Genomic DNA, 70,651 nt, shown 5'->3' with positions numbered 1-70,651 from the left:
GTGGCATGTTAAATAGCAGGTAAAGCTACATTATCACATGCATTATATTATAAATAAAAAAATTGAACTATGTTTCTAAGAATCTTTCCTTGCTCATTTTAGTGTTGTTAAAAACATTAAAGCTGTGAACGTTGAATCTATCTCTGCAGAATAAAACTTGACCAAACAACACAGCCTAGCCAGTTACCTCACAAAATTAACCATCACACATGGTGGCTTAAAGGGACCAGGAATATTTAAGCTATAAGAAGAGACTCAGGTGGGGCATAATAAAATCTAGAAATATTTGCAGTAAGCTGGTGCAGAGGTGGGATTGAATAGCGTAGTGTGGAGTTGAGCCAAAACTGAAGGCAGTGAGTAGAGACAGGATTCTGCTAGAGTTCCCACGGCTGTGGAGTGGGAGCTGGGATTTGGAACCAGCCCTTCTGTGCGCTGTGAAGATGAGGAAGGCAGTTCTTTTTGGGGAATGACTTGATGGCTGCAGTTCCTTCCTTTCAGGGGAACTGAAATCTCTCCTACTTATTCAGGGGCAGAGGTTCTAAGCTGCTTGGAGGATTTGTACAGGAACATGGGAAATATGTGCTTTACAATCTGAAATAATGAATGAAGGTATGCCAGAAAAACAGGATGCGGTTGAGAAGTCTGCTTAGAAGCAACCCACCTAAGGCATAGAGGAAAAGACTGGAGAAAAATGCATCAGACTAAGCAACAGCAATCTGTTATCATGGAGTCTTTTCCATGGACCTTGGAATCCGCAAATCAAGCTAAGCCCTCTGAAAACGGGACTCGGTACATCCTCAGAAGGAAGATAGATGGTGAGACTGCAACATCTCAAACCTCCATTTCCATCACACATCACACATGGCATTCTTTCATGATCCACTCAGGACAAAAGTTCAGACTTACAGACTGCCTACACAGAAAGCACAGCTTAGAAAACTCACGCTCTGAAGCTCGGTTTCTTTTGACAAAATTTCATCAGCATAAATTAAGATTAGAAAAATGTATGTAGATACATGACTTGGACATTGTGCTATACACCAGAAATTAACACAAGTGTAACTGACTATACTTGAATTAAAAAAAATTATCAACTAATACAAGTCCACAATCTACTAGACAAATAAATAGTAAGTGGTCAAATCTTAAAGATTAGAAAAGATTATGCATTAAAAAACTAAAACATATTTTCTGGGGAGAAGGAAAAAGTATTACTAGTAAGCAAAGTTAATGTAGGTTACGACTTCTTGTCTGCTCATCGGCATGGTAAATCCATCATAGTGATCTACACTTCTTACTTCCCTACTAGCTATTTGGTAGCTAATGATAGTCTTCTACACTCTGCACTGCTGGTGGAAAATACTGCAGTGATACCCACGACTGGCAGCTATGGCCATGAGACGCCGGAGATCTGTTTCTTTAGTGAGGACAAGTTGTCTTGAGTCTGTGAAATGTTATACCAGGCATGTGCTGAACTTGAAGGGAGTAGCGAGTGGTGACAGAATAACAAATGCTATCAGTGACCTGCATCAGTTGTGCAGACGCCAGGAAAATAACTTCAAGGTGATTTCTCAGGTATTTGTAATAGATCATAAATCAAAAATGGCTGCAGGCTAGTAACAGGCATTCCACCTTGAGTTTCCAGAGTACTCCTTGAACTTTAAATACTAAATTATCTCAAAAATATAAATATGTCTACTTTAATCCAGCCAAGAATGGATACATATAATTTGAATTCCCACGATTACTTCTTACTCTTTCAGTGTCCTCCAAGGGAAATCCTAAATTAAGTAAGAAATCGATTCTAAAATGTAGAAATGGGGAGTGAATTCTCTATTTTTCTATTGGACATTTGCAGTGGTAGGATAACCCACTACACTGTAGGATTCAACAGACAGCAGAAATATCTGTGAAAAAGGAATATTCTCTAAAAGTCTCATCCATAGATTTTTTTGGTCCCTAAATAATTCTGGCACCATAACCCATTGGAATCTACGCTGCACACCCACTCAATCAGCTGTGGAATCACAAACACTACATGCCAGGTAGTACAGAAACTCCCAGAAATGGGTCGGTATCGGAGTTTTCCAGAGAAACAGAACCAATGGGACACACACACACACACACACTCATAACATGCACACATAACATTTATGTATATGTGCATATGTATATGTGCATATAGAAACATACACATATATGTTATATAGACACACATACACAAAGGAATTTATTTTAAGGAATTTCCTCACATGATTGTGGGGCTGGCAAGTGTGAACTCTGTAGAGTAGAGTGGCAAGTGGAAACTCAGCAGGATTTGATACCACAGTCTTAAGGCAGAATTCTTTCTGTAACAGAGAAGAACAAACCTGACTCCATATTGGATCTATTCTTTTAGCTCTAATCCTTGTGCTCTGTTGCCTGTGCTCAGCCATGCTGGCTCTGCACCTTTGTAAACAACTGTTGCCTATAGCCTGAAATATCTCAAGGCTCTACCTCCCAGACTGGACCTTTGGAGCTATAACACTTCCCCATTCATAGAGAAAAAGTTGCAGAAGAAAAAATAATCTCTGCCTTGTTAGAGTTTATAGGAACATCATGACCGACTGGACCTACATGCAGAGCTGCAAGAACAAAGGATTCTTACACCAAGAAATTGGCAACAACCAGCCACACCCCCTCTTCTTTTAGTATAAAACAAGCCTGAATTCTAACTCTGGTAAAATGGTTCTTTGGGACATTAGTCCACCATCTTCTCAGTCTGTCGGCTTTCTGAATAAAGTCATATTACTTGCCTCAACAACTTGTCTCTTGATTTCTTGGCCTGTCATGTGGCGAGCAGTACCATCCTTGGACTCAGTAACACTTCTTCCCTGGGGAAAAACCACTTTTTGCTCTAAAGGCCCTCAGTTGATTGGGTGAGGCCCATCCACATTGTGGAGGGTAATCTATTTAAAGTCAATTGTTAATCACATCTACAGACTACTTTCACAGCTCATCCAGGTTAGTGTTTAACCAAACAGCTGAGCAGAGTGCCCATAGGGATTTAAAATATATATATATATCTGTCTCAGTAAATTTATAATCCAAGAATTCTATATTACCAGAGGTTGTGGTTATACAACATTATGAGTGTATTAAATGGTTTAAAAATGGTTAATTGATATAATATAAATCTCTCCTCAGGGGAGGGTATAGCTCAGTGGTAGAGTGCTTGCTTAGCATACACGAGGTCCTGGGTTCAATCCCTAGTAACCTCCACTAAGATAAATAAATAACCCTAATGACCACCCCCCCCCCAAATTTTTTAAAAGAATCTCATTTCAATTAAAAAAAAATCTGTATTACTAATTCACAGGAAATATTATAACAGCATAGAAATAACGACACCTAAAAATTCTACTCCTATTGGTTTATAAAAACAATGCTCAACTTTATTCTTTGTGATTCAGCTGATCTATGATTCGCACTGGTCTCGACTTTGGGGTGTGACAGAGTAATGCCCTGGAAATATCTCTGAATCCAGAATCAGAAATCTTGTGTATGATTATTATCTTTGCAGTTGACTCTGTGCCTTAGGTTAAGTCATGTAACCATCCTGAACATACTTTCCTCATCAGAACCAGGGAGATAGCACTGCTGTAAGGATCAGCTCTAGCAATATGTATGAAAATACTCTGTATTGGTCATTCAGCAAGTAAGTTTGGAGCTCCTACTGTGTGCTAGACAACCAGGGCAGAGAACACCCAATCCCCGTACTCACTGAGTTTACATTCTAGTTATGCAGATGAACAACGCACAAGATCTCAACAGAGATATGCACTAAGGAAGAAAATAAAACAGGCTAGAGGAATTGGAAGGTACATGTTGGGAGGAAGAGTTCAAATTTAGATAGAGTCCAGGGAATGCCTCACTAAAAATGTCACCTTTGGTTAAAAATCTGAAGAAAATGCAAAAGCTGGCCATGTGGGTGTAAGGGCTAAGAGTATTGTAGGCAGAAGGAACAGCCAGTGTTCAGGGTGGTTAGAAGTGTCAGTTTTCTGCAGCTGGGTAAGTTAGAGGGACAATAGCAGACATCACGTGGGGCTCTGTAGGTCTTAATGAGAGCTGTGCCTTTCACTTGGAGTGACACAGGAAAACACTGGAGGCTTCTGAGCAGAGGGGTTGGCCCCGATGTGCGTGTTTTAGCAGAGTCACTCTGGCTGATGTGTTGGGAACAGACTGGGAAGGGGTAAGTATAGATACAGGGAGGCTACTTAGGTGGTTATTATAATAATACAGGTGAGGGATGATGGCAGCTCGGACCAAGGTTGTGAGCAACAGGGGTGGTGAGACATGGTGGGCTCAGAACATACTATGAAGGTAAAGTCTATGGGTTTGTTAACTTGGAGAATGGGAGGGAGAAGGTTCAGGGATGACACATCAAACATTTGATCTGAGCAGCTGAAATCATGGCGTTGCCATCAACTGAGGTGGGGACGGATGAAGAGGGTGCACTTTGGGGAAGTGGGGCAGGGAAAGAGTAGCAGGAGCTCAGTCTGAACATGTTAAGTTCAAACTATTGGATTTCTAAGTGAGGTATTGAGTAGGCTTGTAGGATTCACAAGTCTAGAGTTCAGGGTGGAATCATCAGCATATAATACAATGTGGCATTCGTAGGTTGTAAAATGCTATTCAAGCATGAAGTACCATTACTCATGAATATAACACAGCAGCAATCATGGGCCCACTAACCCCTCTGTTTGGAACACCAAAAGATACTTTTTGAAAGATATTTTGAATAGAACACCATACATGCAAGTGTTAGGTTTTCCTTGTTCTATTTCTCAACTATTTTACTGCTGATCTTACATACTAAAAAGTTTAGAGGTTCTCAACTGATTTTAGGCTTATGAAATATTGTCAACTGGAAGTTCTTTGGAGGCCATGTCATGACATCTTCAATAATGCTTATCTTCCTAGGAAACGAAATGCTCAAATGTGAAATGTGGTCTTAAAGAGCCATGAAGCTGCTAGGTCAGCCATCGTCTTGATAGTAATCATATGCTGAAGGATATGCTGCCAATTTTGATAAGGGATATGCTGGTAGTTTAAAAATAGACACACTTTTCAACACTTCAGCCTGTAAGGAGAATTGGAAGAAACGTCAATTAAGGTTTAACCGCTGAAAAATTGATTATCTGAGGATGAAACAGTGTATGCAAAGCACAAGGCTGAGGGTGTGTGAAGAGGGAATCCCCCAAATGATGATTCTACTAGACCACTGCAAATCTCGACGTTCTGCTGAGGCTCAGAACACATGTTTTGCCATTTTGCCGTTACATATCGGCATGTCAATCCATCAAACTAGAAATAGAAATACTGAGGGTCATAAAATATTGCTCTGGCAATATTTGAAGTATCAATCCTCAAAAGTAAATTGTTGAATTTCTAGTTCTCGAAATGGGGGCATAGCTGATATTGAACCAAACTTCCTTCAGGTGACAGTTATAAACACTAGACAAATATAAAGTTTAACTATTGGAGGGCCCTGGAAAAAATTCCCAAAGTCAGGTAGAAATCAGAGGGGATTGGACCCTTGCAGGAAGGGAATCGTGATGGCTGAGGTCCATATTTATACAGCTTCTCCTGTAGAAAGGGCACGTCCCAATCCACGTGAGGCAGAGCAGCTAGGACTGGGGCAGAACCCTGCAGTGTTTCTGGCTTGTCAGAGCATGGAGTCTGGGGCCGCCAGAGCAGCTGGAAATTGAGGGGGTAATCTTGGAAAAGAGGGAGCAACAGAGAAGCCCCCAGATCTGGGCACAAACTCACTTCAAGTTCTTGGCTGGCCCTGTAACAGAGAAGAACAAAGCTGACTCCATATTAGATCTGTTCCATTAGCTCTATCCCTGTGCTCAGTTTCCTGGGCTCAGTCGTGCTAGATCTGCACCTTTTGTAAAAGAATGTTGCCTAGAGCCTGAAATATACAGGAGAGCCCATTCTCAAGGCTCTGACTTCAAGGGCATAACACTTTTCCACTTATACAGAGATAAAAGATTGCAGAACAGGGAATAGCATGTATCTTGTTGGAGGTTTACAGGTACATGGTGGCCTGACCTATGCCGACAGCTGCAAGAACAAAGGATATCGACACCAAGAAGTTTGCAACAACCAACCACACCCCCTCCCCTTTTAGAATAAAAGGAGCCTGAATTCTGACTTGGGGAAGATGGTTCTCCAGAACATTAGTCTGCCATCTTCTTGGTTTGCTGGCTTTCTGAATAAAATTGTTATTCCTCACCCCAACACCTTGTCTCCCGATTTATTTGCCTGCCGTGCAGTAAGCAGAACAAGTTTGGATTCCGTAACAATCCCTGACCTGTGCTTGCATAGATGAGACTCCAAGAAGACTGGTAAAGCAACAGCTGGAAAACCTGCAGAAGCAGAGCGACCCTCTCATCTCTGCCGGCTGCCAGCTGCAAGGGAGACCAAACGTGGCACTGAGTCTCACCAGGCTGGAAGGGCCTGGCAATCACCGGTAGGCTTCCCATCCAAACCTGCAGGAGGGGCCCTGGGGAGTATGGTTATAGCCTAGGTCCAAAGAATTGCCTAAAACTAATGGCAAAACTAAAACAAACCTATCCTTAAAAGCAATACCAAATATCCACAAATTAGTAACATAATTGACTACTTAAAACAAAAATCGGCACTCTATTAAATTTCCCAAAACAGGTAGGAAAACAGCTACAGATTCGAAAAGCTCAATACATCTCAAACATCGTAAGTATGAAGAAAATCACAGCTAGGCTCATCATGGTCAAACAGCTGAAGGATCAGAAATAAAGAGAAGAATCTTAAAATCGTTAGACAAAATGAGAGTAGATGACAAGTGTTAACTCCTGACTTCTCATCAGAAATAACACAGGACAGAGTCACAACTTCAACTTTTGGAACGAAAAACGAAACAAAACAAAACATGTCAGCCCAAGCTCTCTATCCAGCAGAAATGTTTTTTAAGACACAATAGAGACACATCCTATAGGCATCAAAAGGATAAAGGGAAATATTATGAACAACTGGAAGCCAATACATTAGAAAACTGAGATGAAATGAGAAAATTCCTTGAAAGAAACATATCAAAGTGATGCAAAATGAAATAAAATTATGAATTACCCTATAATTATTTTAAAAGATGTACTTGTGATTAAAAACCTTCCTACAAAGGAAACTCCAGGCCGAGATAACTCCACTGTTGAATGCTCTCAAATGTTTAAAAAAAAATGGTATTGGTCTACCTAAATTCTTGCAGGAAATAAGAGGAGAGGACACTTTCCAACCGTTTTCTCAAGTCTAGCACAGCCCTAATATAAAAACTTGACAAAACACTACAAAAGAAAAGAATTCAGAGTAATATCTTTCATGAACATAATTGAAAAATCCTTACCAAAATATTATTAAATTGAATACATCATTTTCAAGTGGGGTTTGTAAGTTTGAATTAATATTTAAAAAAATTAATGTAATTCACTTCATAACCACGTGGAGGAAAAAAATGAAACTTAACCCCTACATCACATGACACACAAAAATTAACTTATCATGGATAATAGACCTACATGTAAAAGCTAAAACTATAAAGTTTCAAGAAGAAAACATAGGAGAATATCTTTGTGACCTTGTGGAGGGCAAAGATTTCTTAGAACATGAAAAGCATTAACTGTTAAAGCAAAAAACTGATAAATAGGACATCATCCAAAGCTAAAGCTTCTGCACATCAAATGACATCATTAAGAAAATGAGAAAGCAAGCCACAGAGAAAATTTGTGCAAAACATGTATCTGACAAAGAACGTATATGTAGAGGATATAAAGAACTTAAACTCATCATTAACAAGAAGACAAAAAAATAAAACCAAAAAAAAAAAATTGCCAAAAAACTTGAATAGGCACTTCATAAAAGAAAACCTATGAACGATTATGGCTAACGTATACATGAAAAGACGCTCAACATTATTGGTCATCAGGGAAATGTAAATTAAAACTAAATGAGAAATTTTGCAATCAGTAGAATGGCTACTTTTTTTTTTTTTTAAACAGACAATACTCAGTGTTAGCAATAATAAAGAGCAAACTTGAAACTCATACATTTCTGCTAGAATAGTTAAATGGTATAGCTACTCTGGAAAACTATTTGGCAGTTCCTTTTAAAGTTCAACATACACCTCCCTTATGATCCAGCAATTTCATTCCTGGGTATTTACCCAAAAGAAATGAAAACATATTTTCACTAAAAAGATATGTACAGGAATCATCACAGCAGCTTTATTAATATCAACCAAAGTCAACCAATGGGAAGATGAATAAATAAATGATGGTAAAGTTATATGATGGACTATTTCATAATTTCAAAAGTGAACTACAGATAAACATGACAACACAGATGAATTTCAAAATGTTATGCTGAGCAAAAGCAGCAGACCATAAGAGAGTAAATCCTCTATGATTCCGATACATGAAGTTCAAGAAAAGTCAAAAGTAATTTATGATAATAGAAGTCAAATGAAGTTTGTCTGTGGGGAAAGGGAGTAGAGATTGGCTGGTCAGGGACACAAGGGATCTTTGTTGGGTGATAGGAATATTCTATATCTTGATCTGGGTGGTCATAACACAGGTGTACACATTTATAAAAATCCAATTAATTGTACACTTAAGATCTGACACTTCAATGTATGCAAAATTTGCCTCAAATTTTTAGAAAGCAAATTCTTCACATTTCTCAGAATAAAACAGTAGCCACTATGAATATTTCTCTAGAAATGAAATAACTTTGGAGAGAGGCAAATAGTCTAAAGGGAAGTCCTTAAATCCTACTGAAAACTGTTTTGGTGAGAAACTGCTACATTCTTGAAGATGGATATCCATTTTGGGGTTACTCCAAGACATTTAAAGAAAAATAAAACTATTTAGGTTTCTGGAAGAAATATTAACTAAGGTCACACACTGTGGATCACTCAGTGTCTTATCCCATCTTGGCGGTGCAAAGAGCAGAGATACACGTAGAGATCTGAACATTTTGATGCTACGACTTTCTCCTAAAATGGCCCAGCAAGAGAATGATACCCACTGATCAAATCCAATGATAATCCTCTGCCAGCATTTATCATTTGGCTTTTAGCATATCTATACAGTGAATGTGAAAATTGAGGACTGTCAATATAATTCAGGTTGCTGCAAAGTTAAAAATCTGGAATTGCGTTTAATGAGGTGTGAAAATGGGGAGCCACTGAATTCATCATCTCTTCATTTCTAGTCGATTTTTGTTTTCTTGGATATTTCCCCAGTTTCCGGCATCAGCCTCCACTGTGACTACTAACCATAGATGTTTGACCTGTTTTGTCTTTTTGGAAGCCTTTAGAATCTTCTGTTTTCACTAGGGTTTTGTACTTTCACAGTGCTGTGTCTTCCTGTGGGTTCTCCCTGTTCTTTCACTAAGCATTTGGGGGGCTCCTTGAATCTGCAAACCAGTGCCCTTCAGTTCTGTACTACTCTTGTATTAGTTCTTTGATTTTTTAAAAAATTTTTTGGGGGCAGGTAATTTGGTTTTTTTTTTTTTTTTTAATTTATTTTTTCAGTGTTGGTACTGGGGATTGAACCCAGGATCTTGTTCATGCGAAGTATGCACTCTACCACTAAGCTATACCTTACCCCCACCAGCTCTTTGATCTTTGATATCATTTCCTCTTTTCTTTCTCCTGCACACTCACACTGACTATACCTCAATTTTAAAAAATGAGCATGCATTGTTGTTAAAATATCTAGTGAAGTGGACTAATTTTTTATTTATAACTAGTAAACTTAAGAGAACAAACTCCTTTCTATTTAAAATATTTCTGTATGAAACTGATTAAAAATTATACTTATCGAAGACTTGAGTGGTGTTTTAAAATGTGAAGCTTACATTTACCTCCTGTGCTTTAAAAAGCTGAATTGATTTCCTGAGGTTTGTTTTTTTTTTAAAACAAAACCTCCACCAAATGTCCCATTGTGACCCAAATCAAGAAATATGAATTTTAAGAAATGAAAAGAGCTGGGAATGAAAATTAGAATTTCCATGGTCACTTGTCTTTATAATGTCTCTCCAGTATTTTAAAATGTTTATTTCAGAGCTTTTGAACTTCATTTTGGGCAGGAACTTGATGAGATATCATATTACAGTAGAATCTTCTAAGTCAGTGAATAAAACATATAAACAAAGTTGCTGGACCTAGAAACATATTGATAAAAATCAGTTCCACAAATTCACCTGACAGAAGCAAACACACTTGAGGTGATATAATTTATGACTTCCTCCGAAGCAGGGCAGACTCTCTGGACTTATTTGTGAAAGGTACGTAGTGAACTGGAGAGTTTGCGTAAACATAACACAGTGAAGTAGCTGCTTCTTGACAGACAGGCCAGATCTCAGGTTCCAAACCGTGCCCTGTGGCCCTTCAAGGCAGTCAAAGTCATCCACAGGGATGTTTTGTCCCTGAAATTCCTATCGAGTGTTTTGGGTTCAATGTCTTTTGATCTCCCAGATATGAGCCCTCCCTGGCTTATGCCTGCAGCTTCTGGGACGTCTTTGAGGTCAGTGAAGAGGGTCCCAGTCCTGGGATGGCACTTAGCCAAGATGCTGTTGTGTGGCACTGAGTGGCTCAGACATCCTTCATCTGGAGAAAAGCTACAAGCTGTGAACACGTCAAAAAGCAACTCATCCACACATATTCTTGCTTAAGTGGAAAATCTCTTTACATGATAATATGAAGTGGTTTCCTTGGTTTAGAGTGGAAACTGTCTCTGGAACTGGCTTCTTCAGTGATGTCAGCTTTTATTTTATAGCAAATTAAAACAAAATAAAATGGAAAAAAATTCAGCAAAATATGAAATAGTAAACAGATAATAATATAAAATAATATTTGTTTTCTCTTTTTCAACTTGCCTGTGTCTTCCACTTTTTTCCAACTGACTTTTATTTGAAAAAGTGAAAATAAATATTATAAATTAAAAAAATTAAATGCTTCTAATGCAAAGCAGTTGCTCAGAAAAGCAAATCCAAGAAGAAATTTGTTAGGAATGTCTTTATAAAAATGAAAGTGAATCAAACCTGAAAGTCGTAGACTCTATTGGACTGTATATCGTTCTAGCAAAATGCAAATTCCCGTTCTAAAGGGCAGAATCTGTATCATTCATTCATTCAACGAATGTTTATTGAATGCCCACTATGTGTCAGGTACTCTTCTACTTTTATGAGAACAACAATGAACAAATCACATGAAATCCCTGCCCTGTGAAGATTATAATTTAGTGGGGATGAAGGGGAAAGCAAACAATAAACAAAAAGAATAATTGATTACATAGTACATTACAAGGTGATTTGTGCTATGAAGAAAAATAAAGCAAGAAGTGTCCGTTTTTAAAATTACAACCATGTGAAACTAGTTTTGAGTTTAGGGTTAAAATTTGATCATGATCTCTTATAGTTCTTTACATTCATACATCCCTTTAGAAAACAATTTAATTGAAACCCTAAGGAGGGGGGATAACCCCTAAACACATCATTTGATGCTAGCTAGATCAGAGTTGGGAGTTGAGAAAAAAATGAAAAGAGGATGGCATAGTCAAAAATGTATTGAACCAGGAATGTTCTGATCCCTCAAGTCATTAACCGAATGTCAGGATCATACACTTGGCTTTGAGACTGAGGGAGGAGTTCACTGGGGGCTGGAGTGATTAGATGACTGCTCACCCTGCAATTCTGGGGTCCCTGGGGGAGGCATGGAGGGATGGGACAGCTAACTTCAAATGCCGGAAGGGTTAACATGTAAGAGAAGAAGTCAGTCTTCTCTATGGTCTTGTGTAAGTCAGAGGCGCTTTCAGTTGTGAGTGGAAATGAAAAGCAAATGACTGTAAACAAAAAAGAGGAATTTTCTGGCTCTTGCAGTTGAAAAGGCCAGGAATAAATTCAGGCATGGCTCAGTGTAGGTGCTCAAGATCTGTCATCTGGGAACGATCTCATTCCTGTCAGCTCTGCACTCCTCCGCGTTCAATCCCAGCAAAGATGAGCAGCAAAAATGGTGGCCAGCGGCTCCATGCCCTCATTTTATTGACAAGTATCCCTAACAGAAAAGGAAGACCTTTTCCCTGGGATCTTAGAATCATGTGCCCATCTCTGCAAGTCAGTCACTGAGACTGAGTGGCTTACATGTTGGTCCCTGAAGCTGAATCACAGAGACAAATGGATCAGAGGTGTCCCCCGCCAAAGGAAAACAGGGGGGAATACCTGACAAGGAGGAGTATATACTGAACAGGCAAAACAAGAGGTCCACTGCAGATCAAACAGGGTAGAATTCAGTGTAAGGGTCAGAAACTACACAGTAACATGAGGCCATTCAATAAAAGGACAAGTTAAACAACCAGAAATGTCTCAAGCTGAGATTAGAGGAGAAAGTAAGTTCTCTCCTAGGAGGCCCTGTGTGATAATGGGTCTTGCCTCCCCTTCCAACCCCATCCCATACATTCTCCCCCACCAACAGATGCCCTTCCTGCTCTTTCCTCTGTGGTACCCACTCCCTGGCCTTCATGTGCCTGCCTCCTTCTGTCCCTCAGGTCTTGCCTAAAGGGTCCTCAGACAGGACTTTGAGAACTGGCTTCTGAGAGTCTTGTTCACTGTTGTACTCCCAGTACAAAGAACAGTGCAGGCACATAGTAGGTGCTCAATGAGGGCTGGTTAGAGAACTAGACTGAGGGTGGGTGACTTTCTTTTCCCTTTCACTACTTGAAAAAATAACACCCCCCCCAAAAAAAATAATAATAATAAATAAATAAATAAATAAATAAATAAATAAATAGGGAGGAAATGACAATGACAATGCTTCAGTAGGAAATGCAGCTGCATAAACTGCACCAGTCTGAACTGATCAAACGCAAACACAACCAAGGCCATAATGTCTGCCAGGTCGCCTCCAGACTTACTTTAGAGGAGAGTTATTTCCCCCTTGTCAAGGGCTAATTCCTCCTCCAGCCCCAGTACATCTCCACAGCCCCATCCCCAATCCCAGGATCTTGCTCGATTATCCTTCCTTCTCTTAAACGTCCATTCTCTCTCACTACCATTCATGTCCCTCAACCTTATAAATGTCCTCAAATCCTTTCCTTTTTGAAAAAAAGCCTCTTTCTCCTTTCTAACGACCAATTCATCTTCTTTCCCTTTTTTCACAGCAAAACTTTAAGAGTATTCTACACTCACTATTTTCAATTTCTCAAACCTGTTCACTACCCATCCATCTCCAGTCTTGCCTTCTTATAAGCTCCATTTCAATTTTGCTCAAACTTAAAATTTCCAAAAGTGGGTTTATTATTTCTCCCACACACCATCTCCAAATCTGCTTTTTCCAATATTTCTCAGCTTAAGTTTGGACACCACTATTCACCACTCATCTAAGCCACATGGTCCTGTCAATATTAACCTAAATAGCCCTTGAATCTGTCCCTTTCTCTCCTATTTCCATCATCACTGTTATGGTTGGATCCTCATCATTCCTTCCTGATAAATTGACATAGCCTTTTTTTCTTTCTTTTGCCTCTAGACTCACTGCTGAAATCTACCTTCATAGGTAGATTACGAAGGCTTAGTCTTCACAAGGGGCATATAAACTCTCCATGATCTAACTTATGCTTCTCACTTCGCCTGCAATTTCACTTTAAACTGTGAGAGGGCCATGAACATGTCTGTCCTGCTACCTTGGTGTCATTCTTGGTGCCAAGTTCAGAGCTTGACACCTAATAGATAATTACCAATGGATACATCACTGCCCCATCTCTCATGCTTCGGATTTTTGCTAGCCAACTGAGTTTTTTGTTTGTTTTGCAGTGACACAAGGGTACCCTTTTCTCACAACTCTAGGCTAGTTACCATGTCCTCACTTATTCACACATCCAGTTATTTATCTTGGGATTACCACGCTCTAACACTGTGACTGGTACTGAGTAAGTTCCTTGAACGGAGAAGTGAAAACAAATTTAGAAGCGTGACCCAGGAGATAACATATCTGAAGAGTTGACCAGTATAAGGAACTGCAATCCAGAGTGCTCTTCCCTCAGGTAGTACATATATAAGCAAATACAAGTACTTCGAGGCAAACGTTGCCTTCCTCTTGGTCTTCACAAGTCTTAGGGACCAGATTCAATGAATCAAGACTTTGTAAATGAAACGGAACAAACGAAAACAAAATAAAGGGCAAGCAAACCAACTTCCTATAAAAACTGAAAAGGTAATCAGGACTCTCCCTAGCCCCAAATTAAATGGCAGAGGGTACTGGAAGTTGAATATACATCCAGATGTTCCCGGAAGCCCCGCCCCTAGGGAGGCGGGACGTGTGCGCACGGGCGGGGCTTTCCCGGATCGACCACGCCCCTGTGGGCGGGGTGTAAGCGGGAGGCTGCGCAGCAGCTGGCGCACCCCCGCCGTTTCCTAGGAGACGAAACACACAGACGCCCCAGCTTCACAAGGGAGCGAACGAGGTAAGCGGCCGGCGCGGGCAGGTAATCCCGAGAGGGCTGCGGGGCCGCCACCCTCCGTCCTACCCAGCCTGAACCTGTCCTGCGAGGCGGCCCGGCATGTCCCCTCGGCGCCCTGTCCTACCAGGGCCAACCTCCACCGAGAGAAGGGGCCTGGACACTGGTAGGGGAGGGACTGGAGGGAGGAGGACTCGGGGAGGGGAGAAGTGGGGAGGGAAGGAGAGGAAACCGGAGGGACGGCGGGCGGGAAGGGATCAGCCTGCGCCTGCTGCGTGGGTGCTCTCCCAGGCTCCCTTGACCACTTTCCTGCGCTCCTACACCGCCGGGGTCAGTGCCGGGTTGGAGGATGACGGCCAGTCTGAGGGGCCAGCACCCCCGAACCTCTCCGCCAGGGTGCCCCAACTCCCTCCCTCCCCTCCCCGGCTCCCTTTAGTGCTTGGGCTGGAGGGGACACTACTTTCAGGAGTGAGGGGCGGGATCGGGTCTCGGGAAGGCAGCGGAACTGAGTTCAGAACTGTTACAAAGTAAAAGAGAAGAAAGAGAAACTGGGTCCAAATTCAGTGCTCATTCGTGCACCCCAAGTGACTCCCCGGTAAAAGCGGAGTCCCGGCACTGGATGGACCTAGAGGGAGCTCCCAGTCGAGCCAGCCGTGGGGGCTCAGGGGGTCGCCTGCTGGTGGCGACCGGTTCCCGCAAACCAGCAGGACATCGGCCTCAAGAGCCTTTGAAGGGCTCTGGTTTGAGAAAAAAGATCAATGTCTGGTAACAAAAACTGTTTCTTTCTGCAAATAAGACAGAGACTTGGTTAATTTAAAGACAGGGTTGGAGTTGGGGGGCAGGGGGGCAATAAAACTGGTTTTTAGTGGTTAACCTCAATTCTAAAAGGAAATAAATTTATGTAATTGTGTTTAGATAATCTTTTAAAACGAGCAGGCATTTGTTCTAATGATAATGGAATTCTCAGAGCGTCAAAGTTACCAGTTATTTTAATCAGAAAAACAACCCCTTGAGTAGAAATAGCGGTGGAGGCAAAAGTTACTTTACAGTCTTTTGGCCTTTACCCCCCACCCCGAACCCCCAGTTCACCCTGCGTGCTGAGGAAGAGAGAAACTCCCCCTGAAGGCAGCCACCTCATGCTTATGCAAAGCTGGCCTTGGGCAGGATGTTTGATCTCTTCCTTGGCGTATTATTTTGTTTTTAAACAATTTGTGAATATCAGCACAAAGCTTTTATTTTTCAACACTGAATCTTTGTTTTCCCATTGTAAAAGCTCCTTTTAAAATTTCTATATGACTTGGTTAGTTTGAAATCGTTTTGTTTTGCTTTTTAAACAATTTAGTTATTTTTAAGGTGTTACTTTTTTGGGGAAAAAAAAAAAAACAACAAACGTTAATGCCAGCCTTGTGGTAACAGTACAGCTGATTCTACAAAGACAAGTTGAAGACATCCAAACTCACCTGCTCAGTGATTGGCAGACCCAAATTTTACCCTCCATTTGCCCTCTGTGTTAATCTTCTTTAATCCTGTCTAAATCCCTTATTAGCTGGCAGAAGCTGTTGAGAAGAAAGCTCAAGTTTACAGTAATTGTGCACTTAGATAAAAATAAGACAACAAAAATGGAAGAGAAATAATATTTATCTAATGTTGGTCTATAACTGAGCCTCTAAATAAACGTCTTTTTCTTTAAAGCAGAAAATAAGGTTTGTTTAACTTATAAGAAAGTCAGTAAGTATTGTAGCTTGACTGTAGAAAATTCCAAGTTCGTAACAGTTCTTTTAAATTAATTGAAGATCATAGTTATATTACATTGACTTGTTTTGCCTTGTTGCACAATATGGAAATACACATATGGAAATATTCATGTGTGTAAGAAATCATGTTAACACATCCCTCTTTTGCAGAGTTAGCTTTCCATAGGTCAACAGAGAAGAATATATGTAACTTATAGAGAAATAGTCTTGGGTGTGAACTGGGGACCCATAGCAGCCTGTCTTTTAAGTTACAGATACTGCTCTTTGGCTAGTAATCCATTGAGGACCTTGCTGTGCTGCACTGATAGTAAGTGTGTATGTGCTATCAGTGAGCAGGTACATGGGAATGATGATTTAAAAAACACCACCTTTACTCTTATATCTACTCCTCTTTACATTAGGCTGTTATCCTTATATTTTCAGGGGGGTAAGGAGACAGCTGAGATGGTCAGCTCACTCTGCAGGGCCTTCTGTAATGAATATGACTCAAAAGAGGCCTTCCTAAAGTTTTGTTTGGGAACATGGTATGTATGCCTGTTTTACTTAAAGGTTAGGCAGGGCTTAAACTGGCCCGAGTCTCTCAGAGCCACGAATCAGAGCTTTTTAAAGATCTATGTTATATTCATAATCATCACCACTCTGCCCCTCAAACAAAAGAAGCTGGGAAATGGCTGTATCCCTTGTTTGTTTATTCTTCCCTGAATGTAAGTATCCCATGCCATAGCCACCCTCACTCGAAGCAAACACTTTGTGTTTCCAGCGTTTGTTTGGAGGTTGGTTGGTTAGGCTTGGGGTGAAGTTTCTAGAGTATCCTCTCCAAAAATGGTTGTGCTTCCAGGCCAGTGCAGAGGGCATCCCCTACTGACTGACCTGTTGTGCTGACAGTACTGGTGATGGTGGTGGTTGATGGTCTCAACAGGGGAAGAGAAAGAGGCAATGAATTCCACTTTGGCGGGTTGTTAAGCCACTGCAAGGTTAAACTTCGGTACTGTTTCTGGCACCTCTTACCTGTGAACTTCTCTCCCTGCCTGGGCAGCTCCCTCCTCCACTCCTTTCTCAAGCAATATGTCCTTTTCCAGAAGTGCCTACATGACTGTCTACCTCTCAGACCCTCAATGCTTGTTCTCAGTTAGGTGTTAACATGAAAATAATTTGTTGCATATGCAGCCGGTTCGCAAAGAAAAGATACTGTTATCCCATTAAATTTCTTAAATAATTTTGGGATAGAGTAAAAGTAGTAATTTTCTTAAGGAACTCCAGGTCCCTTCTCTCCTACTCACTCACAGTCTTTCCTTCATTCTTTCTGGCTTATTTTTCACAATGTCCTTCCAGGTATCAGGATGAGCCAGCTGTAGCCCCTGGTGTAGTCAAGGTGGGAGGTACCGTCTGCACTTCCCAGCTTGTTTATAGCATCTTGGTGGTTTAGGGCCAGGAGCTGAGTTAGGAATTAGGGATTTTTAGGGGATGATGATGTGTGGGCAGCTTCCATGGTGGAGTAGATTCTACAGTTTTGGGGCAAAGAGAGGTGCATCAATGACATAAAAGCTGGCAAGAATGGGTTATTTAAAAGTTGGGGACCACACTGAAAAAAACAAACAGCTTTAGGCTGATTCAAGTATTAGACTGACTCCATCACTGATTCTCTGACCACAGATCATTTAATCCTTCTGTGTTTTTATTAGTTTTACTGATATGAGGAACATTGCAGCCTTTTGGACAAATATATCCTCTGTATTGTGACTTAACGAGAAAGAATCAGTAAACCTCTAGAGCGCCCATTTCCTTAAAAGAGATGTTTATGTCACCTTAAATAGGGAAGCTAGAAAAGAATGCCAGGCCATCTGACATGCTGATATAAACTGCAAAAGACTGATTTAATAAAACTCTAAATGATCAGAAGAAATACACTTTAGTCCATGTTTTGCTTATCACACATAATACAAAACAAACCCCAAAAGATTTCCTTATCCAGATAATGGAAACAAATTTTAAAGTAAATACATGTTTTGGTCAGAAAAGGTGTTGCCTTTCTCTATATTAATGTCTTAATATTTAGAATCTGTGTCTGTGTATAGTGTAAAGACCATTTATCAAAAATCTTAATTTTCAGGCCAATGGGGAACCATTTGCTGGCATTTGTTAAGATCCTTTGCTCAGATTTATGCTGAGAAATGTGAAGGAACCCCTACGCAGAGATGGAATATGCTGTCATGATTTCTTTTTCAAGATCCTGGCCATGGAGTTAGCATAGCCTAATTACTTCTCATGGGCCTTGAAGGGGTTACTCTCTATACGAAGTAAAGTAAATGATAATACACACTCTTTGTTATTTGAAAGCTCACAGCTTCTTCCAAAGTTTCCTGTGGACAAATATGTTCCTGTACATGGGAAAGAACAAAGCTTCCTGCATTTCTCAGCACCCGTTTCTCCAGAAAGCCTGTTTTTGGAAGCCTTCAGTGACAACTACAGCATATTTCTTGTCAGTCCTAAATTTCTGAATGTAACAGAGAAGCAGTTTCTGTGATTTTATTTTATGGAAATCATACTACAGTGAAAGAAAAAATAATCTTTAAATGAAGCACCAATTATAGAAGGCATTTTAAAACAAACTATTTTAATAGTGTCAGACATGTTACCAACTGCAACTAAGCATAAAGCCTTGTAACAGAACGATAGAGATATTTTTTAAAGCAACGTAAGAATGAGGACCAGGTATGAAAGAGAAATAGTTCCTGGAATGCAGACGTAAGACAGAACCATGGGAGGAAACTATTGAACGCTGCTGTAGGGCTAGTGCTTTGTGTTTTTTTTAATTGTAGTAATAAAATCAGAACTATAGAAACCTAACCCTCCTAGTATATACAGATCCACAATCCCCTTTCTGTGGGAAAGCACTAAAAGATGAATTTTTAAAAATTAATTCGTGCAAACTCATTTGCAACAAAGCATGACCTGAAATGACATGAGGCCATGTAGAGTCTTCATTTATTTTAACTTCGTGTCCTTTTCATACATTTTTCTGCAGGTATATTAAGATGCTGCTTGGGAGGTGTTACGAACCGTGTTACTTTTCTAAAATATTCAAATCCCTGGATTCCAACACATCTGGCCTAGGAATTTTACATGAGAGATTGTGGTCCAAATTAAATACGATACCAAAATTGATTCATGAATGGGTATAGTAGAGAGTCTGATTTTCCAAAGTCTGATTTGGACAAATGTAGATTATGTTCAGTAAAAAAAGGGATCATACCAATCACTGAGCCAGTATTTATTGAACATTCATGGGATGAGTAGCATGGTGGGTGTAAATGGAGCATTCACCAGGGAGTACCATCAGTCTTCTCTATGTGAACATCATTCCACAAGCAGTTGATTTACTGACACAAGCGTAACATCTTGGTATTTATATTGGTTATAATTTTCCCTGTGCTGTAGGTTACCAGGAAATTTTTTGAAGAGATTTTTGAATGAAAATTCCTCTTCTTCTTGTTTCGCTTTTTTACAGGGTGTTCATAAGGATGGAAATATTGTTTCCTTGCCAGATTGCTTATTGCTGTATCTTATGAACCTACATAGTCTTGGGGAAGAGCCTGTGTTCAATGATGATAAACGTGTCACCAGTGTAGCAACAATAGTCCAAGGGCAAAACGGAATACAAATAAAGACGCCTTTGTATTTATATTCAGCAAAAAAGTCCTTTCAGTCATCAACTTCTGCTGCGTCATTTTTCCGAGATGAACCGGTACACGACCATGAGGCAGCTGGGGGATGGCACCTATGGGAGTGTGCTGATGGGCAAGAGTAACGAATCCGGGGAGCTGGTGGCCATCAAAAGGTACCGTGGGCAGCCCTGCAAAGTCGCCCTTTGAAACCCATCTTTCTTTTCCTCGCTTGCTTGAGAACATATATATGCACAGAGAGAAGTCTGGTTTAGACCCCGAGCTTGTTAGGCTAATGATGTGGAAGGCCATTCTGGAGAAACCGTGGCTAAGAAGGAGCTCTGCTGACCCCTGTGGGTATTATTTTAATTTTCTAGTTTGTCCAGCTAGCTTGACAAATAAAAAAATAGAAGGGCTCTGCTTTTTACACAGAATACATTTGAACTGAAACTGAAGGTAATGGATGGAATTTTTTCAGACTTGAAAGTTGAGTAAAGAGTACTTTTTTTTTTTAAACAACAGGCCTTGAAATCAGATGGTATTCATAATACCAAATTGAGTTCTGAATGGCATATGGTATTTTCCTGAGCTTACCAATGAAATAGAATTAATTATTATTAACTTAATTATTTCTTTTATCTACTGTATTTGATATCTATCATATGGAAAAAAATTACTCCAAAGATTAGTGACTTAAAACAAGAATAAACATTTATTAATTCTGTTTCTATGGGTCAGGAAATTTAAGAGTAGCTTAGCTGTGGTTCTGGGTCCAGGTCTCTCCTGAGTGGCAATCAGATGCCAGCCAAGGTTGCAGTCATCAGCAGGCTGGACCGTGGCTGGAGCATCCTCTTCTAAGGTGGTTCACTGTATCTGCTTGCTAGGGCTGCTACACCAGAAGGCCACAGACTGCCCATCCCCCACCCGACCCCTTTCCACCCCCTGTCCCATGCCCACCCCTCGTCCACATCCATCCCTGTCTTCTGGAGGCTAGAAGTCTGCGTCAGGGTTGGTTTCAAGTAAGACCTCTCTCCTTGGCTTGTAGACAGCTGTATTCTCTCAGTGTCTTCACATGATCTTCCCTCTGTGTCTGTCTGTGTCCTGATCTCCTCTTCTTACAAGGACATTAGTCCTATCGGATTAGGACCTGCCCTAAAGACTTCATTTAACCTTAATTACCTCTTTAAAGTCTATCTCCAAATACAGTCACACTCTGAGGTACTAGGAGGTTATGACGTCAACATATTCATTTGGGGGGAACACACTTTGGCAAATACTAGGTTCTGTAACAAAGTTTAAGCCAGAGTGGGCGGCTTAAACCACAGAGATTTACTGACATAATTCTGGAGGCTATAAGTCTAAAATCAAGGTGTCAGGAAGGTTGGTTCTTTCTGAGGGCTGTGAGGAGAGGATCTATTCTAGGCCTTTCTCCTTGGATTATCTGTAGATGGCCATTTTTTCCTCTATACCTCTCCTGTATCAACTTCCCTCAATGCATATTTCTGTGCCTAAATTTCCTCCTTTTATAAGAACAAAAAGAGGCCTCAACTTCTTTTCACATGGGCCTCTACAGATGGTTGCTTGACTGTCATGACACGGCAGTTGGCTTCCAGCAGAACAAGTCCTGGAAACTGGTTACCACACTCAACCAAATGATGACACTCTAAACTTTAAATGCTTTAACAAATGTTTATCAAATGTTAAAAACTTTACATCAGGATAGAGAACATTATGTATATAAGGAAATACTTTTACAAAATATTGTCTAATTGCCATTATTATCAAATAGGTAAATGTTCAATGTACAAGAACTGAAACGAAAAGTAGGAATAAAAAGAAATTACCCTGACCTGATAAAGTGAACTATTATAGTACTTCCCATAAGACTGGTTTTAAGACCAGAATGCCTGCCAAATCCCCTATTGATCAAGACTGCACTGGAAACCCTATCTAATGCAATGAGAGAAAAAAAAAATAATAAATGAGGTACAAGTATTTGCCAAAATGAGATGAAATCATCCTTATTTATAGGTTAAATGATTACATAAATTCACACAAATAAATACTTCACTACACATAAATTTATACGTAAAAATATCTTTAAAAGACTGGAAAGATTTACATAAAATTCATGAATTTTATGTGGCTTCTGGGGAGGGGTAAGAAGATGAGAATAAGAGTTGTGTCTCATGGTCTCATTTAAGGTTATTATCATTGTTTTGTTTTATATAACAAAATGTTCATTATTCCTTCCGGGTGGCAAGATCACGCATTTGTTTTAGTCTTCAATTTCATAAAATGGGGAACTGGGCCTCACCTGCACAGAGCTAGGTAAAACCCTGAGAGAAGAGAGAGGTCAAATACTGTAAGAAGTCAAACAGATTGAGGGCTGAGAAGAGGGCATACGTGTATAACTTAGGAATGCTTTTGGTGTATGAAACTAAAAAGCTAACAAAAAATAAATTAAATGGGGATTTACTGTCTGACATAATAAAAAGTTTTGAGGCAGGCAGGCCGGGGCTCGTGCCTGTCTTACTGCTGTTATCGTGGACTTCGGTTCTTCTGTCTTTAAAAAATACCTGCAGCGGCTCCAGGCCTTGAGGATGAGCTCCAGGCAAGAAGAAAGGAGGGACCGCTGAAGCAGTCAGTTACTGGACTCTCTTTTAATTAGGAAAGCTTTTGCTTTCCTACGCCCCTATCCAGAGGACTGCTGGTTACTTCTCACTGGCCAGGAGTGTGTCACGTGGCACACCTAGCTATAGGGAAGCTGCGAAACTGAGTTCTTAGCTTGGCATTCTGTATCTCTGTGTTCAAACCGAGCTATGTTGGTGAAGAAGAGAAGAGTGGCCCTTGGACAGTCAACTCATAGTGTCTGCCACATTCAGTATTCACTGTGTGCCAGACGGCGTTCCTGCCTTGAGTGTAAGGACAGAGCAGAAATGAATGAGGAGAGGAGGGGCAGTGTGGAAGGCCTGAAGTTTAAAAATTCACTCAACACATAATTGTTAAGCCACTCCACTTGGTTGCTCAGGACAAAATGGGGATGAGATAGATGAGTTATAAGAGACCAACAAATTAGAAAAGTTACAGCACAAAATATGATTAAGTCCTGTGATGGAGGATGCTGGAGAAGTATGGAAGGCTTCTCATAGAAAATGAGACCCTAAGAATGAGAAAAAAATTATCAAGAAAAAGAGGAGGGGGAAGAATGTTCCAGGCTGTAGGTTAAATATGTATGAAGGCCTGGAGGCAGGAGAGAGCATGTGAAGGCTGGACTGGGGCTGAGGAGCTCGAAGAAGAGGAGATGGCTAGAGTGTTGATTATTAACGGGGCAGAGAAGGGACATGAGGCTCTTGGATGAGGAGGCAAAGCCAAGAGCTGAACAAGTGTATGTAAACAGCAAATGCAGTAGTAACGATGGTGGAAGGAAAGGAGAATGTGGTGAGAGTCTAAAGTCTTAGAGAGTAGAACCATTCCCCAAGTATCATGGTAATTATGGGGGACTACAGTAGGATAGAGGGCAACACCTTTTTGGAGTTAAGGAACTGTGAAGCCAAGCTACCAACAAGATTATCAATATGAATGGTCACTACGGCCATTACTCCTTAAGGTTCTAGACAAGACAGAATCTTAGGATAATTTTTGACCTCATGTCGCCTACGAGAATCACGCAGAAGGCTATTTCTCTCAAGCCTGATGCAAAGGAATAAACTTTACCTGAAAATCACAGATGTTAGACCCCTTATTCTCCATTCTCAATTGCAGAAATACTGCCTCATCACAAAGGCCTGAGGCCTGGCCATTCAGTGGTTTAAAAGACGCCCTTATCTCCTGGTCCTTATAGTTAACTTGTACTGTTTTGTGTTAACCTTCTAAGGTCTGTTTCCTGTCAGATGGGAAGTGCCATGGTCACCGTCTCTGATTTCATTGCCCTGGCACAGAGTAGGCGCTGGATGAATGAATAAATGAAAGAGAAGGTGGCAGGGAATCTCCAAAGAATTTTAACAAACTGGTTTAATTTCTTCCAATTAAATTAATTTCTTTAAATTGGTCTAAGACACTGGGATCATGTTTTGTAAGGAAATGTCTGTATTTGTTGCCTGTAGATACGCGCATCACCTTAGGGTAGTATTGGTGAGTAGTAGCGGTTGTGAAAAGAAAGCAGCATATTAGTCTATGTGGATGCAGCTAGTAGAGATTTTCAAGAAGAATAAAAGTTTCCATTTGTACTAAAATTTTGGAAAAGAACTTGATTATCTAGCCTCTAAAAAATTAGATTAAAAATTCTATAGTTACTAAGAATCACAGAGATTAGGTGCACAGTTCTGGATGTTTATTAAAATACTTTTACATTGTATTTGACTTCTATTTTATTGAACGTTCATTTAAAAATTGACCGCTGTGCTAGATTTACCTTTATCATTTTAGCAAAACATTTATAAATCTATAGTACTGAAAAGTATCTTTTGATAAGTCAGTAGGCCCTCAATTTCTTCAGGCTCCTTCATAAATTTCCAGCACTGAGTGAGGATAAGTGAAATTCTGATTCACGAAGGGTGTTTTAGAAGTAACTGCAGTGATGCCCCTTACATCTTACTGCAGCCGACCGCAGACACAGATGAAAATAAGAACATGAAGTATGTATCAGACTGCTGAAATGAGCAGTTGACATTAAACTTTCCTGGTGCAGTAAATAGTAGCTACTCTATAGCTTAGGAATGTGCGGCACAGAGGGGCCGTTAGGTAATTTGTCCAAGGTGTGACAGCCATGAACCTGCACCAACGGCCGTGAAATGTGCAGAAGCGAGGTGACCTCCTTTTCAGGAGGCAGGAAGGGAGGGATCGCTGGCCCAAGGTGAACGAACAACAGAGTAAGAAAGCCCAGTGGTGTAATGTGTGTCTTCAAATCCTTAGTCCTCAAGACACTAAACTTTTCTTGTTTTAAATTTCAGAATGAAGAGAAAGTTCTATTCTTGGGATGAGTGCATGAACTTGAGAGAAGTTAAGGTAAAACCCTAGAGATGAGAACCTGAGAGGGCTTTAGGTCCACCTCACACCTCTCGTCTCTGAGGACCGTGGCCAAGGAGACTGTTCTGTTCTCTGTGGGAAGCAGTCCAAAGATAATTATATTTCTTTTTTTTCCCCTCTATCTTCCTAAAGTAACTTCTCATTTCTCATGTCAGTGGAGAACAGAAAATAACTATATCCTCATATTTGAAAATATACTCTCACTTTTAAAAAAGCATTTAAATTTATACTATCAAAGGAAATAATTACTGTGTACAACTTCATTATATTTTATGCTGTATAACTTGGGTACATTTTTGGTGACTTTGCACGGAATTTCACATGGTTAAGTCAGAAAAAAGTTAAACCTATTTAATGACCAAGAAAAAAAAAAGTGACAGATTGAATGTTTGGTAGCTACTGCTGACCCAGTTTAATTTTGCACGTACATTCATTACTTAAAACAATTACTGCATGCTTTAAATAGATGGTCTAAGATGTTTTTAGACATGTAAGATATTAGAGGTATTAAAACAATTCATTAATACATTTAGAGGAAATGGAAAATTACTTAAGGTATTTGTCACACCTAGCATTCATGAGCTTTTGCCAACTTCTGTAACTTTTAAGAATTTTACTGCTTATTTGGCCCACTGCAGTCTCTGAAGAAGCTTAATCATGCCAATGTGATTAAACTGAAAGAAGTTATCAGAGAAAACGACCACCTTTATTTTATATTTGAATATATGAAAGAAAACCTCTATCAATTAATGAAAGACAGGTATGTCTTTATTTTATGAAAACTGATTTTTTCCTTATTATCTCCTCCATAAATCCCTTGGTCCTGTCTATATGTCACACTTTACATTATACAGATTTATCACTCCAAGAGGTAGCTTTAAATTATCTTTATCAAAGGATAATATCTAACATTGAAGAACCATCATTTTTCTGTTGTAATCTCTTAAAAGTCAAGATAAATATTTCATATAAACACACTATCTATACTTTTTGAAACGAAAGTCTATCTGCAGTTTAATACTCAGTAATAAAGCTGACCCTGGGCAAAATTGAGGAAATTCTCTTCCTTGCTCTCCCAAGCATCTTGTGAAAGGTTAAAGAGAATGGGGGCAAGAGAAGGAGTTTCCAAGAAAGGACCTAATAAACTCGTTCATTAGAATGCTTAAGTGAATGATAAAAATGTGTTAGCCAATCCCAGGGAAATTCTCATTTTAATTTTTAAACATGTGAACAGAATCTCTAACGAAGGAGAGCTTCAGTCATCTGCCATGAGCTTGGAGAGGATAATATTTTGGTGGTAGCTGCTGGTCACATCTGGGGAATTAGTGTCCATTTTACCTGCTTTTAAAGCCAGAGTTGTTCAGCAAAAGATCCAGAATACTTTAGAAATGAATATCCCAATAGAATGATGTTGATTTCTCTCTGTATTTCTTTCATACACACAACACACACACACACACACACACACTCACTCAGTTTCTAAGGATGGTGAGTAAATTTTAATCATATTTTTCCTTCTTTCAAAAAATACTTATTGAATGCCTGTTATGTTCCAGGAGGCTGTTATCATTAAGACAATAATAGCAGTTAAACTAAAAGTGAAGAAAATTTCTACCTCTCAAATCACTGTTTATTTTTCCAAAGTTCCTTCTAGCTCCTGTGTATAACGGCATGCATGCTTTTTATGTCATTGTAATTTTAGTGGTGATATATTTTTTAATTTAATTTGTTCATTACAGGCTTTTTTTAAATGCTGGTACATAATCTTCATAGTTACCAGAGCTAGCATGTTCTATTAAATGACTGTACCAAGCTTCACTTATCTCTTTGAACTATTTAAAAGAAATAACTATCAGAATATGAAAATGAATGTATGTTATGTATACGCATGACTGAACTATTATGCTGTACACCAGAAACTGACACAACATTGTAAACTGACTATACTTCAATTAAAAAAAAAAAGTAGGTTGGGAATCATAGTGTATAATGCTGATGTAATTATTTTGTAGCCATTAAAAGTGCTCATTATGAAGATTATGAAAATCCTTACAAGTGGACAAAAAACAGAAACCAAAATTATATTTATGTAACATTGATACCTACTATAAAAGTTATACACACAAATGGATTAGGACTGGATTAGAATACTGAAAAATCAAAACCTTTACCAGGTGGTGTGATTATGGGTAATCTTTTTGGCTTCTGATAACTTATGGCTCTGTAAAATATACAAAATGATAAAAATAGGCATGATAATGTTGAAATATAGTTGTCGAAGAAAAAGAAATTCATCTGATTTTAAAAATATACATAAACCTGTTGGTGGAAGTGCAGTCGCACTTAATGCAATTGCAAATGAACACTAAAAAGAATCAACTTTGGAATTTCATGATTCAATTCTGGATATCTAAATTAAATGGAAATAAAAGTGACATTGTTTAGAATATTATTCAATGTCAAAAGTATAAATTAAACCATTAACAACTGTACGTGATAAAGGGCATTCTGAGGTTAAGTGGTGTTTTTACACTTTGTTTTTGGCAGCTTAACTTACTGAAATACTTTTTCAGTATTTCGAGTTTTTAAGGATCAAGATTAATTTACAAATATTTTTTATTCAAGTAAACTTCTTTTCCATTTCAACTGAAGACCAATATACAAAACCTTCACTGATACTGTAACTGTACCTTCAGTATATAGCATTCTTTTTACAAATTTAAATTGTTGGCAAGGATAAAAATATTTTTCTCTTTTAAAATTTATTTTATAGTTTATGAAAGTGAGTTTTTAAAATGTTTTGATCATGATCAATACTATTTTCAAATTTGTTTAAAGATCAGTGTTTATCTTTCTCTATTGTTTGTTTCTAGCCTATTTGGTGGGACATTTTAGAACATTATATAAGTATCTAATACAGTTAACAGTATAATGTTGAAAAACAGGCCATTTTCCATATGTTGAGAACACTGTAAGGTAATCCAGTCAATCATGCTGAAATAAAGACGTTAGAAAATGTTGAAATTATGATAAAGTTTAAATGCTTGAAACAATTACTTTCAAAACACAGCATGATTTCAGGGTCAAAGAATTAAGGTGTTGATCACATTAATTTGTGGTATGCTAGTGATTAACATTTTTCAGCCTTTATTTGGCAGTAATTAAGATCTTACTTTAGGCTTTTTATAATTGCCATATAAAACTGCACTGTCCAGTACAGTAGCTACTGGTCACATGTGGCTGTTGAGCTCTTAAAATGTGGCTAGTCTGGGTTGAGCTGTGCTGTAAATGTAAAATAAATTGTATACCAGATTTTGAAAACTTGATACAAAAAAGGAATGTGAATTCATTAATAATTTTTTATATTAATTACATGTTGAAACAGTATTTGGTATATATTATGTTAAAGAAAATTAATTTCACCTGTTTTATTTGCTTTTCTTAATGCAGCTACTGGAAAAAATTTAAATACATAAGTGGCTCTCATTTGTGGCTCTTAAGTTTCTATTGGACAGTACCAATATGCAGTCTAGAACTAAAGCAGTTATGCCTCTAAAACTCTTAAAGCCTACAGAATACAGATTTAAATACACTTGGCTTATGTGATGGCTATCAGTTTTCCAATTTACTTTGCTCCTTTTGGGACACTTTAGAATTTAGCTACTGAATATTTGTGCAGGACATTTAGTATTGGATTTGAGTTTTTACCAAGTATTAAAAATATTCTAATTTTCACATTTTAAATTTATAACCTTTAATATTTTTATAAACTATAAATCATGCCTTTAGCAAGTATTATGAGGCCAATGGGGCTCCAAGGAAGGAGGAACACCTGCCTTCTTGTTTGTGTTGGTTGGTTAGTCAGTTGGTTAACAGAGTGATGTGACTATTTATTTGTTCATTTCTTAACAGAAACAAGTTGTTCCCTGAGTCAGTCATCAGAAATATTATGTACCAAATATTGCAAGGGCTGGCATTTATCCATAAACATGGTAGGTGTCCGTTCCCTGCCTCTTTATTGTCAAGGTCATGCATAGGGATTGTATATAAACTGTTAAATAATATTACAGTGGATAACTACAAGTTTGGAGTATGTGCCTACTCACTGACATTTTTATTTTAAAAATTTACAATTTCTACAATTCTATATAAAATAGAATTTCAATAATCTATAACTATATTCCTCTGTAGCAGAATTTTTTTTAAGACTGATCATCAGCCTTGAGTCTCAGTCATCATAAACCCACCCTGCAATCTCATTCCCCCTAATTTTACACGGAAATGAAAAATAAATAAATAAGACCCCTCATTTGGAAAAGACTGAAATGCTCCAGTCTGTCGTGCTTGGATCTACCAGTTACTAACATCTAAATCGTTGAAAGCACACATGCTGTGGTATTTCCTAGTTTTCCTTAGTATTTACATTTAGTCGTTTCTGTACTTTGAAAATTAAATCAAGTGCTTATTTTTATGAATTTCTTATTTATATAATCTTAATTTATAATTTTTTGCACATCAAACCAAAATAACTTGTCTGAAAAGTTAGTATGATTATTATGAAAAATTTTAAAGACTGTTTAGAATCACTAGATGTTTAGATATTAAATCAGAGAAGTTTATGCCGTTCTGTTGCTGCATTCTGAGCACAGGCATTCAAAAATCACCATCATCAGTCTCCTTTCATGTTTCCTCCTCTGTTTTATATTTTCTTTTCTCCCTTCTCTCTTAACTGCTACAGGAAATAATTTACTTTCTAAAAATGTTATGTAGAATTCCATATGACCATTGTAAGAGCATTCCTGAATCCTCAGCTTTTTTTGTCTTATATAAACTATTAAGGTCTTTAAAAGCTAAAACCCATGATAATATACTACAGTCCATTCGCAAAAGTCAGTCATTTATTAATTACACAGAAAATAAAGGATATATGCTACTTTAATTGTTCCAAATGGGTTCCTGACCCTCAACCCATTTTTAAACTCCGGTCAGCATGGTAACTTGATATTTGCCTGCATTAATTTATGCTAATGGAAGCAAGTGTGATGTGGAAAATCAAAAGCCTCGTGAATTCTTTGATTTTTGGAAAGACCTTTGTGTTTCATTGGTATTTTTTAGGCTAGGAATAAAAGTGGTTTAGATTCCTCAGATATAACTTCAGGAACTTCAGAGCATTAGGACTGAAGAAAGAAATTAGCTTGGGATTTAAAAATTGTTGCTGAAAGTAAATAACGTATGAGTAATCTAGACTCGGCTGTAAAATTGTCTACATAGTGATTTAGAAACCAGACTCCAAGAACAACAGACACTTTTAAAAAAGCTAAATTATTTTTGCCATAGTTAATAAACATCTCAGATGTAATCCTGTGAGAAAATAGGTATTTTAAAAATAGTAACTGTCAAAATATTGGACTAATATTTTAGTTAAAATAGGATCAAGTTAAAAATATATTTATATTAGTGAAGATAGGGAAAACCTCAACTGTGGTTTCATTCTCTAAGGTTTCATGGATTAATGTCACTTTACCATCACATGTGCTCTCCATTCCTGTCTTCATATTATGAAAGTGCAGTGTGTATCTCTTGGAAGTAAGTGAAATGGATCACAGGAGCTATTTGGAGTAAGGAATACAACATAAAGGGAGTCCAGAACTGCTGTAGATGCCACAGAGAGCCCACACTGGCTTTGAAGGGATTAAAAAAGTGTAGGCTTAGGAAGTCCTCCTGGCCCAGAGCGACATGAAAAACCCTCTCGCGATGACCTCTTACAGCTGATGACCAGGCCCGCTCTCAATGCTCCGCCCAGCAAGGTCACTAGGACACAAGCTGTCTGTGTACAACTCGTGCGCTTGACAACCCCCTCACGTCTGCAAGGAGGGCTTTCTGCCTTCTTTTCAGCAGGCTGCCTTGTAGCTTCCATAACTAGCCATTTATTTTATACGTTTACTTGGTAAACAAGCATTGTCATTATTGGGTTTTTCTATAAAGTGGCTACCAGGGGAGAAATGAGCTGTTAAATAAAACAATTTTAAATGAAGGAATTGATTCAAATGTGTGGCGTTCCACTTGGGTTTAATGGACTTCTAAAATAAGTGATTACTCTCAGGGAGTCGCGTGTTAAACTGCAGCGTTGACAGAGCAGTGGTAGGACTGGCTGCTCTGACCTCCGCCTGTACGCAGCCTTCCTCGGGCTTTCATTCAACTGTGTCTCTACAGGCCTCAGACACTCGTGATCATAATACCTCCTAAAGGCTGTTGCTCAAATTAATGGGGATAATAACGTGGCAGTGTCTAACTCAGTGCCTGAGCTTACTGGATCCACAAATAGAAATACATGTGGATACACAGCTGTAATTGCAAATGAGTACCCCCCAACCCCAGCAAAAAAAGAAGAAAAAAGTTTGTGCTGGTAATTCCGGCAAAATAAAAACAAAATGATTATCAAAAAAAAAAAGAGAGAGAGAAAGAAATACACATGTAGATAGTTTTTTTAATGACCATATATACTGTATGAATTTCCTTGACAAATTATTTTGAAAGCCCTGCCTCCCATCACTTTGTAGACAATGAATATGGTTTATTTTTTTCTTTAAGTTCACATTCCTAGTTAGAACAGAAAGGCTCGGTCGTATTTTGTTAATTAATCAAATATGTCTAAACATGATGATTTATTGTTTTTCCTCTCTATATTACCAAGGTTTTTTTCATAGGGATATGAAACCAGAAAACTTGCTTTGTATGGGCCCAGAACTCGTGAAAATTGCAGATTTTGGACTTGCAAGAGAATTAAGGTCACAGCCACCGTATACTGACTATGTATCTACCAGATGGTAAGTAGCTTTATGCAGTTGTCCAGAGGCAGACTGAAGTTTTCCTACAGTGGGTTGTTACATATCTTTCTGGAGGTTCCACACTGAGTATTTAAAACAAAATTTAGAACTGAATTTTGCATTCTTTGGAAAGAGAAAGACTGGGTCATGACTATTCTGATAAAGGAAATAAAAGAAGGGAAAAAGATGTCATTCATCCATCCATCCATTTAACAAATATTTACTGAACACCTATTATCTGCTGGATACTATTTTTGGCACTAGGAACAAAGAAGTGAAGGAAACAGAAAAAATCTCTGCCTCGTGCTGCTTCCATGACAGCCAATACATAAATTAAAAATATCGTGAGTTATCAACAAAAAGACACATGTAATAGTCCCAGATTGCAAACTACCCAGATATCCATCACCCAGGGCACAATATATTCACCCAGTGGACTGCTTTACAGCAATGAGAATGAAAGACCTACAACTGCGTAAACAGTATGAATGAATCTCACAGATACAATGTCAAGAACAAGAGGCTATCCTTTGATAACTATGTAAGTTTGAAAAGCTAAAGCTCTAAACTATTCTAGAAACAATGAACAGTATATATATGTAAATTTAAAAAATATGTGCAGCATATTGTATATATGTATTTACATGCAATCTATTGTATATGTGTAGTCAAACTAACAATTTTACCTAATAAAACTGAAAAAAAAAAGAACAAGGGGCTAAACAGAAAAAGAACACATATTATGTGATTCCATTACATAAAGTGCAAAAATAGAGCTGATCTGTGCTGTTGAAAGTCAGGACAGCAGTTATGTGGTGGGGGTGGGGGCAGCAGTGGCTGGAAGGGTGCAGGAGAGGGCCATCTGGGATGCTGGTAACATGCGGTTTCTTGACCTGGGTGCTGGGTCCATGGGTACCTTCTATTTGTGAAAATTCAGCAAGCTGTGCTCCTCGGTCTTATGCATTTTTCTGTGTGTATATTATACTCCAATAAAAACAAGAATATTTGAATATCATATGGTGGTACATTACTATGGAGAAAAGTAAAGATGAGGTCACTAGGGTGGGCCACACTCCCAGATGACTAGTGTCCTTATAAGAGAAGAAACTCAGAGGCGGATACACAGGGGGAAGACATGAGAAGACACTTGGGGAGAATGTTGTGTTATGACGGGGACAGAGGCTGCAGTGGTGCACCTACCTGCAAGCCAAGGATCGCCCACAACGCCAGAAGCTAAGAGAAGTCAGGGAACAGATCCTCCCGGAGAGCCTTCGGAGAGAGCTGGCCCTACCTTCACCCTGCTTTCAGATGTCCAGCCTCCAGTACTGTGAGACAGTAAGCTTCTGACTTAAACATACAGTTTGTGGCACTATGTGACAGCAGCCCAAGGAAACCAATACGTTTGATAATGCATTAAAAAAAAAGGGGGGGCTTGCAATGAACTCTTTTTTTTTAACAACAATGACCTCCAAAAAACAGAAGTGCATGCTTAGTGGAAAATTAAGTATCTGTTTCTCAAGAGAAGGTGCTGAAGAGCTAACATAAAATGTTCACTGGCATTTGCCATCGCCCCTGGGGCTGGAAGTCACTGACCTGGTGAAAACCAGAACACACAAAGCTGCTGAAGCAGCACCAGCATCCATTTCAAAAGTCAGCAGCTATTCCAAGAAGACTGTGCCAGAGACGGCCACGAGGAAAGGCAGCGACAGAGATGAGTTTTCACATTACTCTATGAGGTATTCATTATCACTGGTCACTTAGATGAAATGAATATTCTAATTCATTCTGTTTCACTTTTTTTTATACCAAATTCTCTTATGCAGATATGAAAAGTAAAGTGACTGCCTGCAAATGTATATGGATAGGCTTCCTTTTTTTAGTTGAGATACAACTGACATTAGTTTAATATTATGCTAGTTTCAGGTATTGTACAGGCTTCTTTCGTGGAGGAAGAATTCACAATTTAACAATGATAGTTTTAAATGAGTGTCTTTAAGTTGGCTTCAAAGAGAAAAATCAGTTACCTTATTTCAAATAATAGTTTGATTTTTTGCATCACACTTAATAGAATCAAAGTGAAGCTTTCGGGAGTTCGCTCTTTGAAAAGTGAAAAGTCTGACAGTACTGTGAATGCTAGTTAATTTCAGGTAAAAATTTCAGCATTGAAAATAAAATTCTTTTTGCAGTGATAATACAAATACCAATTTTAGTGAAGCCTGGCATCATAAAAACAGTATTCTAACTAAATTAAGAAAGCTAGAAAGCAGAAAGGTATTTGGATTGGTTAAGATGTGTATCTGTTTTGTAACTGCATCCAAATATGCAGCTGAATTTGTATTCTACCAATCAAAATAACAAGTTGTAGTTGTCAATTTACAGATTACACGTACACGCACACAGCGGGTAACTGAACTACAAAGTTTTTATGATGACATTGATGTTGACTACAAAAAACACTTCAGTGTGGCTGTATGTGCTGTGCTGTCCTTTGAAGTTTAGAATTGCTTGAGCCTTTGAAAAATTACTTTGTAAATTGACTTAAATGATTTACAGTGGTATCTTGCTCTTTTTGTAAACAATCCCTTAATATTTTGGTTGCATTTTGTTTCAAATCACTTGGAAATCTTCAATCAGAATTTCTGATAAATAGCGTACCAAAACCCCCAAGCTTTTGAAGTCTATAGCAAACTGCAAGAAGTCTGCAAATAGGAAGATAATGATATTTATGCTGGCAAGAGCAAAGGAGGAAGTGAACACATTAAATGATAAAAACTCAAAGTGTACTACTATTTTTTTTTTAAATGTATAATTAGAATTGGAAAATCTCTAGCAGGGAAGAATCTTTTGAAGGAGCTTCTATTTTCAACTGGGTAAGTTTAAGTCTATGCTGCAGTGAATGAAATTGAGAACACTTGCCTTCAGCATCTAAATTTGGCAAAACAGTAAAAACAGTTTTGTCTCATAAAAATATTTGTCAAAACATAGTAACAAGTGTTGGCCAGGACGTAGAGGAATGGGAGCCCTCACACACTGTTGGTGGCAGTGTGAAATGGCACAAAACAGACTGACTGGCAGTTCCTCAGTGGTTAAACATATAGTTACTGTGTGATCCAGCAAACTGCACACCGAGGTATATACCCAAGAGAAATGAAAACATACGTCTGCACAGAAACTTTTACGTGAACATTCATAACAACCTATCTACAATAGCCGAAATGTGGAAACAACCCAAGTGTCCAGCAGCTGATGAATGGATAAGCAAAATGTGGTATAGCCATGCAATGGTAATAAAAAGAATGAAGTACTGATACCTGCTACAACATGGATGAACCTTGAAAACATGCTAAGTGAAAGAAGCTTGTCGCAAAGGACCAGACAGCATATGGTTCCAATGATACGAAGTGACAGAACAGGCAAATGTACAGAGAGTAGATTAGACGTGCTGGAGGCACAGGGAGAGCAGAGAGGTGTGGGGTTTCTTTGGGGGGTAATGAAAACATTGTAAAGTTGACCGTGATGATGGGTGCACACCTCTGTGAATACACTTAACACCACTGAATTGTATGCTCTTAAATGGATGTGATGTGTATCATGTGAACCCTACCTCTAAGCTGTCAAAGAAAGACACTCTGAATGGAAGCCAGAGGACAATACTGAAAAACATTTCAGATTTCAACATGAAAAAGAGTAACTGAGAACATCCTCCACCAGCTACCTTTGCCTTACAGAGTATTTTTCTCAATTAAAAATATTGTCAATTAAGGGAACTGAGTCAGTTGAGGAATCAGCACTTTCAAACTGATAAGCAAAAATTAGGAAAAAAGCCCAGTACTCAGGAGTCATCTTTGTTAATCTTTTGTGTTCTGTCCTTCATATGAATATATCAGGATGTAATGCTCTGTAAAATTACACAGCTATTCCCATTCGGAATGTATCTGCTTCCATTCAGAGCTTGCTTGCTCCCTTTTTCTTAATATGCTATAGACCGTTATATTTAAGTTCCTGTCTGAGGCCACCTGGACATTTTATTTTTATTTGTCTCGAGCTCTGCTAACTGTGATTAGAAAAAAATGTGCTGTATCCAACATCAACCCAACACATTGTGCAGAAGCCTGATACACAGAAAGCACTTCGTACCTGGTCCTTGACTGAAATGCATGATCAAACAGAGTAAGATCCCACTGCCACTCCATCTCTGAAACTACAATCAAAATAGTCTGTTTTGTTTTGTGTTCTATTTTCATAGGTATCGCGCTCCTGAAGTTTTACTAAGATCTTCCGTTTATAGCTCTCCAATTGACGTGTGGGCTGTTGGGAGTATAATGGCTGAACTATATACGTTAAGACCACTTTTCCCAGGGACAAGTGAGGTTGATGAAATCTTTAAGATCTGCCAAGTTTTAGGGACTCCCAAAAAAGTAAGTACTCTGGTCCTTAAGTTGTTATAACTTTTGATTATTTATAACTTTTGGCCAGCCAGCTGACTGGTATTTTTATTTTCAAAAAGGCTTATGCATTAATAGTTAATTTTCTTATAGCCTGTATTTTTTTTAACTGAGGTGGGATAGGACTGCAAGAAGCTAGAATTCCACCAGACTGTAGGAAAAAAGGTGCTTGCCCTTCTTTAGGAACTGAAGTGAAAATTCCCTATATTTAGAATTCTGTATATTTAACTTTGGGCTGATGACTACAGAGACATCCTCTCTCAGACTCTTTCCTACTTGCTCTGTCAATATCCACTGGGATCAGCTCATTAATGCCAGGTGTCCTGGACTTTATTTTCTCTTAACCATTTCTTGTTTCCTTTTAGATATACCTCTGCTGCAGATATTTAATTTTTTCAATATATGTATTTTTCTCTTCTTTAAATTGAAGTATAGTCAGTTTACAATGTTGTGTCAATTTCTGGTGCACAGCATAATGTTTCAGTCATACGTATACATACATACATTCCTTTTCATATTCTTTTTCATTATAGATTACTATAAGATATTGAAAGCAGTTCCATGTGCTATACAGTATAAACTTGCTCATCTATTTTATATATAGTAGTTACTATCTGCATATCACAAACTCTAATTTCTTGAACTGAGTACTTTTCAATTAACTATTGCACTCAGCTAGACTTTACTTTCTGAGATGTACTGATTTACTAAGTTTAAGCATATATAATTACACCTTAATTAAACTAGTATGTGCCTTGTAGATAACATTAGACAAGTAAACATACCTATTAAAACTTGTAACATGACTGTCATTTCCCAGCTATGTGCAGTTTTTAACATGAGACGCAATGTATAACATACAATGAGGCTCTTGGTAATAATCAGTCTCTTTGTAAATCGTTTGTCCTTATTTGTTCAGTCACCTGGGTAGCATGATAATCATCAAGATCCAAAAAACAGAAAAGAGTTTAATATTCTGCAATTTGTAAAAGTGTTTTCTCCATTTTCCCCCTGATTCTTAGCTCACTGTTCTTTCCATGCTGCTTGCAGCACTGAACTGTGTGTGTGATCTGGGATTTCACACTCACATTTATTTATGAGCCAACATTAAGATTTTTGTGCACAAGTCGTTTTTATATTACACTATGTTTTAAAGTCATTGCTAAACACAGTTTTCTTATTGCTTTCTCCCCCCTCTTTCTCCACTTTTCTATTCCTTAAACAGAGTGACTGGCCAGAAGGGTACCAGCTTGCATCCTCTATGAATTTCCGCTTTCCCCAGTGTGTTCCTATAAACTTAAAAACTCTTATTCCCAATGCCAGTAATGAAGCTATTCAGCTTATGACTGAAATGTTGAGTTGGGATCCAAAGAAACGGCCAACAGCAAGCCAGGTAAGACAAATCTTCCTGGGATGGTTGGGTTTTTCTGTTTGTTTCTTAATTTGACATTTTACAGTATCAGAGATATTTTCCTTTAAAGATAAGTCTATTCTTAACCAGAGGTTTATCAAGAGTTGCTTTGACTGGATGTTAAAATTACAAGTGAGTTTTACATTCTTTCTACTAATGTACTTTTTAATTTTTTAAATGAAATTTATTTCTCAAATCATTTTTTCCTGGTTATCTTTTTAAAGTCATCACATAAGGGGAAAACTGGGTGCTTTCTAAATCTCTGAAGCTTATCTTGACTTATTGGGCTAATAATATGTGTCTAGCCCAATGCCAGACAGCAGTTTATGTGCATTAAAGTTAGGTGAACCTGTTTTCCACTGGTTATTTCCATTTTTTGTAGGCACTGAAACACCCATATTTTCAAGTTGGTCAAGTATTAGGCCCTTCCTCCCATCATCTGGAATCGAAACAGTCTTTAAGTAAGCATGTGCAACCACTAGAATCAAAACCATCTGTAGCTGACCTAGAAGCCAAGCCTCTGCCAGACATAAATGATCAGACTGTCGGGCAGCCCCAACCAAAAAACAGCCACCAGCCACTGCAGGCCATCCAGCCGCCACAGAACACAAGTGTCCAGCAAGCACCGAAGCAGCAGAGTCAACAGAAACAGCCACAAACACTATTTCCAAGTATCGTCAAGAACATGCCAACCGTAAGTAGCCCATCACGACATTCTCAATGTGATGGTTGGCTCAGCTAGGATTTCGTTTCTAGGCATCCCTGAGAATGTTGGCTAGATCATGTCCCGTGGCTCCACAGAGCTGCAGGGGAGGCTGGCGTTTGAGGTGTTTAAGCTGGGCACACGGCTGAACAGAATCTTAGCAAGGAGGAGGGGAGTGGGACCACTGATGGGCAACCAGCAGCGCCGGCCACACTCTCCTTTGACCTCTGCTCAGACAGACACAGAGTCCAGACCTTTTATTCCTTGGTAACAGCAGACGTCTTCTTTCCTGAGCATTCCAACCACTGTGAACCTGCCGCCCTTCTCACTCCATGCCACCGTAACTGCAAAGGCCTCCTATCTGAAGAGCCCGACCTTCCTCGAATACAACCTTAATCACATCACTCTTTAAGCTCAAAAACACCCAGTGTGCTTCCGCCCCCAGGATGGCTCTAGTTTCTTAGGCAGGCACTGAAGGCCCTTCATCACGTCGCATCTTTACAGTCTGTCCTCCACCCAGCACAGAGCATCTGCTTCAGTAAACCGAGTCTCCCCCTTCTTCCTGGAGCACACTCCGGCACCTTCCTATTAAAAAGTCATACTTCATTTCCTCTTCCAAACTCTAGAGTAATAGTGATAACAACAGCAGCAATAATAATAATGCCTAACCTTTAGTAACGCTTGTGTGCTGGGCCCTATCCTAGAAGTTTTTTTTTCCAGTTTAAAAGAGTTTATTTAATTTTTCTGACCACTGTCTTAGAGCATGGCTCAGGAGTACTTTTTTATTTTTTTACTAAAGTATAGTTGATGGACAGTGTTAGTTTCAGGTGTACAGCAAGGTGATTCAGATACATATTTTATACAGATACAGATACATTTTCTTTTCAGATTCTTTTCCATTATATGCAATTGCAAGAAACTGAATATAGTCCCCTGTGCTATACCTATCCTAAAAACTTTTGATGTATTTTACCATCAAATCCAAAGAAAAAAAAAAAACCCTAAGATAAATACTGTACATCCCCATTTAAGGAGGAGGAAACTAAGGCTTTGAAAAGTCAAGTCATTTGCCCAAAGAGACACACACAGCACACATGGCAGTTTTCCAAATTACACATCAGTGAAGAGTCAATTCTGAGCCTAAGTATTCAAGTCTCCCCACCCCAAGTTCACGAGTTCTCTCCTCTCTAAATTCCTATCATATTTTTAGCATGTGCTACCTATTTTTATTCATACTTTTAAATAAGTATGTATGTCATTGCCTTGATTCTATAGAAAGCTCCTTGAGAATGGGGACTCTTAGTATCAAATATAATAAATAGCTTACACACAAAAGGCATTCAGCACCTGATTGAAGATGATGACTGGTTTCCCAACACAGAAGCCAAATGGCAGCCTGGCCCATAAAAGTGCTAGGCGGCGTTGGGGTCAGACTGTGTTCAAGTCCGGAGACAGCTGGGAAGAGTTTGAGGACTGTGATTTCGGAGCCTCCCATTCTAAGAAGCCAAGCATGGGTATTGTCAAAGAAAAGAGGAAAAATTCTCCATTTCGGTAAGATTTCATGTTTCTTGGGAAAATATGTATTTTTATCATGCATCAACTTTATGTTACTCATTAAGTATAAATGAATGTAGAATTTAAAAGATAGTAAGTAGCTTTAATGTTGTTTTCTTCCACAAAACCCAAATTTCTGTGCTTACCTCTGAAAAAGTAAGACTCTTGACTTCTCACAGTAATGATTCTCAGTATCCGTGGCTGAGTGTGTGTGGAGGGAGGGGTCCTAGTTAAATTTTCAGTGTGTCCTGTTGAATTATGATCACCATTATAACCACTCGAAATCCACATGCCTTTCTGCAAAAAGCGAAGCACAGTTTACCAAGGTAATGGTTTCCTCTGGGGGTGGTGTTCAGATTTCATTATTTATTTGCTTGCTGTTTGCAACTTTTTTGCCCATTTTCTGAACTTTTCCTGGAAGCTTAGTCTCTCTAGCAGTCCCTTTTAAGTTGAATTATCATGAGTGAATTATTCAACTTTGAGGTAAGATGGGTTCAATTCTGGTGACTATTTTGGAAAAATATCTTCCTCCCCACCCTGCCTCTTTGGAATAAAAGAGGAATAGGGAGAAAAGATGTGGCAGGAGTCAGGGGAGGGTATCTCATAGCTGCTTGGCACTGCACAGTGGGAAGTCCTCACTTCTCAGTACGCATCCCTCTGAAGGAACATGAAGACTCTATGGGGTGATTCATGCTTAGTCAGCTTCCAGGTCCTCAAGCTCCACAGGTACTCTTCCCTAAAATACACAAGCCCAAGAACACACAGAATAAACCTGCTTAACCCACCTCACACTTTACGCCGGGAAGTCTCACCTCTCAGCCACTTTAAGTCCTATACGGCCTGAGGATGTAACAGCCGTTGAGGTGCTAACCCAGCAAGCAATCAGAAGACCGGACCTCAACTCCACTGGCCTTCTGGGGTTCCATGTCCTAAATGTATTTCTCTTCAGGGGAAAACCTCACATTTAGAAATAGGTGTTTTAGCCTGTGTTGGGAAGCAGGTGTAACTACAGCCCGAGGGAAAGGGAAACAAGCCAGAAGGGGGGGGGGCTGTTCCTAATGAATGGGTCTTCCTGTGTCGAGAGCCACCCGAAAGCGGTGGCCAGTGGTTCGAAGGGCCAGCCACATCAGTGTCCGTCTCCCAGGGGCTCGGCTGTCTCAGTAGGGATTTCCCGGAGGTAACCACGGAGGCATGGAGTCAGACAGGTGGCAAGACCAACAGTGTCACCAGGCTTCCGCCCAGGAAGAGACCCAGTTGGACATGGAGGGGAAGGTCGCAGTGAAGGGCAGCGCACAGCACAGGCAGCAAAACCATCACAGCCCCGTCCTCCAGGCAGCGAGGGCTGCTGCCCGGTCAGATGGCCTCAGGAAGCAGACAGAGCAAACCGGACACTGGAAGTCCTCTTTTCCACACAGACACAGGGCTGCGGGAGGCAGGCACTGAGGGGCAGCCACCTGGCTGGGCACCAGCCAGGTAGGTGCCCAGCCAGGCCCAAGTCGGCCCTGCATACTGGGAACAGGCACATCACAACACATGTCTTTTCTTTGTATGTCACATTAGGCGAATTGGAAATTTTGTCTGGAAACTTACCTAGCATGTCTTTCCTCACTTCCTTTCTCTCAGCCCAGCCCAAACTGTGTCCCCAACAACCTCCCTGGTGACACACTGCTGTGGCAGACAGGTGGAGGTAGCTGTGATTCCCTCCCCTTTTAACCAGCCATCTTCCCACGCCGTAAATCCACAGTGGTAGCAGTTGCAGGGAAGATGGAAACATACTATGCACAGGCAATCTGCCGCTTAGGTGTACAGCTTCCTGCCACGTACCGTCCAGGATTAGGAATGATTCTGCGCCCTGCCCAGTGTCTAGTGGAGCAGAAGTCATCAGAAGGACTCTGATGAAGACGACTGGCTGGTTTGGAAAGCTGTGCAGGGGGTGGGTGGCTGGGCGGCTGGGCGCAGAGTCGCCGTCATCTTCTTGCTCTTCACTCAGTGATGCTACTTTCTGTTGACTTTCAAGGCTTCCGGAGTCAGTACCCGTAGGCTCCAACCACTCAACAGGGGAAAACAAGAGCTTTCCTGCTGTTACTTCCCTAAAATCTGATTCTGAATTGTCAACTGCTTCGACAGCTAAACAGTACTATTTGAAACAATCCAGATACCTTCCAGGTCAGTAGAGAAAATGAAATGTTTACTGGGAACTAGGCTATAAACAGGTCATGCTCAGTGTCTGAATCTCTGAATAAAGGGCATCAGTGAAATATGATCACAGTGCTCTTTGCTGGCTTAGCCTGTCACCAGGGACTTTTCTAGACCCTCTCCTCTGTCATGTCTGCTCAATAAATGCCTGGCAGCCACATATCAAGATGATGAGTGTGATTCCAAAAATACCACCCTCCCCCACCAAAGCTACACCTTCAGTAAATGCTAAATTTTATTAAAACAATTCTGCACCCCCATTTTACAAGTTTTTATAAGATGTAGAATTTTATAGTTTCCTAAATGATCTGATTTGTGTTTTGAAAAGATCATTCTGGCTGCTAGGTAGAGCAGGCTAGGAGCTCAAAAGGGGCAAGGAGACTGGTCACGAGGCCACTGCCCATGTCTGGATAGAGAGGGTGACGACTTGTTCCCGAGGGGTAAAAGCAGAAAGAAGTGGACAAAATCTAGATGTATGTTGGTGGTGGAACCGATAGGACTCGCTAATAGATCAGCATAGGAGACAATAAAAAACAGAAGGAATTAGCGTCAGCTTCTGGCCTTTTGCCTTGACAGCTGGGTGGGTGGTGGTGACTTAAACTGAGAAAGAGGTTAGGAGAGGACAAGGACATGGAAGCAGAGAATCATGAGCTGAGGGTGGGATTCCTGGTGAACATCTGAGCTGATTTATCTAGTAGGCAACTGGATATTTGACTCTGGAGCTTAGGAGAAAGATCTAGACAGATGGGGGGGTGGTATATGATGTGCCTGCAAGCAGCCCTTTCTCCTCAAAACCCACTTTAAAAAGAAAACTTTTTAGTTCAAATTAATCTAAAGGGGGATCAATTTTTAAGCCACCATGTATCTAACCAGATGCAGCTTTAGTCCAACAAGAGGAAGCGGTGACCTTCTCCTGTCCGTGGGGGTGGTTGTCTACAGCTCCCTGAATGGAGTAAGCGGGCCACTTGGCTCGTCTGAGGAAGATGAGGAAGTCTCCTGAAGGAAGCGTAGTCTTCATTTCCCAGAAGCGTGTTTGGGAAGGAGGCGTGGGCAAGAAGAGAGAAAAGGTTGGGACTGGATTGTCAGCAAAGAGACTGATGCATAATGTACTTTTCTATACACCTTTTAGACAGCCATGCAGATTTCAGCTCCAGGGAGCCAACAGTGATCCACTCCTGTAGTCAGTAACTGAGGAGAGGAAAAAAGGAAATTGAGGAAAGGGTTTAGAAATGGACAGGATAGAAAACAGAAGGCCAAGCGGATGGAGAGGTTTAGCCACAAGTGTTCAATAAGTTGAAATAAACTTATGGGGAAATCAAGGCTCTCGGACTGCACGTCTCTGCTGATTTTGAGGAGGAAGGTACTGATGTGTCTAAGAGAAGCCGAGGAGACTGGCAGTGCTAGAACAGTAACCCAGAGGATTTGGAGATCTAAGTGGATTAAATGTTTTGTTTTAACCCTTTATAGAGGAGGCGAGTCAGCTGGTCCTTAAGGAATGAGCAGCAGGTCTCCCTGCAGAAGGGGAAGCATTCTAGGACCCGTGGGTAGCATGAGCATTCATCTGTTGCTTCTGTTGATTCATTCATTCGTTTCATCTACCCACTCAGTAATATATATTAAGTACCTAGTATGTGCCAGGTACTTACTGTCCCAGGCATTGGAGATACAGCATTGAACAAGACAGACAAGGCCCCTGCCCTCCAGGAGCTCATGTTCCAGTGGAGAGAGAACAAGAGGCTACTGTGAAAACAGGGACATGAACTGGAGTATGACTGTTGGGGGTAGGGGTGGGGCGGGAACCCCTGACATTGGAACCCCTGACATTGGAGCTAACGTGGGAAAGATGAGGAGACGGTTATGTGAAGAGCTGGGGAAAGGTGTTTCAGGAAGAGGTGGGAAAGACATTGGCTCACTGAGAAACAGAACGGAAGGCTGCCCATTCGGAGTTGAATGGGTTTGGGGGAGAGCGGGGTGAGGTGGGGAAAAGCTGGCAGCACTCAGATGATACAGCACTTTGGGGGCAGGGGAAGGAACTTGGGTTTATTCTGGGTCCAGTGGAAGCCTTGGGGAGAACTTGAGGTGACACATGACTCATGTGTTAAAAAAATCTCTTTGTGTAAATAAAGAATGGATTCCATGAAGGCAAGACTAGGACAAAGGAGGCTGATAGGAGAAAAGAAACTGATTTAGAGGGAGATGGGCCCTTGATTAATATCATTTTGGGAATGGACCTGCTGATGGATTGTTGGTGGAAAAGAAGGAACGGGTGAGTCTGGCTTGCAGTACTGTGTCAGGAGGTGGGGAAGACTCAGGAAGACCTGGGCTGGGTTGGGAAGATGCAGTCATTCCTGTTTGGTGGCTGGTCCATTTCCATTCCAGTGTGGAAAGGCCTAGCAGGCCACTGAAGGGAAGAGCCAGGAATGCTGAGGATGGACCTGGGCCCAAGGAAACAGATCTGGGAGGCCCTAGTGCCCCACTGTGTTGAAATTCATGGACTGAATAGGATCACCTTTGGAGAGATTGTGGGCGAGAACAATGTGACTCCCCTCGGTGGCAGCAGGAGGGGAAAGGAAGCAGCTCGACAGGCTGGGGACCCGGGGGAACCAGGAGGGGTAGTTTCCGGAGGCCGAGAAGGGAGAGTCTTACCCAAAAAAGCTGTTCGCTGCTGAGCAGTTGGGTAAGAAGGGATAGAAATGTCTGATCAAACCTGACAATGGAGACATCTCTGATGGCTGGATGAGTGTTCCAGTCTGGAAGGGTGAGGGAGACACAGCTTGGAGTGGCTTGGAAAGTGATGAGAGGTGAGAAAGCAGCGACTGAAAATGCGACAAGTCTCTGGAGGCGTTTTGCAGGGAAAAGGAGCTGAGAAATGGGGCCGTACTGCAGTGGTGTTCTGGGGTGGGGGCTTCAGCAGTGCAGCCTCCAGGGCAGGTGTTCAGGTCCTGCGTGGGAATGATGGCAGAAAGAGGCAGGAACTGATCAGGAAGGAGAGGAGAGATACCAGTAGATTTGTAAGTTTTAGTGCAGAAACCATGAGGGAGTGCTGATCTGACTGCAAAAGCAGGGGTATTAGAAAGTTTCCAGAACAAAGATTCACGGGGGACTCTTCTTGTTTAAAAAAAAAAAATTGACATCTCATTGACTGAAATAAAATCAGCGTTGTCTTACATAAGGGAGCCCTCTGGTGGTGGAACAGGCTACTGTACATTTCTGATGGAGGATAAACGGATCCAAAGCACCCTGTTTTCACAGCTCTGCTTCCTGATGTAGTTTTCAGGAACATGTTTCAGGGTATCTGAGACCTGTCTGATCATTTCCTTTTTAACCAGAAAAGATCTAACAGATTCTGCTAGTGACTTTGGATAAGAATCATGGCTGCAACGGAGACCCAAGAAATAGCTCAAAATTAGAAATGCTTGGAATCTAAACCCGAGCCTTCCTGTGCCCTATTTGGGCAGGCTTTGCCCTGAGTTGGCTCCTCTAGAGCTGGGTGAGATTTGAAACTAGAACTGAGCTCAGTTCAGTCACTTGGACAAACATTTACCGAGCACCTGTCGCGAGTCAGAAACTGCAGAAGACAGAAACGCCAACAAGAAGTGATCACTAACATTTATTTACAGTCCATAGTTATTAATTGAGTATCTTCAGGAACGAAAAAAGAATATTCTCTTTGGGGGCCTTTTTTTTTTTTTAACCATAAAGCCAAGTATTAAGGTCTTATTAAACATCAACTTTTAGGATCATGGGAGCTCTAGAAATGTGCCATATAATTTCAGGGCAGCATGACACTATACTACAAGGATTGGCAGATCTGTGACACTGGCCTTCAGGGAGAGACGCAAGAGTCATAGTTACTGACCTGCTACTGACCGGCTGTGTACTGGAGCGCGACTTTGAGATTGTTTTCTGTTACTTACAGTGGGACCACGGTCATCTCTCAGCTCACCCTGTAAGCCTTAGGTACTTAATTATCACAAGGTAGTTGCTATAAATAGAGTATACAGTGGAAGTGCTAACGATCTCAGGGGTGCCCTCTGATCTCACTCCCCCTCCCTCCCGGCACTTTTGGAACCCGCTTTGGGGACCCTTCTTGAGTCCCCTTCTTAGTGACCTTCCTCCCACCTGGTGTATCCCACACCCATGTCATTTCTGTATTTGCCTCTCCACCTGCATTTTAAACTTCTTAGCAAGACATGAATGCTCCGTGATCTGACGCCCGCTCCCCTCTCCTGCCTCACTTTGAGCCACGCTCAGTTTTTGCTCATCCCTGATGAACATTCTGAGCTCCTCCCTTCTCAGGTCCCATGCCCACCCTACCTGGGTCGCCTCTCCCAGGAACCCAGGAACCCACCTCCCCACCTCCTATACCGGGTCCTAACTGTGATTCACATATTAGTTTAAAATTACCTTTTTAAAAGGCTGGCTGGCTTAGCTGCTTCTGGGTTTTGCCCCCCTCAGCATCAGATTCTTCTAAATAATTTGCACACTGCTAATTACTTACCTAATTATCTATAACTGTTAATGTCTCCCTTCTCACTAGAGTAGTCTCTGTAAGAGCCACAAGGGTAGAAACTGGTCTGTTTGGTTCACCACTTTTTCTCTGGTGCCACACACACTGCCTGGCACGTGGTAGGTGCTCAGTAAATACTTGCTAACTGACTTTTCAATCTTCTGAGGGGAGGGATGATAGTGTATTAATTTCTGCTTCTCTTTAATTAACAGTATTTGGTTATAGAAGGTGCTCTATAAAAGCTTGTAAACCAGTACATGTTTTAAAATTCTAGATCTTGTCTATTTCCAAGAAAACTGAAATCTTAAAAAAGACAAGGAATTAAAGCAATTATCTTCAATACTGTAGTATGTATATACTTTAAAAAAAATAGGGATATCACAAGGCTAACTGTATTAACAGAATAATTGAAGTATTCAGGGCCCATTCTTTGTTGAGGTATATTTATAAAAAGTGTTCACCTAAAAAGATTTGTAGTTTTTCCCCCTACCCTGCACCTTCTTTTTGAGTAAAGATCTTTTTTTTTGTTTGAAGGTGTTTTTAACATGAGTAACTGCTACCTAGTGCATCTTCTTTGTTGTCAGGTAATTGCCTAAAATAATTCTATTTGTAAGTGTTTTATTAGAAACCAAAGTCCATAAGGAGCTAGATCCTATAATATAGGGAAATTATTTACCTGATGGAGTGTTTCATAAGTTAGAGAACTTACGAAAGGTAACCTTGAGGCTTGGTTCAGAACAACCAGCCTTGTTTCTGGCTTTAAAACAGGGATATTATTATATATCTCATAAATGTAAAATCTTGTGAAGGAGCTCAAAAGCCAAAGTGCACACCACCTGGAAACAGTTGCTGGCTTTCGACATGAATGACAGTCCTCAGTGAGGATGTGTCCTACACTAAGGAGAACCCTGCACGTGTGACCCAGAGGCTTAGACGGTGTGATGACCCTGGCACTTCCTAAACTGAATCCAATTTAATGATCAGTGACAACAAAGCAAGTTAATATATGCATGACTGGGACTGGTGTATGCTGTACGCCAGAAACTGACACAGTGTAACTGACTATACTTCAATTTAAGAAAAACTAAGAAAGCAAGTTAAGGAAGTTTCACATCTCTTAAAATAGGTGGCAAGGTAGGGACAGCTCAATGGTAGAGCACATGCTTAGCATGCACAAGGTCCTGGGTTCCATCCCCGGCATCTCCATTAAAAAAAAAGTTTAAAACAACACCCTTTGACCACTGGCACCAAAGTCCAAGACTGACTCTGCATCTCAGACTTCAGAAAATCATAAATAATTGATCTGTTTAGATTTTACTATCTCTGATATGCAATAAGATTCATAGATGGGTCTTTACACGTCTACTTCCAAACTCCTCCAGTTCCCCTGGGTTCTTGGTCATGTGTCTGTTCCCAGCTACACTAAGTGTTCAAGGGTCTGGCCCAGAGCACACACTCAAAATAAGTGACTGATGGGGTGATTATCTTTTTGAAGGAAATTTTTGTGCCACCTCAATTTTTACAAGACATTTAGCAAGAAGTGTCCAATGTTTACTATTACTTGTATTACAGAAAATAATCTTCTATTTGTAAAATACAACCGTGTGGATTCCAGGTTATTGTGCTCAGGACTTAGGATCATGCTAGGGTTCATCAAAAAGCAAGTTATCTGCTACACTGTAATCTAAATTTATTTCCATGGTCCTCTCCCAAGTTATTTCTAGTCTTTGTTTGAATGTGTATTTTCCCTTCAAGTTTATGATCACACTCTAACCTTTGGAATGACTGTTTTGTCCTTCTAAGGTATAAATCCCAAGAACGTATCCTTGGTAGCGAGTGGAAACCCATACACATGGAATAACCAGTTATTTCCTAAGTCACTGGGACCCACTGGGGGAGAACTTGCTTTCAAAAGGACTAACGCAGGTAAAGCAAGACCACCTTTAAAGTGTAAATTCACACCGCTCTCCTTCTGCAGATTTTTACTTCTAAATATACTGCGGCTGCCTTCTTCCAACTGAGATACCCTTGCAGGGTACAAGAGGTTTTCCAACTGGTACTTAGTGCAGATAGTTTTAAGGAAATCATTTGCCAGATCTCAGCTTCCATGTGGATTCTTTCCTAAAAGGGACCTGCCTGAGCCAGGTGTCTCTACCGTCCTACTTTGCAAAAGAAAAGACTTTCACTGCTCACTGTGTTTCCTTTTTCCCCAAAGTGTAAAAGTAACTTGAGGTGCCAATCAAAGGGACAGTTTGACATACTGGTGTTAGTGTCAAGAAAATGCATAACTCTGATGACTAGGAAACAAATCCATTTTAAGTCAAGTGGTTTCCAGTTCTTAACTTTCAAACAATTGAAAGAGAGCCTATAGAATATGAAGCTACCGAGCCCATAAAAACCAGCAACACCATGCCTCGTGGCCACCTGTCTCGCTCCCTCCTCTTCAGAAACGGCCTGCACTGTCTGTGGAGTGTGTACCTACTTTTACGTTAACCTGAGCACCCAACCCCACACCTTGTGGCCTTTTGAAACAGCCTACACTCTACGCAGTATTTATCTCTCTAAATAAATCTACCTTTACTCAAAAAAAAAAAAAAAAAAAAAAAAAAAGAGAGAGAGCGAGCCTGAGTTATAGCTGACAGATAATTAAAAATCATTTTCTATGAACTCACTATATGATTTTTGGTCTGTAACTCTGAATAGAATTCAAAGACTATAGTGACAAGGCTGTAACAAAACACCTTTCATTCCAAACTATACATTTACATTTAACAAGATTTCTCACTGCTTCCTGCTCCAAAAAAAGAAATGAAGCTGAATCCTGTCTGATTTTAGCAATAAGTAATATTTATTTGTGGATATGTGAACTACTTGGAAAAAGTCCCACTTTTCTCCTTAACAGATGAATTTTCTAAAAAACTGACTTTTCATTTTTAATAATCAAACTTTATAATATTCATCTTTTTTGATTATATACAGTGAATCATTGTACTTGTAACTAACTTAATTCAGAAAAAAAGTATTTTAATATACTTATGGTTATAAGAAGTTTTTAAAAGGTTTCAGTTTATACACATTTTTTGACTGGTTAAAGGCTTTTCAGTCTAAAGTTGTATTTGGATAAAATTTGGGAGTTGACATATGAGAGAAGATAAAATTTTAGAGAGAAAAGGGATTAATGTAAAATTTCCACCTGTTAAAAAGGAACGTTTGTGTATTTCTTAAGCCGATACTGGTGAGCGTAAAATCACGATGGCATTAGATTCCACTGGTTACATTTAAAAGAGAGATGTAATAGTTTTATTTTTAAATGTCTGTAGTTACAATATGCTAGAAGTCACATTCTTTGGAACTGTAAAACTTATGAAACATTTTAGATCTCAGCTGAAAGTGTGTGAAGAGGCAGAGTATTTTTTTTTAATGTAGGTGGTACTGGATCAAAAAAGTTCAAGGATCCCTGTGTAGCAGTTGAGTCTAGTGAGATATTCCAGTGTGACATTTTATAAGTTTTCTACATGCTTTGAAGACTCAGCTTATCCACTTAATAGTGCTGAGATGTCAAACGCTGCAGCACTGCGATTTGCTTATTTGTTCTTAGTTATTTAAAAATAATATTCACTGAACCAACTGGTTAAGTACAAATCAGCCCCAACTTTGAGTCTCAAGGAATTGTACGACTGGCATCAAATGAAAGCAGTGACAACACAGAGCATTTTCTCATTTTAAGATTTCTTTCTGGATCTTTTCATTAATCATCTAATCCATTTTTTCCTCAGCTTTTTCTAAAACCTTCTCCTTACTATTCATTCTTTCTTTCCATATGCCTTCTCTCTAGAGGAAAGCATAATTAAGCCAATTGAAAAACTATCATGCAATGAAACTTTTCCTGAAAACTTAGAGGACCCACAAGGTAATTTCTGGGCACTGTAGATGGGTAGCAGCTTGTTCTCTGAACCTCTTATCCAATTTTCTTCTCTTACCCCAAATCTCATCATAAAAGGCCACTGTGAAGGCCAAGGTCACCTGCTTTTAGGGGTCAGATCAGGACTAGGAGAGAAAGAAGCATCCACATCCTCAAGAACCTCCTTCTTCAGTGTCTGGAATTCTAAGAGTCGTTTGCTCTTGAGGCGCTCTCAATGTGCTCTTCTTCTTAATTATGACAGTTTACAGACATCAAGCAAATCTACTGAAAATAATTAAAAGAGTATTTTCTAATTTTATAATCAGTATTCCTGGAAAAATTTTTTTAAGTTCTGAGACTCATTTCTAAGCATGAACTATCATTTAAAAGAAAAAGTTAACCCGGTTAATAGAGATGGTGGATTTCCTAGAGTTTCACTGTGAGTGGTTTAAGTGGTGCTAACTGTTGGCTCCAACCTGAAAACTTGCAGCTCATGAAGTATCGCAAATGATAAGCCAAAATAATTTAAGAAGACGACTTAATTTTCTCTGCATCTTTTTCTAAGCAGCTTCTTCCTCCAGTAGGAAGACGCTTCCTGCAACTGTTCAGTGTGTGGCTTTTAGAGCCAGACCTCTCCCCTTTCTGTCACTCACAAGTCTTGTGATTTTAGACAAGTTACTCAGGCCCCCTAAGTCACTTTCCTCACCTATAAAACAGAGGAAATAATATTTACCAGGCATTATTACATAACCATACCTAGGATTTCTTTCACACAGGAAGCATTTAATAAGGGTTTGCCTTGATATGATGGGAAGAGAGCGAGATGTTCTGAAGCTGCTACAAACAGAATCACTGCCTTGAACTTCCCTTTCAAAAGTCAAAGGGCAGATTCGCAACTCAGAACAAGTCCTCGAGGTGAAAAGGAAGGACAAGTTAGGCAGCTGTGCGTATGCAGAATTCAGTAGTGTTAAATCTGTACAGACTGATCACACGGACACTGTGTGAAATCCTTCGGGGTCTGATTAATACTCGTGCTGTTGACCTTTGCTGGTTCAAGAGCCAACACTTACTGAGACCTCCTACGCATAGGCCCTGACAGAGCTCAGGGGCACAGGACAGAGTCTGGCCTTGCAATCAGGTAACACCTTGTAAAAATAAGCTTCAGTCGTCGCTGCCAAGCAAACAGCTCTTTGAAGCTGCCAAGGCGGTCAGAGCCCTGTTCCACCGTCTCCCCGACAAGCCTGTCTCCCTTCAGTGTAGCCAGGCTCCTTGAACGAGAAGTCGGGTTCTTGTTTCCTCTTATTTTCCCTTTACTCCTCAACTCACTGTGGTCTGTCCTCAGCTTGCCTCGGGCCACTGAGACAGCTTCCCTGCCCTTTTCTTTCCTTTCCCTTAATGATGTGTCCCCTGGGCTTCTGTTCTCTTCCAGGCCTTTGCACATCCTACAGTCCCTCTGAGTGCACTCCTCCAAGCCCATGCGCCTTTAACCACCATCCCCTGCTCATTCCAAATCTCCAGGCCTGGGACCTGAAGCTGCCATGCGCTCTATGTCTTTACCCCAAACCTGATTCTCCTCCTGTATTGCTGTTCTCGGTCACCTACAGACTTAGGGGTTTCTATTCCTCTCTCTCCTGCCCTTCCCCCTGTCCCCCTCCACTGTGCAGTTCCCTCCTCCATCCAGCCATGACTGCCTGAGTCTCTTACTCTCATCTGAACTATAGCAGTGACCTCCTGACTGGTCTCCTGCCTTTACTGTCCCCCTGCTACCCATCCCTGTACTGCCCCCCGAGTGGCCATTCACTAATAGCGACCAGGATGATGACAGCTGACTCTGTTGAACAGCATATCCCATGTGAAGTGCTTTGCATTCATCTCATTCAGTCCTTACAACAACCCTGTGAGGACAGGCGCGCTCATCAGAGTGACTTTACGAGATGGGAGAAGCGCTCAGAGAGCATCGCAGGGATGTGGGCTTCTGGCAGGAAATACACTCTCATGTTAAGAACTGGAGTCATAAAAGCCCTGGTACGTCCAGCCTTGGTTCACATTCTAGCACGGTCACTTCCTAACTGTGAGAACCGAGCCGAGTCAGGCGTGGATAGTAACATGTGTCTAAGAGGGTTGTTATATGGACTGAATAGGATTATCTGTAAAACCTCAGCGCTGTGCGTGAAATGTAATAGATGCTCAAAGAATAGAATTTAGAATCAGTAGGGGTTGTAATCAAAGTTAACCTTCTGACTGTGAAACTTTATGATACGTCACTAGGAAATCTTGGAAGTTACGCTACTTACAATCAGTCAGGATATATTCCTTCCTTTCTCAAAAAAGAAGTGGGCTCAGCTGGCCAGAGGATACACTTAGCACCTCTCGGTGCAACAGCTTCAGGTAAGGACAACTTCAGATACAATTTTTGAGAATTCTGATCAGAAAGAAACTTGTTAAAGTTTATATGGTCACTTTTCCTGAGTGAAGACTTTTAAATTAGCCTTACCTACTAACTACAGCTTTATTGGTTTTTGGCAAAATGTCCTGTTTTTCTTCCAAAGACATGGTCTGAGAGTCTCTTAAGAAGAGCTACCTCTAATTAAGTGGCCGCTGTCTGTCAGACACACGGATTGTGCCACTGAATTGTCCCAATGAGCTGATGAGGTCGATCATCTACAGATGAGGAAACTGACATTAAGTTAACTGACCTAAGACCACACAGCTCTTAAACAGTGGCGCTGGGACAGAAGCTCAGGTCGTCTGATTCCAAAGAGTGTGCTGTGCTACGCAGTGAGCTGTAAGAAGATGCACAGTTCAGGGCTTCCCGCCCAGTACCTGGCACAGAGCAAAAGCTTAATAAATGCTGAGACACTGTTCCGTGTCAGTTAGCAGGCAGGTCTTCTGCAGTTCCATCTCAGAGTTTAGAACTAAACTGTGGCAGAACTTCTACTGGCTTTTGCTTTGCAATATATTAGGTGGTGAAGTTTTACTCCCCACCCTCCAACGTTATGATTAACGAGGTCACCTGCTCTGCAGTGGCGTGGCGAACAACGGCCACGTAGTAGGGGGACGCTCTTGAAGCTAAGGTGAGGATTCTGTACTTGAGCTGACCCGATGTGACTATGAACGTTCCCTATTTAATCTAAAACAGATATCCTTATTAAAGCACCTACAATAAACATTAAGTTTGGTAAGATACCTAGTTAGTTTAGTTTAGTTTAAAAGTTGACTCGAAGTTTTCTCACAGCCTATCCTGACCAGGATCTGGTATTAGAACTCCCGATTAGAGCCGTCGATCTTTAAAGTTCGCACTCTTGGAGCTAAAACTGTAAAAAGCACTGGACTTGTATAATTTTTTATTTCTTACAACAGAACTGCTTAAGCAGTAGTCTGTTACCTTATCTGTGAAAAGAAATGCTTCATTATCTCTCTGCTGAAACAAAATACATAAACAAACATTTTACATGCAGCAGTAATTTTTACAAAGCCTCACATATTTTAAGGCAGCCTTATCATGAGTGAGCAGCCATGGCTTAGCAGCCCTTTTTAATATAAAGGCAGAAAGTCTTAACGTCTCAGAGTACTTTGTCATCAGAGCACCTGCTCTAGAAAGTGGAAGTGGGTCTTTTTTCACTGCATTTTTATAAGATATTGGAGGCCTTTATATATTAATTATTCTGTCAGGTTTGCATGCATATTCCTGTTTTCATTTTTTGTTTTAAGTAAAATGCTTTCTCATAACTTTTCATCTCTTCATTTACTCTGCTTATCAGATTTCCCACAGATCGTGATAGGAGGAAAGGTTAAAAAAAAAGAAGTAAATATTAAACATTCTCAAGTGGTCAATGCAAATCCTTAGGAAAACACTGTTCTGTGAGAGGTGTGTCTTCCAGTCCTCCCACTGGTGTGACAGTTTCCCACAAGAAAAAAAAAAAACCAGGTCATTACCGTATTTACTCAACTATTTCCCCTCCTCTCAGCCTCCCTCTCCGCTCTTCTTCCTCATCCTCAAGTTTGGAGAAGAAAAATCAAATCAAATTTCTTCCTCCCCATGTAATCTCTCATCCCGAACTTCCTCATCCCTCATTGTCCCCTGCTTTGACAGTAACAGGGACTTAGAGGAGAGACTTCTTTCAGACACAGCCACCCTCTAGAAGCGTGAGGCCCTGGTCTAAGTGCTCTGCCTGCACTAACTCACTGGACCCTCCCATGGCTCTCTGACAGACGGGACTGTCATGATCTCCATTTCACAGACGTTTTCTATCTTGCTAAAAGTTACACAGTAATGGCATTGATGACATTCTCAACTAGAGGCAAATGCCTTTTCCTTTAGCAAACATTTTCTACAAGAAATTAAATGCCCTTGATAGGACAGAAGCAGTTTGTATAATAAATGCACAGCAAGCATCAGAGGGCTGACTGCTCCGCTCTAGGGAGCTGGGAGGCACGGGCCCAGCTGAGGCACACAGCACTTCTTGCCTGGACACGAGACCTGGGCTCCGTTGTCACCTACTAAGGTCTTCACTAAGGTTGCTGGAGTCCTAAAACTCTGTAATTTCTCAGAAAGGAATCCTAAATGTCAGCGCTACTGCCTTACTAGCAAAATGATTCCCTTTTCAAAGAAGGTTTTACAAATATTGGCCTGGACAGTTTCCTCCCAATGCATTTAGGACTCGACTGAGGCGATGTCATGACCTGGAAAAAAGCTGCTCTGGATGGTACTCCCCAAGCCCCTCACCCATTCCCACCCACTGCTAGCTGAAGGAGTTGTTCCCTTTCTCCTCTGAATCACCGGAGCCTACGGCCTCCTTGTCCCTCCTTCCCCACGCCTTCCCCTCCCATGAGGGCTCCTCCGCCCAGGGTACCATTTTGACCTGCAGGTCTCAGGTGTAAGCACGTTCATTTCAGACTGATGCTGGTTTGTATTCCAGTGGGTTGTAACTGAACAGTGCACTTAACTGGCCCTCCTAGACACATGGTCCCTGTCTTTAATAGGGAACCTTTTACTGGCTTTGAGAGCTTTAAAGCTGGTAAGAGTGGAATGAAATGACCTGTCAAACCAAGGGAAAATTCCTGGCCTCGCTGTCCCAACCAAACCACACAGCAGTTGGGGGGAACTGTCACCAGGCGGTTCCTCACTGCTTTGTTCCCTGGAAGCTGAGGTTGTCAGCACAGGCTCCCTACATTCCTCCCGTACTCCCAATTCTACAGTAAAAGTGTAGGAATAAACTGGGGAAGCTATGCCAGTAAACATGGTATAGCTAGTGTTAGAACCATCAGAGACTCACTTCAAAATTGACTCTTACAGAGTTTAATCCAAGAATGTCACCTAACACACAGTGTGAAAAGGTATTTAAGTCCCAAATGGAAAGATGGAACATCAGACAGAATACCTGTGACACCTAGCTCCCAGTCTGAAGTGAGGCAGGGATGGAGGAACTGAGAATATTGAAGTTCTCTGTAAAATGATTTATGGCTTTGTCGTTTGAGCAATTTTAGTTTATAAATTGTTCAGGGAACAAATGTTTCCCAAATTCAAATTTTCACAAAACTTCGATCAGCCAAATCAATCTATGAATAAAATGAACCTTGTGACGAAAGGTTTGGGATCCTAAGTAGGGCTCACCTTCTAAAGGGATTCTGTTATCAACCAGCATTTCCCCAGTAAAACATGAAGTTTCTTGACTCTTAAAAACCACATTAGGGGGGAGGGTATAGCTCAAGTGGTAGAGTGCGTGCTTAGCATGCATGAGGTCCTAGGTTCAACCCCTAGTAGCTTCTCTAAAAATAAATAAACCTAGTTACCTCCCCCCACCAAAATAAAATAATAAATAAAACATAAAGCTATTAAAAAAAAAAAGGAAACTTAAAAAAAAAAAGCCCACATTAAAAGAAACCTATTATGGGACCCCATCTGTGTAGCTCCATGCAGCCAAAGCTTCACAGGATTCACAATTCTGAATACACTTCCTGTAGTGATACTGTGTTCAAATATTATTTAGTTGCAACCACAGTGTAATTTTAAATAGTCACTAACACTGTGGGCATTGCCCACTGAACTTAGACCAAGAAGGTACTGCCTATCTAAATACGATGGGCACTTCAGTGAACCCAAATAAAAGTAGCAGTGTCAGAGCTATAAACCAGAAATGATGGCTCTTGAGCAGCTCAGAATTCTAACTGGCATCAATATAATACTACAGGAGAATTTTTGGTTTCAATATTTATATTAAAAAAAAACCTTAGTGACCACTGAATTAATCTTTCAAAGATAAAATTCAAAATTTCCCCCATCAAATGAGAAGATGAATTGATTCTGAATTTAATAATCAGATGAATAAAATCTTCTTTTCTGATTCTGCTTTCTTTCAGAATATTCCTGGAACACAAAAACTGGTCGGGGGCAGTTCTCAGGACCCACTTACAACCCTACAGCCAAGACTCTAAATATTGTGAACCGCGCCCAGCCAGTCCCCTCTGTGCATGGGAGGACAGACTGGGTGGCCAAGTACGGAGGCCACCGGTAGGAGTCTGGTTTGAAGGCCCACAACACTGCTCCACGTGGTCTGTGCACGTCCCCTGACCCTGACCCTGGGAAATGACTACAGATGTCTATTTCTACTGTGTTCTGGAAGAAATATATGATAGTGGGTACTCTGAAGAGCAAAAAGCTTCTCCTATTTTATTTCTTTCCTAGAAATGAAATGCATTTTCTTAGCCTCATCACCCACACAGTGCTGATATATGGGTAGGACTTTACAAAGTATTGAATAAACTATTTGCCAAAGTATCAAGTTATCTGATCTACAAATTAGTAGACACTAAGTATAAGAAACTTAAAAAAAAAAAGCCTCCAGAAATTTAAGTGTTTGTAGTGTTTCAGTTTTCATTCGTCATATATTTGCCTAAACTAGTATTTCATTGTTTGGCCTCAGAGGTTTGTTTTGTTTTGGTATTTCATAGCAATTAGGTAGACGTCTGTGGACTGTTGGTAAAGGTTCTGATTTGGCCAAGGCTCTACTCTACCATGTGGGCAATGGCAGAAAGAGGGTAATTTATCATTTATTTTTCTACTATGAAACTGTGGAAGCAATGGTAATTCCAATCTTGCGCCGGATGTCTTTCTTAGAAATAACTATTTCTTTAACATAAAGATTTCAAAATTACAACACCTAATTTTGGTGGAGAAAGAGTCTGTTGTTTGACTGTGACCAACAACCGCTTTGAATTCATGGTGACTATCAAACCCAACGGCTTGATGATTCCCAGTGAACCAAGTCAATGTTCTGTCATCTTCACATCAAAAAAGTCCTTGGAAGTGAGAAGTGTGTTCATCAGACTTTCGAAATGCATTGTTTCCGTGTTCCTACCAAAGGTGAGATATGCCAGCTCGTTCCCCAAAGCAAACTTGCTGCTGCAGGTCACTGACTCGGCTCTGACCTTCACATCTGCTCTGAAAAGCAAGTGCATTCAGTTGCGATAGCAGTGATTTCTTAGTACGCATTTTTAGTTTTATTTCTAAATTGGAATTTAAAGTAGACATTTTGAACTTAGGACTTCTCTACTTAAGCCTGTCACTTTATGAACTGGACATTATTTTTAAAGTATAATGTTATCGACTGCTGATATTTTATGTATTTTACGACTCTGTAACAAATGCTAATGTAATTGGTATCACCTTGTGGATATACAAAAGCACATTATAAAATAATAATAATATGGTATTTTTGTACAGAAGATTCAGCTCACCTTGCTGAAAAATGCTAAAATCTACAAGGATAATTTATGTTAGTGGTAATGGTTATATATACATAGATATTTGTACAGTTTTAATTAATGTCTCAAAGTTAAAACATTCTTTTGTGTTGTTGGGAAACTTTTAAACTCTGAATAGATATATAAAATTAATATGGTTAACTAGTGTGTCTTCTTTTACATTTTTAAACTTTATAGTTATACTGAGACCTATTTGTTGTTAATCAAATTTTTTTTAAGCAGTTTTAGGTTGATGGAAAATCTGACTGGAAAGTACAGTTTCCATATACTCCCTCATCTCCCCCTCCTCAATTTCCCCTATTACAAATATCCTGCATTAGTGTGGTACATTTGTTATAACTGATAAACTAATATTACATCATTATTAACTGAAGTCCATAGTTACTTTAGGGTTCATGCTTTGTATTGTAGATTCAGTGGGCTTTGACTTGTATAATTACACATGTCCATCAATAGTCCCATACAAAATAGTTTCACTGGCCTAAAAACCTCTTGTGCTCTATCCATTCATCCCTCCCTCCCTGCAAACTTCTAGCAACCACTGACCTTTATTATCTCCACAGTTTTTCTTTTTCCACAATGTCCTATTGTTGGAGTTACATAGTATGTAGCCTTTTCAGATTGGCTTCCTTCACTTGGTAATACATGTTTAATGTTCCCACCTGTCTTTTCTTGGCTTGATATCTCATTTCTGTTTATCACTGAATAATATTCCACTGTCTATATGTACAAAAGTTTATCCATTCACCAACGGAAGGATATTTTGGCTCTCACCAGTACCACACTGTCTTGATTACTACAGCTTTACAGAAGTCACGTAATGTCAGCCCTCCAAATTTGTTTCTCTCCTTCAAATTTGTGTTGGCTGTTTTCAGTGTTTTACTGCTCCATATAAACTCTCGAATCAGTCAATATCCACAAGATAACTGGGAGTTTAATTAGGATTGCAGCGATCAAGCGATGAATAACACATCAAGTTGGGAAGAACTGACGTCTTGGCAATTCTGAGTCTTCCTACCTATGTACAAGGACTATCTCTCTACTTACATCTTCTTCGATTTCTTTCATCAGTGTTTTGTCGTTTTCCTCATACAGATCTTATACATACTTGCTGGATTTATACCTAACTGTGCATTTTAGTGCTACTGTAGTTTTTAATGTCAAATCTGAACTGCTCAGTTTGTATATAAGAAAACAAGTGACTTTTCTATTTTAGAGTTGTAGCCTAATTCCTGTTATAATTGCTTATTAAATCCAGGAGATTCTCTGTTGATTCTTTGAAATTTTCTACATAGACAAACATGCCATCTGCAAACAAAAAGTTTTATTTCTTCCTTCCCAAGGAGTGTATCTTTTACTTCCTTTTTTTGCCTTACTGAACTAGCTAGTAAAACCAGTACAGTGTTGAACAGAAGTGGTAGGAGTGACCATCCTTGTCTTGTTCCTGATCTAGGCAGGAAAACATCTAATTCCTCTCCATTAAGTAAGATGTGAGCTGTAGGTTCTTTAGTAGGTTCCTTATCAAGGAAAGGACCTTCCTATTTTGCTGAGTTTTCATCATGAATGGGTGTTAAGAGCCTGTCAAATGCTTTTTCTGCACCTTTTGATAATGAGCACTGAGCACATGATTTCTGTTCTAAAGCCTGCTGATGTGATGGATTACACTGATTTTCGAATACTCAACCAGCTTTGTATACCTAAATTTCACTTGATCGTGTTATGTAATTCTTTGTATATTGGATTTGATTTGCTAATATTTCGTTGAGGATTTTTACATCTATGTTCATATATATCTGGGGGGAACTTTTCTCTAGATTTGAAAATACTCAAAATCAAATATTAAAACAATATACATTTATGAAGTAAAGATTTATCATAAGTACAAGAAGAAATTGATATAAACACAGAGTGGGAGGTTTTTCTTAGAAAACAGATCTAGACACACTTATTTGAATAAGTGTACCAGTCACAGAGTGAACAAAGTTTATCCAACACATACACCATATTGAATTTTGACCAATAAGGCAAAATATAATACACGTAACATGCACCAAAAACCTGACCTTATATTAGCACACAAAGAAAATCTCAATTTCTCAAATGTAGAAATGTGTAAACCGCTACTTCTTTCCACAGTGTAATAAAAGTAGAATAAAAAAAGCATGCCTCCAAAATTTATCCACTTGAAAATTTAAGAACATTGCTATAAACATTTAAGTCAAAAGGGAAAAAAGTTAGAAATGACCTCTGTATTAAAATTTGTGAAACTCAGTCAAAACAAATCTCAGAGAAAAAATTATACACTTGTTCCATTTATGAAACAAACAAGGAACACTGAAGATAGACTGAATTTGAGCATTTAGCTTAAGAAACTAGAAAAAGGAATAACAACTTTAAAAAGCAGAAAAGAATTAAAATAAAAGTATAAAATAATGTCCCAGCAGCAACAAGCATTACCCAGCACCTGCTCTTGGTTTCTAACATCACTGTCCAGTAAAAGAAACCAGAGCTCCTTGGAGAAGTGGCTGATTCCAGTACTGGGGATGAAATACACAAGATAAGCCTGGAGCATCTCAAAGTGCCAGAAAGTGTGGAAGTGCTAGAAAAACAAAAAACAAGCAAGGAAAAGAAAAAAAAAAAAGCCTGCACTGATTGCCTATGTCAAAGGTAACCATGGGCCAACTAAAAGAACTCCCAATGGTCAAAACTTCAACAATTTGAGCAAAAAAACTTATGGCAAAGTTTAAATTATAACCCAAACCAGAAAGTAAATATACATGAGTCTACACTGAGTGGATGGATGGATGGATAGACACACAGGGGAGAAGAGACATCTTCCATGCAGCAGAATTCCAAATAATTTATGTAGATACTCTGCCCTCAAGGAGGTAGAGCACAACTCCCCATTCCTTAAGTGTGAAATACGCATAGTGACTTTCTTGCGAAGAGTACAGTATGGAAAGGGGGAAAAGGGAGTAGCTTCACAATGGAGAAACCTGAGGACCACCACCTCAGCCAGATGATTAAGTCAACGTCAACAGTAATTTATCACGTTCATATATGTAACCTTAACATGATGTGATGAAAATGACACTTCATTTCTGTGGTCTTCCTCCTAAAAACCCGTAATTCCAGTCTAACCGAGACAAATTCCAATGAAAGTACATTCTACAAAACACCTGATCAGTACTCCTCAAAACCCAGTCACCAAACACAAGGAAAGTCTAACAAACAGTCTTGGCCAAGAGGGGCCTAAGGAGACATGACAACTAAAAGTAATATGGTGTCCCAGATAGGATCCTGGAATAGGAAAAAGGATATTAGTTAAAAATATGAAAATCTGAATAAAGTATGGTCTTTAATTAATGATAATGTATCAATAATGGTTCATCAGTTGTAATAAACGTATCATGCTTAATGTAAGATGTGACTAATAGGGGAAACTGGAGGTAAGATATGCGGAAACTGTATTATCTTCTCAAAATTGTTCTAAAAAATAGTCTATTTTTTAAATAGATGTATAATCAGTTACATACATTGTGCCAATTTCTGGTGTACAGCATAATGTCCCAGTCATGCTAAAGTCTATTTTTAAGAAAAGATCTGATCAATCTATCTAGTTGTCAAATATTTACTATGTGCCTACTACATACTAAGTGTAGTATATATGATAGTTTAACAAAAAGGTCATTTTCTTGGATCTCAAAAAACATTTACTCTGAAGTCAGACATTAAATACACAAAAAACTATGCACGTGCAAATTATGATGAGTGCTATTAAGATAAAGAACAGGATGTTACAGAGATTAAAGAAGGGATATAAATACAGCAAGAGATGACTGAACAATTTTAAGTTTAGGAGTCTACACCTGAAATGTGCCTCTGCCTGCTGGGTAGAGAATGAATTGTTGGATCAAAGCATAAATAGAGTCCTATTAGATTAAAAGATGGTGAGACTTGGACTTGGGTATTAGCAATGGAATGGAAGAGAACTGATCATAGCTGTTGATAGAAAGCTATTGGTTTTTGTTTCTCACTGTTTGTAGAATTTCCTCCTTAGTTCTAATAGGTTTTTAGTTGCTTGTCTTGGATTTTCTAGATGGACAATTTCCTTTTCCACTATTAATTTATACCTCGTTTATTTCTCTAGTTTTACTGCTTTGTCTAGCATCTCTAGAACAATGCTGAATTGTCAATGACAGCAACTATCCTATTATTTCCAACTTTAACATAAACCCATAGCACTAGATAAAGGGTAGCTGACAAAAACCTAAGGCAAGTAATATACTTTAGTGAGTCAACAGAAGTATTTACATTAATATCAGAAATTCACTATTCAGATGATACCTAATTAGAAAATGTATATGAAAAAGTTCCATTCATATTAATAATAAATTATAAAATATTCTGCAGTAATCTTAATAGAAATGTAAAGAACTACATGAATAAAGCTCTAAAATGTTTAAAGACAAAAAAAAAAAAAAAAAAAAGGGGGAAGGGGTATATAATGTCCTGGATTGAAAAATAAATATTTTAAAGCTCCCAATTCCTCCCAAATTGATCTATAATTGAAAGCAATCATAATCAAAATCCCAAGTAAAATTTAAAATTAAAAGCTAAAAAAATTAAATAAAATTAAAAGTGTAATGTGTGACTGGGTTTGAATGGAAAAGACAGAAAATACTAACAAGAATTATTAAATACATTTAACTGCAATATTTTAAGTGGCTATCATGATAATCACTGAAGGGCTAGCTTAGAATCCAAAATGTGTTTTTCTGATTAAGAGAATGATTTATTTTTTGTTTAGAACAATCTTTTTCTGTGACTCTGTGCACAGAATCATAATGATTCAAACATTTGGGGAGCAACAAGTCATACCTGATGTTCACTTCTGGCTGGCCCTCACACAGTAGCAAGGCTTGGAGAAACAAGCCCAAAGATGAGGCTCTGTGAACACAAACCATACACAGACAGCCCCTCATTGCTCCAGAGAACACCCAGCCTACCTGCAGGTGTCCTGCCCTGGGTAACACTAGAACTACAACCAGTTGTTTCTTTCCTCCCAAACACGTTTCCATAAAAATCAATTTTTAAAATATCAAAAAGACAGTAAAATATCCTGCCTACTTGATTTTCTTTGTCCATCTTCCTTTAGACTGTACAGGACTAATGTTTGAGAAGACCACAATAATATGATTCATCAGGGCATGAAATCACATCAAATACCAATGAACTGCTAGTGAATGGATGTGTCTTTATTACTTAAGCTATGAGGTATAACTATGTGATAATAGGCAATTACTGACCACGTCAGGAACTATCCACCAATTTTTTATTTCATCAAAATACTTGCAAGTATGTGACATCAAGCACCAACCCTTTCCTATCTATGAGTAGTTATTATTAACAGCAGCATATGAGAAAAATAATGGGGGTCTTAGTAGACCAAAAGCTGAATGAGTCATTGCTGTGACGGGGCTGTCCAAGAATCTTACTTTGATCCTGGCCACACTAACAGAAATGCAGAGCCTAGAATACAGTATCCTGGACACACCCCGTCTGTGTGGAGCTCTGAGCATCCGTTTTAAGAATGGGCCCAGGCAGACATGTCAAACCATGTCACACACAACAAAAATGAGAATATTAGGACTCTTTGAAAGAAGCTTAAGCAAACATATAAAATTGATTAGTAACTGTCTGAATCATACCGTCTATATCCAATCAGTATCAGTCAGGGTAAGAAGCAAATACCCCTTTTCTTTAAAGAGAGGAAAACTGAAGTTAAGTGGTACCAGAATGACTTAACTCTCAATGCTGAAAGAAACCAAAGTGAAGTGAAAATGTGTCAGTATCTAGTTAACGTGTCCAATGCAGAGACCAACCTAGGTAATTCAAGCTCCAGAAAGGCCCTTTTAGGTTTCACATTTATAGATTAACCACAATTTCATTTTTTCTTTTTTTTCTCTTTTTGGTTATACAGCCCTAATCTTAGAAATCCAAACCTCAATGCCATGTATAATTAAATTGTAAATAACTTTACTTCCCTTGGTCTTTTAATTATTCAAAATGGGTAATTCCTAAATAAAATGTTAACAGAAACACTTTCATGTTCTTATCCCTTCTTGCTATTCACATCTCATTCTATGTTCTAGACAGCCCTGGCAACGAAGACACCATAGAAAATATTACTTACAGTAAAATTTATTTTCATTGATTTCATTTAACATAATTTCAAAGTAGGTCTGTGGCCCTAAGATGAGCAAAAGAACAAATGTGCTAAATCTCATTCAGAGATGTTTTTCATACTGTTCCTCTGAGTAGGTTTCAGGGGCCCCAACGGTGATACCTAACATTTTACCCCCAGAGACTTTATGCACAGACACAGGAAGAAGAGAGATCACCACCATACAAGAACCAATCTGTATGAAGGTACTAATGACAAGCAGCTCTCATGTTATACTCTGTCCAACTCTTACCGTCATAACGATAATGACTGATTTTTTTTCTCTGCAAAGTTCAGTATTTTTTTTGTTTAAGTAAAATGTCAGAATAAGTGAAAATGCTGTACTTATTTATCTTAAGACACTAAAAATAGTGGAAGTTTAAACATTCTTCAAGTCCAAGCTGGGCCATGACTACTACTGATGGGGTTTACCCAACACAAGTTTGGCGACCATCAGCAAACTGTTCAAAAGAAACACATAAACAAAAATCAGGTGAAGAACAGCACAGGCATGCTATTATTTTTTAAGCGTCCAGGACTCAGCAGGTCCCTCCCAACAACACGGTGAGGAGCTGCCAAGGCAGAGCAAGCTCCGATGCACTTCTACCCCCGGAGGCACCAAAGGAAGGACATGCTGAGGGGCAGACCCGCACTGCGGCCTTAAAATCATACATGTGCGGTGAGGTTCCTAATCTAACTGCTAACAATTCAGAGACAAGAAACCAGCACTGGAGAGACCAAGGCCTCCCCACCTTCCCAGAGCTGGTTAAGGTTCGATCTCCAACCTCCCAGTTTACTGCTCTTGACCTCGGTCTATACTGAACATAATACGTTGTGCTTGACAGCATCATTGCCATGATCAAAGCTGGGTAAGTAATCTCTTTCCAAAGCAAAACCATTTCCAGAGTGAATGAATGTACCTATTTCATTGTGACATTAAATCGGCTGTTTCTGCAGCTGTTTCTATTTGTGTATAAATTAGGTCACTTCTGTTGATGCTCAGCACTGGGTATACTGAAACAAGTAAATGTACAAAGTATTCTGGGCATTAAACTAGAACTAGCAATGGAGCAGAGAGTACCTGGCACCCGCAATTAAGCCTGCAGGCATAAACTTTCCAGAGTGGTAGAATCTCATTCCCATGATGCCAGCCAAGGTTCCAGATGCAGCTGGTGGAGAGATGAAAAGAGCCAAAGATCATTACATCTTAGACATGGGAGGCCTAAAAACTGACCAAGCCCCCTACCTGTCTGTCTTTCAAGGGCCAAACGCCATCTCATACCTCCTCCTTCCCTAGTGGGGGGCGCTTCATGGCCACCCACAGTCACCGGGACTAAGTACAATACTGGAATAAAGGCCGTTGGTGTCCCAGTCCAGCCTGCCTTTCCACCCTCACTTTCTACTATTCTTCAGCCGTACATTTCTCAGTTTTCTTCAGACTTGCCGCAGGGAGTTTCCCTCCTCCTGACTGATGCTACTTACCCTGTATGCTCCTAAGCTCTTCCAACTCAATCTCTATTCAAATACCTGCCACCTGCCAAGCACTGCACAGCTGCAGAATGCAATCATGATCAAAAAAAGATCTCTGCCCTAAGTGTTTCAAGTTGGATGGGACAGACTTGAAAGAATCACACAAATAAAAATTTTAAAGTAAAATTTGTGCTACAAGTAGAATTAACGCAATACAAATAACAATAAATAGGGGATCCAGCCAATTCAGGGAGGATTTGCTGAGAAAGTGAAGATTTAACAGAGATCTGAAGACTCTCAGCTGATGAGCTCGAGGGGGAAAAAGCACATTCTAAGCAGAGGGAATGACATACACAGGGCCTTGTGGTGAGAGGGGACTAAAAGGCTGGTTAGCACGGAAATCAAGAGGGCGAGCGAGGAAGAGGGCCACGCCATACAGAACCCGGAGGGCTGCAGGAAGCCTTGTGGTCTTCACGCTAAGAGCATGCGAAGCCACTGGAAGATACCACACAGAGGGATACGTGAACAGAGCTGCATTCTGATAGAACTGCAGCTGTACCACGGAGAACACACGGCAGGGAAACCAGTGGAGATGCAGGGATACCAACTAAGATGCTTCCTCAGGAAGGCAGGCAAGAGGGAGGGCTAACTGGGAAGTGGGCGGTGGCCCTGGAGGCAGAGAGGCGGACAAGCTGGGCCAGGCGCTGGAGGTAGTGTTGACAGGACTTGTTGATGAATGAGATGTGAAGATGGAGGGGAAGGGAGCAATGGAGACCCAAACGGAGGGAGAACACCAGAAGGCTGAACGTGTGTACGGACATGAAGCTGGGTTCGGGCAGATGCCTTGACATCTGAAAGATTTCAATTCAAGCAGGCAGCTACATATATGAGTAAAGCTTGGAGGAGAGAGAAATTTGTGAGTCATCTGTGTATCAGTGGTAACTTAAGGCTTGGGTTTCAACGATATTGCCAAGTGAGAGAGTATAAAGATTAAAAAAGTTAGGCCTTAAGAACTTCAATATTGAATGGCTAAAAAGGAAACTGGGTCGAAAAAATCGACAAAAGAGAACGAAAAAAAAAAGGAAAACCACGAGAAGGGAAAATGGACTGGTGCACTGTGCTGAGAACAGCTAAAAGGCCAAATAAAATGAGGACTAAAAAACGTACACTGAATTTTGAAAAATACAGGTTCCTGGCAGCCTCAGGGAGAGTTATTTCCATGGACTAGGGGGACAGAAGTGGAGGCTGGAGTGGGTTGAGAATGTGAGAGATGAGGAAGTGAGGAAGGGGAGCATGACAGATTTTTTAGAAGTTTCTGAAGAGGAAGAAGGGCAGTAACTGGAGAAGGAAGTGGGGTCGCAAGTGGTCCTTCTTTTTTTAAATGGGTGAGAAATGGGCATCATCTGAGCATCAGTGGGTGAGATCCACCCGAAAGGCAGCATCCGAGTAAGAGCCAGCATCACTGACAGTGTGAAGCTCTGGAAAAGGTGAAGAGCCCAAAGCCTGGGTGGAGTGACTGGCCTTGGAGAGGAGAGAGCAGGACGGCGGAGGCTTGGAGGGTGACAGCACGAGGGAGTCCTACCTGATGGCTGTTTTTTATGTAGGTGGGGTCACACTCAGGAGTGGAGGGGGGGATCAGAAATGGGAACATAGTGGGGTGAGAGTCATCGGAGCTGGCATGAGGGAGCTGCTGGGCAGAGCCTGGAGCCGGGCGCCTCCTCCTTCCCAGCCCCCACCCCCGGCTGACAGCCCCGGTCCCCCCAGCACCTGGGAGGGCAGAGCTGCCTGTCTTCTCATCCCATAGCTTTGTGAAGACAGAGGGGCCCGCACTCCCAGCAGAGTGTCTGACACACGGGTGGAGTACAGCAAAAATGCACCAAAGGCCACCCTGATAAGAAGTATCGTCCCTTCCCGCACTCCTCACTGTCCACGCGGCTCACGGGACACCGCAGGGTATGTCCCCAGGGAAGGCAAAGGCCTACATTTTCTATGTTTCGTTCACATCTAAAGGGCTAATATTGATGCACATCCAACCCAGACACATGATCCCTTAGTGCTGCTCAAGCAGATGTCTGCAGTGGTCAAGCACAAGGGTTAAGAGAGCTGTGCTTGCCTTATTCAAGTGTAACACTAACTTTGCTGGGTAAATCTAAACTCACGATGTATGAAAACCTTTCCATGTTCTATACATAAAAGATAAGAAGAAACTGCACAAACCTCACCCCCCCGCCCCCACCAATTTTAAAACCTCCCTAAGACTTGGCAGAAGCGCTAAAACTGTCTTAATGTGAAGAACCTGCCACATCCCACCAATCCAGGACCTTTGGGGAGAGTATTCTGGACACACAGTTGCATCCAGGAGACAGTGAAACCGACATACCTAAGAAAACCCAAATGTTCCTTGGATCCTGAGACAGCTGATAGGCACCCAGGCCCGCTAAACCACCGAAGAAGAGCCCAGCAACCAGGGACGGGACACTACCTGGAGGGAGAGCAAACACACGCCAGCACGTCATAATGTCAGACACTCATTTCACTGACAGACTCCACCAGACTTCCCCTCCCTACAGAGGAAAATGGCACAGAGAACCCTCAGCACAGTTCACTTCAAGCAGGAAAACGTTTGGGGGAGTCTGCTAGTTTACCAGAGAGGTCAGGGTCATACCGCACCGTTCCTCTTTCCTCTAACAAGCAGGGCACTTACACCAAAGGAGAAAAGAAGGGCTCCCCACCGAGCCTGCTTAACCTAACAAGGACTGGAACTGCCCACAGGCAGGACCTCAGGCACATCCCCAAAGGAAAGGGAAATAATGAATTAAAAATGATTTGGAGGTGGGTGGGTATAGCTCAGTAGCAGAGTGTGTGCTCAGGATGCAGGAGGTCCTGGTTTCAATCCCCAGCACCTCCATTAAAAAAAAAAAAAGATTTGGAGAGTAGGTATTCTGGTGTGTGTGCTGGGGTGGGAACAGGCATATTCACTGACACACCCGTGCCTGGTTTAATGCGGAGACTTCAGAACTGCTTATGTGAGGACTAGAAGTTTCCTGCTACTGGAAGAGCAGAGAAGGCGCTCTGGGGTTGATGCTGAGGTATGGCAGGTGATGATAATAACAATCTACTACCACCCCTGCCCAGCATCTTTAGATAAAGAGGCAAAAACAAGCAATTGGACCAGAAGCCTGTTTTAGCTCAGCCTGATAACTAAATGGAGCTACAGGACAGATAATAAGCCTGCACTCAAGATAGAGGGCCTAAAGCACATTGGACCCCAACAAGACTGCAGTCTGGGGACGCTGGGGACTCACTCTTCACCAGGAACAAGATTTTAAGAGGTTAAGTAACTACAGACCATACCTGCTTTTGCATAGCCAATGATCCCACCGGAAGCAACCAGTGCTGCATAGCCAAAGCCAATCCAATGTAAAGGCACTCTGAAAACAAAACACTAGGAAATCAGTGCCAACCATGAAAAAAATAGAGAGAAAGAGACAGAACACATAACCATAGGATGGGATCTAAAAGGTCATCATCCCAGAACAAGCCTATCACCGTACAAACGCATATAAATCCCAGAGAGGTTAGATGACTGGCCGAGAGTCAGTGGCAGAGCTGGGACTCAAACCCAGGTCCCCAGCCTACATGTCCATCCTCTCACATCCCAAGCTGCCCGGCAGCCCTGACTCAGCGCCCTTGGCAGATGAGAAAAGGAACTCCGGTTTTCAGAAGCTCGGGCTGTTCCACCCCCATTCACTGTGTGTGCACTTACAGTGGGCCAGAGTCCTTCTGCATTGTGCCCTTTCACTCTGTCCAGACAGAAGGTTGCACCAGGCCTGCACCTGTGGAAGACAGGCTGGATCAGAGGTGGTGAACGCAGAGCTCTCTAGCAGTCAGAGAAAAGTGGGTCCAAGTTCCAGCTCCACCCCTTGGGAGCTAAGAAGTAAAGGACAAGCTCTCTAGCTTTAGTTCCCGTCCCTGTACCTACCACGAGGGTGACAACGATACAAGTGTCCCAGGACTGCTGTGGGCACTGAATGGGATAATATATAAAACTGTTCTGCACAAACTGCTAAACAAATATCAACCATTTTGGTAATAACCTCAATTCTTATATAACAGACCCACAGGAAACTTCACTGACCAGTTCTCTATAGCTAACCAGCTAACCTTCTCATCACCTAACCAAGTTATAACTAAATCGGACAGTAAATACCTCCTGTTCCCTTAATTCAAGTATTTTAATTGCCCTTTCTAGGGGGGAGGGGTGCTGCTCTTCGCCCGTGCACAGAGAATTATTTCAATATTAGACATTTGTAAAACTTTCAATTATTTAATTCTGCATCACTCACAGTTATTGTTTGACTAGGGGCGAGGAGAGAGGATAAAATATACAAAAGCCCAAGTTATAATTATGTGGAACACGACACCCTTGGCAAAGTAGGATGAAACTCCTGGTTTCTTCAAGAAATGCATTTGGTTATAACGACGCTAAGCTTGAAAGCCATACATGCTTCTTCTGTTTAAGTTACTATGTGTCTATAAAAAGTGGGGGGAGGCTTGGAACCGTACCACAGTCATTAATTCAACATAGCATTGAGTCACCGGGACTCTTAAGGAGATGCAGCAATAAAAATCTCCAGGAAACGAATCAAGTCTCCGCTTCACCGCTAAG

The 70,651-nt window shown here is 40.3% G+C and overlaps 2 protein-coding genes across 5 annotated transcripts in view; one reads left to right on the top strand and one right to left on the bottom strand.

Annotated features, from left to right (window-relative positions):
* The first annotated feature begins 14,387 nt into the window (after window positions 1–14,387).
* Window positions 14,388–57,062, top strand: MAK (male germ cell associated kinase). Of its 3 annotated transcripts, XM_032462487.1 has the most exons (15): window positions 14,551–14,697; window positions 19,794–20,123; window positions 24,900–24,954; window positions 25,614–25,735; window positions 28,888–28,967; window positions 31,670–31,802; window positions 36,049–36,220; window positions 37,473–37,640; window positions 38,041–38,352; window positions 39,743–39,912; window positions 41,933–42,081; window positions 48,425–48,547; window positions 50,457–50,531; window positions 52,791–52,910; window positions 56,883–57,062. In XM_032462487.1, the coding sequence occupies exons 2-15, from the start codon at window positions 20,023–20,025 to the stop codon at window positions 57,035–57,037; spliced, it is 1,935 nt and encodes a 644-aa protein (XP_032318378.1). In that variant the 5' UTR covers window positions 14,551–14,697; window positions 19,794–20,022; the 3' UTR covers window positions 57,038–57,062. The 3 variants fall into 3 exon arrangements, with proteins under 3 accessions (XP_006181150.2, XP_032318377.1, XP_032318378.1); XM_006181088.2 differs by lacking the exons at window positions 14,551–14,697; window positions 50,457–50,531 and adding an exon at window positions 14,388–14,537; XM_032462486.1 differs by lacking the exons at window positions 14,551–14,697; window positions 50,457–50,531; window positions 52,791–52,910 and adding an exon at window positions 14,388–14,537.
* Window positions 57,063–64,472: 7,410 nt separating this feature from the next.
* The window catches only part of LOC102503659 (transmembrane protein 14C), a 6,528-nt gene continuing 349 nt past the window's right edge, over window positions 64,473–70,651 (bottom strand). For both annotated transcript variants that reach the window (XM_006181104.3, XM_014556190.2), the window contains exons 2-6: window positions 69,749–69,818; window positions 69,337–69,413; window positions 68,363–68,464; window positions 65,594–65,681; window positions 64,473–64,973 (exon numbers count right to left, since the gene is read on the bottom strand). In XM_006181104.3, coding sequence (XP_006181166.2) covers window positions 64,928–64,973; window positions 65,594–65,681; window positions 68,363–68,464; window positions 69,337–69,413; window positions 69,749–69,771 — 336 coding nt within the window. In that variant the 5' untranslated portion in view covers window positions 69,772–69,818 and the 3' untranslated portion in view covers window positions 64,473–64,927. The remainder of the gene's footprint in view (window positions 64,974–65,593; window positions 65,682–68,362; window positions 68,465–69,336; window positions 69,414–69,748; window positions 69,819–70,651) is intronic.

This window comes from Camelus ferus, chromosome 20, assembly GCF_009834535.1.
Source record: "Camelus ferus isolate YT-003-E chromosome 20, BCGSAC_Cfer_1.0, whole genome shotgun sequence".
NCBI lineage: Eukaryota > Metazoa > Chordata > Mammalia > Artiodactyla > Camelidae > Camelus > Camelus ferus.
Note: the sequence above shows the minus strand (reverse complement) of the source record. Positions and strands in the feature narration are given on the sequence as shown.

Coding starts and splice junctions, on each gene's coding strand:
- MAK (XM_032462487.1), top strand. CDS start 20,023: ATGAACCGGTACACGACCATGAGGCAGCTGGGGGATGGCACCTATGGG. Junction 28,968..31,669: donor GGCATTTATCCATAAACATG/GTAGGTGTCCGT, acceptor TATATTACCAAG/GTTTTTTTCATAGGGATATG. Junction 39,913..41,932: donor AGGAAAAATTCTCCATTTCG/GTAAGATTTCAT, acceptor TTGACTTTCAAG/GCTTCCGGAGTCAGTACCCG.